The 63,253-nt window shown below is 44.5% G+C and overlaps 3 protein-coding genes and 1 pseudogene across 15 annotated transcripts; 3 read left to right on the top strand and 1 right to left on the bottom strand.

Annotated features, from left to right (window-relative positions):
• Nucleotides 1–354: 354 nt before the first annotated feature.
• LOC103749395 lies at nt 355–863 on the bottom strand (annotated as a pseudogene).
• A 5,393-nt stretch (nt 864–6,256) lies between these two features.
• Nucleotides 6,257–8,906, top strand: Prop1 (PROP paired-like homeobox 1). The gene is made up of 3 exons (XM_008852272.1): nt 6,257–6,365; nt 7,483–7,715; nt 8,568–8,906. The coding sequence occupies exons 1-3, from the start codon at nt 6,257–6,259 to the stop codon at nt 8,904–8,906; spliced, it is 681 nt and encodes a 226-aa protein (XP_008850494.1).
• Nucleotides 8,907–30,350: 21,444 nt separating this feature from the next.
• Nucleotides 30,351–38,369, top strand: LOC103749394 (zinc finger protein 354B). Of its 6 annotated transcripts, none has more exons than XM_017802959.2 (5): nt 30,351–30,950; nt 31,105–31,192; nt 32,955–33,081; nt 33,783–33,875; nt 36,460–38,369. In XM_017802959.2, coding segments are annotated over exons 1-5 (1,854 nt in total). In that variant the 5' UTR covers nt 30,351–30,948; the 3' UTR covers nt 38,004–38,369. The 6 variants fall into 6 exon arrangements, with proteins under 6 accessions (XP_017658448.1, XP_029411487.1, XP_017658449.1 ...); XM_017802960.2 differs by having other exon boundaries at nt 30,354–30,484; XM_029555627.1 differs by lacking the exon at nt 32,955–33,081.
• A 4,696-nt stretch (nt 38,370–43,065) lies between these two features.
• Nucleotides 43,066–57,634, top strand: Zfp2 (ZFP2 zinc finger protein). 8 transcript variants are annotated; one of them, XM_029555620.1, is made up of 6 exons: nt 43,066–43,154; nt 46,416–46,560; nt 47,596–47,670; nt 50,972–51,104; nt 51,369–51,464; nt 55,386–57,634. In XM_029555620.1, the coding sequence occupies exons 4-6, from the start codon at nt 51,029–51,031 to the stop codon at nt 56,846–56,848; spliced, it is 1,635 nt and encodes a 544-aa protein (XP_029411480.1). In that variant the 5' UTR covers nt 43,066–43,154; nt 46,416–46,560; nt 47,596–47,670; nt 50,972–51,028; the 3' UTR covers nt 56,849–57,634. The 8 variants fall into 8 exon arrangements, with proteins under 8 accessions (XP_029411480.1, XP_029411481.1, XP_029411482.1 ...); XM_029555621.1 differs by lacking the exon at nt 47,596–47,670 and having other exon boundaries at nt 50,978–51,104; XM_029555622.1 differs by lacking the exon at nt 47,596–47,670 and having other exon boundaries at nt 51,372–51,464.
• The last annotated feature ends 5,619 nt before the right edge of the window (nt 57,635–63,253 follow it).

Genomic DNA, 63,253 nt, shown 5'->3' with positions numbered 1-63,253 from the left:
CTCTTTGTAGACTGGACACTGGTTCAAGTCCATCACATGGGGTCTCCATGTCCTCCTTGAAGAAGAAGACAGAAGATTCACCACAGTTACAGGACATTTTGAGAAATGTTCCATAGTCCCCTGGAGCTTAGGTTGACCTTGGAGGGCAAGGAGCAAAAACTGTCCTTTAAGTCCCTCTGATCAGATTAGTATAGGCCTCAAAGTATAGCTGTTAAACATCCAAGAAGGTTAGTTCCACTGGTCTGGTTCTTTTACTTACCATGTGCTATGGAGATAAAGCTTGGGCAAAAACGAAATGTTCTCAGATAAACCTTGACTAGACACATATTTTGTTCCTTAAAATAGTTGACTAAATTATGACCTTATAATTAGTTTTCTTACAGCTTGTTTCATGTCATGATTCCTCAGGCTGTAGATGAAGGGATTGACCATGGGTGTCACCACTGTGAAGGTGACAGTGGCCACTGTGTCCTGAATTGAATAGGAGGATGAAGGGTCCATAGAAGAGGGATACCACAGTCAGGTGAGACCCACAGGTGGACAGGGCTTTCCTTATTCCCTGAATGGATGGAAACTTCAGTACATTGGAGAAGATACAGGCATATGAAACACGTGAATGGTGTAATAGATGTCAGCCCACCCACAGTGAAGGCTGTAAGGTCATTGATAAAGGTGTCAGAGCAAGAGAGCTTCAGGATAGGGTAGGGGTCACAGAAGAAGTGGTGCACAGCATTCTGGGAACAAAAGGTGAGTCAAACCATGAGGACAGTGTGCAAGAGAGCATGCAGGTTGGTAATGACCCAGGATGTGGCCACCAGAAGGACACAGAGTCTGGGCCTCATGATCATGGTGAAGAGATGAAGATGTTAGGATGTGTGTGTTGACTGAGGAAGAATGCTTGATGTAATATATACCATGGCTGAAAATGAGAGACTCTGACTAGGATGTTTTTATAAATGTTGTTGATAGAAGATCAGTTAATGCAGTGGGGGAACCCCACAGTCCAGTCATTTCATTAAACATTACCTAACTGAGAGCCCCTAGTTAGTATGCTGTATAGTACTGAATTACTCTTACTGCATTAGACATTCTGACTTTTTTTTTTTTTCGGTCTTTTTTGCAACAGGGTTTCCCTGTAGGCCCAGCTGACCTGGAACTCGCTATGTAAACCAGGCTGGCCTCGAAATCACAGAGATCTGCCTGCCTCTGTCTCCCAAGTGCTGGGATTAAAGGCATGCACCACCACACCCAGTTTACATTCTGACTTTTAAAATATTTTATTATTTTTATGTGTATGAGTATATTGCCTGTATGCATGTGAGTGCACCCTTGTCATGCAATGCCGCAGAGGTCAGAAGAGGGCTTTGGATTCCCCTGGACCCAGGAGTTAAGGACGGTTCATAGCTGCCATGTGGGTGCTAGGAATCAAACCCAGGTCCTCTGCAAGAGCAATCAGTGGCTCTTAACCTCTGAGCCATCTCTCCAGCTCCAACATTCTGACTTTTAATACTCATCTTCCCCTGCAGCTTCTTTCTAGGGGAAGAGTGCTCCAATCTCTTGGAGACAACTTTAGCTTGTATGATTTAAATATGTTGGCATCAGCTTCCATGTACTAATCTCTTCAGTCTTCCAAACATGAACTCTGTTTGGTGTACCTGCATCAGTGACAGTTAAAACTGGACGTTAAAACTAAGGCTGCTTTATCCCAGCTCAGCCATGGCCTATCTGTGGAACTCAGCATGGCATCCAAGTTGCTGCACTTGAGATATATTATCATACAGCTGTAGACTACAGTGGATAGACATGGGACATATATGCACAAGGGTGGAGATTCAGGACAGAACAGGAAAGTTTGTGTATTTGGCAGATTATCTGTCTTTGGGCGTGGAAGAAAGGGCGACTCTTGGCTCTGAGCTTCTGGCCAAGCGTTATAGGGTCCTGCACATGCTGTCTTCTTCCTTGAACCGGTCTGCAGTGAACAGTATATCTTGAAAGGGTGATTGTACATGTCATGCTAACAGACATTCCCTACCTTGAACTTCATTACATACAGAGGGATTGTGCGGCTTGTTTTTCCCCAATACTATCCCACATATGTGTGTGCATCTATCTGCGGTTAAGATGGTGGTGTTCTGCCTGCTTCTCCGGCCCCTCTTACCTATTGCTTTCTGCTGCTGTCAGGGCCTTTCACAGAATCCCCATCTCTGTCAATTCCCTGCTTGACCCTGAATGTTGGAAATTCACAGATGAGACTGAGAACTGAGAGACCGTCTCTTCAATGGGGGAGAACATTTAATAAGACACTAAAGATCTCCTGGGTCACAGTTAGATGACTAGGAGCAAATGAATAGATCCTCTATCCCTGGAGACTAAGTTCCTTGAAGTTTGGGGCAGCATGATACAAGTTGCCAAGTATGGGGGGTCTAGGACTGTCTCCCCACAACTACTCATTAGAGACACACATACTAACTGGTCGTTGTTCGTATGGTCCCTGGACACACAGATATTTCAGGAGGAGAACTTAGTTTGGTGTTCAGACTGGTTGCTTGAGCTTGGACACTCGAGTTTATTTTTCCAGGTTTGTTTCTCCATCTGAGAAATGAGATGCAGAAGGAAAGCAAAGTTCATGTTTATGATAATATAGGTTCCTCCTCCTCCTTTTCCTCCTCCCCCTCCTCCTCCCCTTCCCCCTCCTCCTCCCTTCCCCCCCCTCTTCATCCTTCTCCTCCTCCTCTTCTTCCTCTTCCTCCCTCTCCCCCTCCTCCTCCCCCTCTCTCTAGGCAGTCTCATATAGTTCAAGCCAGCCTCAAACTTGCTACATAGATGGCCCCAAACAGTCTTGAACCTCTGATTCTTCTTCCTCCATCTCCACAGTGCTGGGATTGTGAGCGTGATCACCACACATGGATTATACAGTGCTGGTTGGGGGGTCAAACCCAGGACTCCACCCACGCTAGGCAAGCACTCTACAGACTAAGCTATGTCCCAGACCTCCAGCTTTCTATTATTTCATTATTAGTCCAGGATTCCATAATATATCCAATATTTATTCATTTTTATCAAATACATGTTGACAAAACCAGTTGATTCCTACATGAATGCCTGTTTACAATTTATTCATGGGCTGAATCCCAACAAGGATGAGATCATTTAGTCTCATGGTACTATTGGCTAGCCATGAAATTAATGACAGCTTCTGAGTCAGATTAATCTTGGTTCTTCTCTGTGTTCCTGCAGGACTCAAGGGGCTCCTGGCAGCCACGGGGCTCTTGGCAAAACGTTCTTCCCAGAGGTTGTAACCGTAGGTTGGCCCCTATGGCTTTTTGCTGAAACTCAGCTCATTTATGCCTGTAGGTAAAGCCTAGGTCCTAAGAACTGCCTGTCTTGAGTTCCTCTCTGCCAGGCCTGGCTCCTCCTGCCAACTTCCCTCCATTTGAAATCAGGCTGCTTAAAAAGGAATATTAAACAAGACAAGAGGCCTGGCTTCCCTCCTATACCTTCCATGTGGCCTGCTCTGCTCAGTCTCCCAGAACGAAGCTGCCACAACAGTGCCTACATCAGCTCCTGTTCATCCTCACTTTATCTCAAGTCCATACCACACCCAGAATATACCCCGTCCCCTGACCTGTGTCCAGACTTGTTCTGAGGGAAAATTATGAGGCTAATGAAATTGAACTTCACAGTGACTTTGTTTTGTGTCATCTGCTAGTTAGTGCCTTGACTTTCTTCTGAATAACCCTTAAGCTTTCAGGATTAAGGTTCGATTTACTGATTTATACTAAAAGTAATGACTAAAACCAGAAAGCCAATTCTGTGTTTTAATCTCTGTAACAGTTACTTTACGCCTGACACAGAAAACCAGAAATTTCTCATGGAAAGTTGAATAAGATTTTTGCATTTTCTTGTGGTTCTTCCAAGGAACCATGAATGTTTGGATAAGCAATCCCTTGTAAATACTTCTTAAAAATAATAAAGCCTTTCTATAACTTGGAAATGGCATCTGATAAAAAGTCTTCCTTGGATCCTTACAGTGCTGGATTCCTTCCTAATCAGTCTTCATGAAGCCAAATCATTTTTAAAAGTAATTTAAAATGTTTTCAAACCAGTGGAAATTTAGTCTCTCTTTAAACTATTTGAAAGACAGGAAAATAAAAATAACAAAAAAGGTGAAGATTCATATTCCCCACTATGGCATAGGTGTGTTATTAAAATCCACCAGTTTCCTTCTGCTAACTGAGGCAGATGGGGAAGCCCGTAGGAGGTGAAGCAGGGAATGGGGATTGGTAGGGACTGGACATTCCTTGCTGGAGCAAAGTATGCACTCAGTTCTGTTGGGGATCTTGTTACAACACAGATAATTCGGTAGAGAGGCAGGGCCCATGATTCTGTCTTTCTAACAAGCTCCCATGTGCTGCTGCTGTTGCTGTTCTGTGGACCATATTCTGAACATCAAGATCCTGAGGACCCAGGACTGGCAAGGCGACTCAGTGGGTAAGAGTGCTTGCCGCTGAGTCTGATGGACCTGAATCCGATCCCTGTGACCCACATGGTGAAGAGAGAACCCACTGCCCATGAGTTGTCCTCTGACCTTCACTTGTGTAACACAGCATGCAAATGCACACACACACACAGACACACACACACACACACACACACACATGAACACATACACACAATAATGACAATGGTGTTGATGATGATGAGGAGGAGGAGGAAGATGTAAAATAAAAGACTCAGGATTATCCTGTATGGAGAAATTGGGATGCTTTTAAATGATGTATGTGAGGAATTACTATGACCTTGAGGATTAGATTGTCCTAGTGATAGTGTGTTGGGAGGAGGGGTGGGATTTGTGTGTCATTGGTCAGTGTGTGTCCTGAGAGGCCAGGGCTTTATCGGAAGGGGGCGAGAATCACCTAAGTAGAATGTCCTGGATATCAAAGGGTCTTCAGGTTTCAGTGTTTCTTGGAGGATCTAGAGGTCCTAGGGTGTCAGCTTGTTCTTAAAGGGTGTCCTAAGAATTTCCAGAATGGACTTCCACAGTCTAAGTCATCTCAAGAGAGAGTGCTGGGGCATCAGTTTGTCCTGAGTCCTCAAAGAGTCAAGATTTCCTTAAGAATCATAATGTCAGGGTGTTGAGGAAATCTAAATGCATTTTCCAGTGAGTATTGAGGTCTGGGTGGGTCAGGGTGCACTTGAAATCAGATGCTTTTGAGGATCACAGCTCTCTCACTGTCTGGGCACCCTGACAGGTCGATACCCCAAGGGCACTGCATGAATGAGAAGGTGAAGTTTGAGGGAGGAAATCAGAGAGTACATGAGGACTCTGTGTCCTGGTGACTCCCGCAGGAGTGAATGCACTCACTCATGGATAAGCTAATCCTGGGGGTGGGCTTGGGTTGTGGAGGGGCCGGAGACATGGGACCCAATGCCTGGGGTATTCTGAGACACATCAAGGCGTCTGAGTGGAGCAGCAGCACTTGTGATTTTTTTTTTCAACTTTTGAGCTTCCTGGAAACAGGTCTTTGAGTATCCCCTGCATGCTGGGATGCCAGACAGGCCTTGTTCCTGGCCCTCACTTGTTCCCCTCTCCCTTCTCACTCTCCACAATGGGGTTCTGAGGAGGGAGGCCTTAGTAGGAATGCCTTTTCTCCTCCTTCCCGTTTGCTCCCAGAGGGGGGATTTAACAGGACAAAAGAACCTGGTCCCCTGGGAATATGAGCTCTTGGCCCCAGCCCTGGACCCTCTGATAGAGTACCTTCCCTCATCCGGTTTGTGATCCTCCCCTGAGCAAGGGGGCTCTGGTGACCAAGTAATGATTGGATGGGCCCACAGAGGCCAGGAGGAGGTTGTATCTCCAAGACTCAGGGAGAGAGAGGGGTAGTGTGGGAAAGTAGACGGCTGAGTGAAGACAGCAGCCTCCTGGTGGAGGAAAGGAGCAGGGGGGAGAGTAGAAAGAATCAGGTGAAGTCAAGAGAGAGAAGGAGATGATACTTCGGGGAGAGGAATCGGGAATTAGATAAAAATAAGACAGAAGATAGATATCTAGCTTTACTTATACCTACAGAGAGAGAGAGAGAGAGAGAGAGAGAGAGAGAGAGAGGAGAGACCCAGAAAAAGCTCCAAGATAGAACAGGGAGGAAAGAGATCAGCAGACAAGAAGGAATCAACAGCAACAGAAGACGACCGTGGAACCAGAGGACCAGAGGCCTGGGAACGCAGGAGGCTGGCCCATCTTTGGTTTTGGTGTCTAGCCATGGAAGCTGAAAGAAGAGGCCAGCAGGGCACACAGAAGAAGGCGCACGCTTGCAGTAGTCTCTTGCCTGACAGACACCTGGCTTCTGGAACTCTGATCTCCACAGTAGGTGAGTGAATGCCCAGGATGGGCTGGGTCCCTGAGGGGCAGCAGGTGTGGGTCTTGATGTCTGATATACTGTGGGACAATGGCTTGCCACAAGGAGAGTGAAAAGAGAAACAGGAAACAGAATCCTAGGATGCTAAGACCTTGGGAGCCTTAGAGGCAGAACCCCTTCACTTTGCAGACTGGGGGAGTGAGGCCTTGCTTGAAGGAGCTGTTGGATGCCATACACCTCTCCTCTGCTGGGTCTTGGGAGCTGAAGACTGTTTCTTGGCTCCTAACTTCCAAGTTGTGGGAGGGAGCTGGAAGGAATAGGGATGTGATCCAGAGAGGGCAGTTCAATATCTGTTTGTGGACACTGAACACTGAGTGGAAGCCACACCCTTGGGTCCCCATGGGGATGGGTGTCCCTGCTCTAGACCCCTCCTTTTCTCAGCTCTTACCTTCCCAGGTGTCTCCTCTTCCCTCCCTGCTTTCTCTTCCCCAGTGGCTCTTAGACTAATTAATATGAGGGCTTAGCGAGCCTTCAGAGAGGAGAGGCAAGCCTTTCCCACGAGCTCAAGTTCCTGCAGGCCTGTGGCCGGGCCAGGGAAGAGGTAGGGAAACGTCAAGTAGTGCATCTGTGAGGAGAGTGTGTCTGAACATAAAGGCGGAAGTGGATACTTCGTCCTCCAGGGTGGGGCGAGGAAGATGAGAGCTACATAAAGATGGTGCATGTTGAATGTGAGCAAAAAGCAAATAAAATACCCCCACTGGTGTGCCCTGGAGGGTCCTATGTGTGCCGAGATGAACGCACATACCTGGAGGTGTGTGACCAGATCAGGTACACAGCGGACTATTAGAGAGGAGGAGCATGAGTGCCCGGGCTGTGCAGAGGGCCTGAAGGGTGACTATGTAAATAGTGCAACTTGCTTTAGGGACTCAGAGGTAGACCAGTGGTGTAGGCTGAGCTGTGTGCAGAGCTACGGCTTTGAAATTGGAAGAGTCCTACTAGAAACAGAGGGCCCCACAGGGGAGCAACCTCAGGGGACACTAAGCAGAACCCAGGGATCAGCAGCAGTGGTCCAGGATGGCCGAGAGGTCCCTCTAGTAAGCTGCTCTCCTCCATTTCCCTCCCTCCACAGACACGAGCCCTGAGTCATGTAGGAGACTCTCTGGTGCAGGCCTGGGGAGACACAGGCTTTGCAGGCAAGGAGGACAGAGGAGCCACCCACACTCCCGGCGCCGCCACCGCACAACCTTCAACCCAGGGCAGTTGGAACGGCTGGAGTCAGCTTTTGGGAGGAATCAGTATCCCGACATCTGGGCTCGTGAGGGTCTTGCTCAGGACACCGGCCTCAGTGAAGCCAGAATCCAGGTGATGCTGCCCCAGGATACTCCCGGAAGAAATGCACATTTCCTTGGTGCCTGGGCATAGTTGGTGCCTGGGCATAGTTGGTGTCTGGGCATAGTTGGGGTGGGGAGATTTTAACCTTAACAAATATTTTTCAGAATGTAGGCTTCATCCATTAATGAACATAACCTCTGGTGGGTGCATCTTAAATATCCCCCAGCTCTAAGTGTATCTAACTTGAATTTCAATACTTACATTCAGGACTGAGGAGGTAGGTAGCTTAGGGGTAGAGCTTTTGTCTAGCATGTACAAAGCCTTGGGTCAGATCCCCAGCACCACACAGACAAACCTAAAGAAAATCAGTAACACAGCCCCCAACATTTAATACTGACATGAACTCCAACAGACATTCAATCCTGTTGACATGTGTGCAGTCTTCTCTAACCCATAGCCTTGCAGTTCAACAAGTTTGATGTTCCCACAGTGTTGACCACAGAGTTAGTTAGCCTTAAATACAAACCCTATCTTAAATCCAACCCCATGCACAACAATTGCTTCCCCACAGCACTCACCTCTAAACCTAAACTTTAGGGTGATTTCCCACTAGCTGGGGAGAGTAACCATCATCACATTTATCTCATTCTTGTTGGAAGTTGCCATTTCTTACAAAGTTGTAGAAGTCAGTCAAATTTAGATACAGGTTGGGAGTAAGGGTAAGAATTCCAGTTTCCCAGCAGCCCTGACTCTGCTAGCCCTCTGGAAGAACTGTCATTTCTCTGGTGATGTCTGTGCCCCCTGACCTTGGAGGTATGAGACAGTGCCACCTACCTATTCAGGACAGGAGCACTGATGTGACCCTTCTCCCCTCTCCTCAAGGTCTGGTTCCAGAACCGCAGAGCTAAGCAACGGAAGCAAGAGCGGTCACTGCTCCAGCCAATGGCCCATCTGTCTCCTGCCACCTTCTCTGGCTTCTTGCCTGAGTCCTCTGCTTATCCCTACTCTTACACTACTCCACCTCCACCGGTGGCCTGCTTCCCTCACCCTTACAATCATCCCCTCCCCTCCCAGCCCTCCACAGGTGGTTCGTTTACCCTATCCCACCAGCCTGAGGACTGGTACCCCACCTTGCACCCAACCCCTGCTAGCCATCTGCCCTGTCCCCCACCCCCACCCATGCTTCCCCTCAGCCTGGAGCCACCAAAGTCCTGGAACTAAGTTTTAATAAGCTCACCCTCTACCTGTGACCCTCATGAAACATAGAGAAAATTGGCGGGGGGGGGTCCTTTCTAAGGGTGAAGTTAGACATATGCTGGGGGGTGGGGGCAGCTCAACGGTTAGAAACGAAAACTGGATATCTTGATGAATTCCCAGCAGGGCGATGAGGTGAGAGAACTTGAGGAGGTGGGAGATACAGGTTGACAGGCTCCAGCGAGGTGACAGGAAGGCTGGTAATGATGGAGACAATGGTTGCTGCTGATGACTGGAAATGATGAAAGAGAAACAGGGGCTTCGTTCACTGAGATCCCGATCCACGAATTCATCTCAACTGTTGCTGACTTCACTCAGCCTTCTGACTGACTCTCTGCCCACACATCTGTCCCTCACCATCACCCCCCACCATCCATTTGTTTTTGCTCATTCTGTTCTAGAACCTGTTCCTCTCCTTTCCACAGCTGTAGACACTACTTTTTGTGGTCCTGTCTTTTGTGACTTGTCACTCTCCCTCTTTCCCTGCCCCTTAGTCTTATCTCCAAAACACCCCTGCTAATCTGAACAGTGAGGAATGCCTTCTATAGAACACATAAGCTGCAACTACCTTGGCCTGAAGGAGTCCTCAGTGTCTTGTCTTCTACATAACTTTTGAATCAGCTGCATGTTTAAATATCTTGGCTTCTGATAGAGAAGAAGCCACTTGACTTAAGGCAGATGTGTCCAAAAGCAAACCATGCAAGGCTTTGAAGAGGTTATTTCTAGGGAAGAACTTTCTCTGACATGGCTTGGTCTCAGCTCATCCCCCAAAGAACCACAAGGTAGTCTAGTTGGTGGTACCATTTCTGATTCTTCTTCTGAGTTTTATTTATAATTCACCTATTGATAGGCCCACAGAAGAATCTTTAGTAAACAGGCCTCTACTGCTGGATGTTCATGTTGCTTATATACTTTTCATATATCAGGAAAGTCTGCAGTCAAAATTCCTGTATTGTACATTTATTGTACATTGGCATAATTCTCTCACTGGCCAGACTACCTTCCAGAAAGATCATGCAGTCTGATCCCATATGAACAAGCGTTGTGGGTTCAAATCCAACCAACCGTGAACCAAAGAGATTCTAAGCCAGATGTGGAGGCTCATGCCCAAAAGCCCAGCACTTGGCGGGGGGTTGGGGGGTCTTGAGTTTAAGACCTGTCTAAGGAACATAGTGAGTCCCAGGATACACAGTGAGGTCCTGCCTCAAAAACAAAGCCAAAAGCTTCCAAAAACAGCTATCTATGCTGAACATGTTCGGACGCTTTTCTTTGTCATTATTTCTTAAGTAATACAGTTTACCAAATATTTGCATAGTACTACATCGTATTATGCTTTAAATGTAACGTAGAGATGACACAGAGGTGTGCATCCTTCTGATGTTGCTGGCACGGCCTTGTTCCCACAAATGTGCTAGGTAGCATTCCTAAGCATCCTGAGACTCTGGAGGTCTTGGGCTGCAGGTTGGACATGCCAGAGAAGTATTCTAGAGGACATGCCTAGATTATGCAAATATGTCATTTTGTGGGGGACACTTGCATGTTCCTGTATCTGGGTATCTGAAGTAGGGCCTCAAACCAGTCCCCGACAGATGCCGAGGGACAAATCTACTCCACTCCACCGAAAGTACCTGGGTGTTAGTTTCACCACATCTTTGGTGGGTTTTTTTGTTTGTTTTGCTTTGATTTTTCGTTTTTACCATTTTTGACAATTGAAAATTATGTCATTTTTGCTTAGTTTCAATTATTTGTTACTAGTTAGGGATAAAAGTTTGGTGCCTATTGAAATTGGCATCTTTTTCTTCTTTCTATTGCCTCTCAGTTATTTTATATTGACATAGCCATCTTTTATTAGTGCTTGAGAGCTTTGTGGGTTAGGAAATGAATGCCTGTTTGTCCATTTTGCAACTGGTTTTTTGTTGTTGTTGGTTATTATTTGTTTTTAGCCTTTTTCAACAAGGGTTTCCTGAGAAATTTAAACCCTAATTATCCTACAGCCTATTGTATGAAATTAATTAACTTCTGTTTAAAATATCTAGAATAGTACCAGTTTTGTGGAACTGTTAGAATTTAGAAATCAGTTATTTGGGTCATTTTCTGTCTTCTTTGGTTCAGAAGAAGCGCTCAGATGAGATACTGCTTTTACTGGATTCTCTGCTATTTTCTTCATTAGTTAGATGAAAATGTTATGCTTTAAACAATCTGAAGTTTCTTTTACTATGTGCAGTAAATAGTCATATATATGATTTTCCCTCTGTGCTGGATAGCTTTAGTGTCAACTTGACACACCTGGGTTGAGGGGGCCTCAATTGGGGAATTGCCTCTATTGGACTGGCCTGTGGCCACGTCTGTGGGGCATCTTCTTGATTGTTGAGTGATGTGGGAGGGTCCAGCTCACTGTGGGTGGTGCCACCCCTGGGCAGGCGGGCCTGTGTTGTATGAGAAACCAGGCTGAGCGGGGGCCGGGGGAGCAAGCCAGTAAGCAGTGTTCCACCACGGCCTGTGCTCCAGCTCCTGGAGGTTCCTGCCCTAAGTTCCTACCTTGGGCTCCCTGATGAACTGTGACCCTGGAGATGTAAGATAAAATAAACCGTTTCCTCCCCAAGTTGGTCAGAGTGTTTTATCACAGCAATGGAGAAACAAACTAGGACAGAAATCATTATTCCCTGATGAACTGTGACCTGGGAGATGTAAGCTGAATAAACCCTTTCCTTCCCAAGTTGGTATTGGTCAGAGTATTTTGTCACAGCAATGAAGAAACAATCCAGAACACCCTCAGTCAGGTAGCGAGTTACTCTAGCATCATTTATTTGATGGTCTAACTTTCCCTATTGATTTGTAAGAGCATATATTTTTACATCCTAGGTTCTCATATGTACAGGGACACTTGTAGGACCCTGAGTCTTTTCTATCAATTAGTTCCTCTGTTCCAGTACCAGAACCACAGTGGTCAATGACTGAAAATTGAGAATCCTTGATGATATTAGTTTCATTTTCTTACCTAAATACAAGGTCTGGCATGTCATTTCTGCTAGACTTCTGCGTCTCAGCAAAGTTTTTGCTATTGCTGTTTTATTTTGTTTGTTTTTGCTTGTATGAGACAGAGTCTCATTGTGTATCATAGGATGGCCTTGAACTTGCTCTGCAGCCCAGACAGGCCTTGAATCTTAATCCTCCTGTTTTGGCTTCCTGAATCCTAGGATTAAAGCAGCACTATACCTGGTTAGAAAGACCCATCTTAATGGGCATTTAAAATTATATGTTCCTTGTAACTCAAAAGCAGGCTTTATATATATGCATTACATATATTGATGTGTATCTGAATTCATCACAAAGGCCTCATATTGAGAAGGGTTTAAAAAATCTTCAATATGTTTTTATCTTTTATAATTGTTTTGAAAATAAGCAAAAATTATTTTCAAATTAAAAAATGATTATATCATCAAATGTTACAATACATACATGTAAAGTAAAATCTTGAGACCACACACGAGAATGGCAAACCACAGCATCTGGAAGGAGAAAGCACAGTGTGGCCCAGGATATGTCCGCAGAGGTACTGCGTTCCAGTGGGGGTGCATCTGTGTTTGTTGTACTAGTTAACCCTTAGATGTTTTCAATATCTGAAATAATTTATAATAATTTCCTAAGCTGATGATATTTTCCAGTAACAAGTCTCACCATCCTAAGTAACTGCATATGTCTACAATTTACATGTGCTCACCCCAGAATATAACTATGCACACAATTTAGGCTTTTTTGTTCCTCTAAAAATAAAGATAAGGCAATATATATATTAACTCCTTGCTCTCTTGTTGCTGTTTGGTTGGGGTTTTTTGTTTATTTGTTTGTTTTGTTTTGTTTGTTTGTTTTTTGAGACCAGGTCTCCTTGTAGCCCCAGCTGGCCTGGAACTCACCTCGATCTTAAAGAGATCTGCCTGCCTCTGCCTCCCCAGTGCTTAGATTAAAGGTATGAGCCACCATGCCCAGTTTAAAGGATGATTCTTACTAGGAAGTATAAGCATGACTCTCAGAGATACAAAATAAACATCAGACACTTTATTGAACTCATTACTGAAGCACCATTGAAACCAATTCAGAACCAGCCCAAAGAAGGAGACATTCATAGACTAGAAAGAGTGAAATGGTCATGTGAATTGAGGCAAGTTTGGCCTTTTCAAGTCAAGGAGGGAAGTCCATTGAAGTCCCAGGGAGCATTATTCACATGTGGGTGTGAGTTGTTTCTACATTAATAACAGTTGTCTATATTTATGGAGTGGTGAAGTAGACCAGGAAGGCTTCAGAGGCACCATGGAGTCAAAACCATATAACTCAGAAAGGTTTCCCTTACAGGTCTCTCTTCTATACAGGTTTTTGTGTCTGTGGGATGGCTGTTCCACAGCAGGACTGCTGCACAGAGGGCTATGCACACTTAAAATCATAAGGCATATTACCTGATTCCTTTAACAAAAGCTCATGGTACCATCCAATTTAAAAATAGCATTAGAAAAAATCTGGAACCAATTTTTGTCTATGCTCAGAACCAAGGCCGGGGATTCCCCTATATACATCCTCAAACATACCAGCACTAGTCACTAAACTACCTCTCTCACATTAAACAAAAAAATTCTTACTTTCACCATATTGCACAAAGGTTTTAAATTCTGGGTTTTTTTTTTTTGCTTGGTGGCAGTAAGGGGTTCCCCACCAGCTTTTCACGTTCACACGGGTAATGGGACAGATTAGGAGTTACCAGCTTTTCACATTCACGCAGGTAATAGCGCAGACTAGGGTTTACTGTAGCTCTCCCCACACCATCCTAAACTGGGCTGAGAGGAGCTGAAGGTGGAAATTAGTTCCCTGGGCCCTTATTGCCCAAATTCCCTAGTCATTGTCCAAAACCCTATTCCTTACATACTCCCATTCCCCCAAATTTCCATCTCAACCCCACAACCCACTGTAGAGGAAGGGGAGAGGGCTAGGGAAGGCATGGGTCTTCCGTGCTGTGGGACACACTGGGTGGGAACTTGGGGGCTTAGACACCAGTGCTGCATCCTAGCAAGTGGTCTCAGAATCTTTAAGAGAGAGCAAGGTAAACCTCAATGCATACCTTCTTGGGAAACAAGACATTCTTAGGGCGTAAAACTAGCAGAGCAGGAGTGGGAGAGATGGCTCAGCAGGTATTGCTCTTGCAGAGGATGGAGCTGGGCCCCCAGCATCCATCACAAATGGCCCAGAACCCCCTGTAATTTTAGCTCCAGGGGATCTGACACCTTTTTCTGGCATCCACCCGCACCTGCACTTATGTGCACATACCCACATACAGAAGCACACATATGCATAATTTTAAAATAAAAATAAAATCTTTAAAAATAAACTAGCAGTGTTGAAGTCTTTGTCTCATTTGGGGTTCAAATCAATAAATCAATAAACCAGTTATCTTTCAAGCAGCAGCATGAACCTCCCTCTATCCCATTCCTCCCCATCAAAAGGGGAAAATGCAGCTGGGTTGAAGGGCAAGAAGTCAAGAATTTGTTTTTGCACTGGGTAACTGGAAATGCTGGTCTTTCAAGAAGGTTCCCTCTTGGCAGGGTCTAAATCTTAAGTTCTGGAAACCAAATGTTCTGGAATCCAGAATCAGGAGGCCGGGAGGTCCCAGTACCTACTTGGGTCAAGTGGTCCCAGGGCCTGAGCCTCTGCCAACTCCTTGGGATCTCCAGCTTCCTTTACTTCAGGCTTAGGACACTCTTCCCCAGTCTCTTCAAAGAGATGGAGCAACACTGGTTTCCTCATGTCCACACCAGGTAAGGCTGCTCCTAGGGAGTGTGTGTTCCTCAGACCCCAGGTGACAGAAGCAGGGGTTTCTAGTCTGAGGAGGCCCATCCTGCTTGGGTGCCAGCCTGCAACTCTTCTTTATCAATCTGGTCACCACGTCTAAAGCCTCATGCCCGTAGGACAGAGCCACTGAGCAGGGAAAGCGGCAAACTCAACTCCAAATTGTAGTGTGATGGGTCGCCTGACCAACTCTGATGAGATTCTGTGATTAGATAGTGGGAAAGCTTCATGGAGCTGTACAGGTAAAGTTCTAGGTGCTCACCCATGTTGTCCAATGCTGCTCTTCACTGGCCACTACAGGACGCAGCTTCATCCGAATGTGAACTGTTCCTAATTGGTTCTGTCTTTCCACGTGTCTGACTGGTTCTTTCCAAGGTTCTGTTTTTGCTTGTTTTTTTTTGTTTGTTTGTTTGTTTTTTGTTTGTTTGTTTGTTTTAAACATATATGGCCACTACTAATCTTTCCTTTTCTTCATCATAACAAGCCTTTGTGAACAGTCATGTCTCCAGAAAAAGTGAATTTAGTCTTCAGTGAAAGGAAGTGGGTGGAAGGTTTATTCCCCTAAAGTTTGTAGTTTCGGATTCCCAAAGGCCTTCCACATTTGGACACTCTTTTTCCACACCCTTTAAAAAAAACTATTTATTTTATGAGTGTTTTGCCTGCATGTATGTGAGTGTACCCATATTGTGCAATGCCCATGGAGGCCAGAAGAGGACATCAGATCCCTTGGAAATGGAGTTATGAATGGTTGTTAGCTGCCATGTGGGTACTGGGCATCGAATCCAGGTCCTCTATAAGAGCATCCAGTGTTCTTACCTGCTGAGCCGTCTCTTCAGCCCCTCTTTTCCACACTCTCCATACAATTGTATGTGTGGTGGGGGTGGAGTTATATGTCTGGGGACTGGGACTGCTGGCCACTGTTCCATGGAGACATCTCATTTCTGCTTTCTCTCTTTCTAAAGAAAGATTAAGAGTTAGAGTCCTTGTGAGTGCTCAACCGTAAAGGGGACACTGATATCAACCCCCCCTCACCACCACCCAGGGTTCATGGAACATCAAGGAAGAGGGGCTGGAAAGAATGTAAGAGCCAGAGGTTGAGGAGGAGTGCTGTGAAATGCTGCTTTTCTGACATGACAGGGCTGTTACACACATGAACTCACAGCAGCGGGGCTTACCTGAACAAGACCAAGCCAGTCAGGGTTCCACACGGATGGGGTACGGTTCACCAAGGTCCTATAGGTAAGGACAGTTGCTGGCTGCTGGGGGAAGAAGAGGCAGTTTTCTCTGGATGTGTGCCCCCTCCTAGGTTGCCCTGCCCCAGTGGATGGCCCCACACCCATGCACTAATCGGACTCAGTGATTATTAACAATAAAGGGGAGGATATGAATTTGGGAGGGAGATGTGTTGGGAGGGGATGTGGAGGAAGTTGGAGGAGGGGGAGGGTAGATATAATTAAGATACATTGTACACATATATAAATTTTTCAAGGAATAAATGTTTTGGAGACTTTGAAAAGGGAGTGAATGGCAAACACATTATAGGAACATTGACAAATTTCACATTATTGTTGAGGCTTGGTAGTACTGTTCTGCCGGTAAACAAATTCAAAGATTATAGTAGACATAGAATTTTTAATTTATATTCTCAGAGATAATTATGCATTTTTTGGTTTGAAAATTATATAGCTTAAATTTTACAGTATTTTCTTTTTTTAACTTCCCAGACTGTGATTTTTAAAATATTATTTTTAGGGGCTGGAAAGATGGCTCAGTGGTTAAGAACACTGGTTGTTCTTGAAGAGGACCCAGGTTCAATTGCCAGTACCCACAAGTAACAACTATCTGTGATTCCAGTTCCAGGGGATCTGACACCCTCTTCTGGCCTCTGTGGGCATTGTACCACATGGATGTACTTACATATGAGGCAATAAACTCATACACATAAAAATAATAAAATATTTTTTAAAAAGAAAATCTACAACATATAAAAATTGGGAGATGCAATTAAAACAGTATTTAGGGAAAATTTTATAGCACTGAAATGTTTTTCCTTTAAAATTTTTAACTGCGTTTCTGTAATTTCATACAACAGTCAGACCCCCCTCCCCCATTCACACCTCCCCATCCTCCAACCAGACTTCATGTATTCTGCCATACATGTTAAGTCCAATCCAGTCAAGCATTTGTACCCAGGTGTCCTTCAGTGTAATGTGTCCACTGGAGTGTAGTCAGCCCACCTGGAGATGATATATGTAAGGCATACTGTCCCTCACCCAGCAGCCATCAGTCTTTAATTGTTCTCAGTCTAGGGCTGGCCGCTACATATTTCTCTCCTCCTCTCTGGGCCCTTGTTTATTTGAGTTGGCATGGGTCCTGTGTTTATATTAAGGGAAAAGAGACTTTGGTGTGGAAGATAGTGGGCTCACCATGGGTGAGCTGGAATTTATACCCAAAGAGCAGGAAGGTCAGTGGATGGAAATCAACTAAGGGAGACAGGAGGATTCTGGTTAAAGGGGTCAACAGGGCTCTTGCCAAGGGGATCGGGTATTATCACCTGGGGAAGGGCCAAGGATGAGGAGCCTAATTGGATATTGAGAATGATCAAACATGAAGGATGGGGCTCCTGGCTAAACCAACTTACTAGGATTCTTGTCAAACTGGACAGTGCAGGTATCTTTAATATCCGTGTGGGATGACACCAACCTCTGATTCACCTCAAGTCCCCACCGTTTACATGTGGAAGCCTTTTCATGGTTAGTTTAGCATATGCAGAGAAATCCTCCAATCTCCTTTCTCCTGTGCCGCTCTGTTCTAGGGATGCCCTGGCTTTCCACATGCCAGGCAAGCACTCTACAGCTACGCTCTCAGCAAATCCTCTTTTCTTATCTAAGAATGGAGACTTGTTGGGACCGAGGATGAACATGGGCCTGCTGATGCTAGACTCCAGCCTAACGGAGCAGGAAAACAAGCAGAGGTCTGCAGCTCTTTCCAGGGCTTCAGAGGGGTCAGGTAAAAGCTCCCTGTGGGCAGTGCGCCCTGAAGGCACCCTGGGGGCAAATGCCACAGGGGCCTTTCCAGTGGCACTGTTTCTGGCAGCACGGCCATGACATTTTCATTGAGGGTCGGAGGAGAGGGTGTGGTCAGAGTCTTCGCGCATGCGCGCACGGAAACTTCCACTATGGCTCTTCTTCAACGGATCTAACGTCACATCAGACCTGTGTAACCTTCACTTGCCTGGAATATCTCAAGTTCCTGAAGGTTTCTGTGTGCAACTTTTTAAAAAAGGAATAGTTAATCTTGCAAATCATAACTAAACAGGCAGCAACTGTCCCAGACTAGGTAATGCAAGGTGACTTCGCTTGCTCTCTGAATGCAAAAGGACTCGGGAGGTATAGGACTTATGACTCTTGAGTCTCCTGAACAGACAGTTTTTTTTATAGTCTTGATTCATTCTTTCAACTTTTCCTGAGGACTGCAGGTGCCATAAGGTTAATTTCCAGAAAAAAAAAAAAAAAATCAGAGTTCTCCACCATCCAGTGGTACAGAGCCCTAAGGGATGTCTGTGTATGGACTCTGGTGAAGAGCACGCTGTTGATGGTGAAGGCGACCACGGCATCTCTGGCGCTAGAAGCTTAAGGGTCTGGACAGTATTAACCAAACCAGCACTGAGGGTCCTAACGGTGAAAAGATCCCTTTGTAACCCTAACCCGTGTGTGTGCCTACCACTCCACTTTATCCTGTGGTGCTTCCTGGGCATTCGCTGATGCTCCAAGAATAACCCAATCTTATATAAACACAGAGATCATGTACGAAAGCCTAGTTCTGAAAGGGAGACTACAAGGCTGTTTTATTTTCTATCAGGAGGAATGTTCGGCTTTCTGAACTGGGGAGGAGGAAGCTGTGTCCCCATGTAATGGGGTGAGGACCACAGGCTGGAAGTGCGCATTCTCTTTCCCTCAGGCTCCCAGGCAGGTCTAAACCTGGTTGCTCTTGAGGCCCTCTTCACAGGCTTTCACCTGGAGTGTTTCACCTGCAGAATTTCTTTACTCTTTAGGCTGTCACAGAGACCTAGAGGAAGGTCAGCAGAGAGTGGGTTACCCACCCACAGGATGTTTGGCAGTGATCTCAGACTGACTGCTCCTCTGTCGCACCCCACCCCTTCACCTAGGACTAAACAGAAGAGAGACATGAAGGTACTGCCGTGAATCCCAAAGGACCAGAGGAAGAATATCTTCTTCTCCTGCATCCATGGACACACATAGTAAGACCTTTGTCTCTAAGGTCACGTTAATGCTGGTGAGAGACTTGTGTCCCAACCAGGTCAATACCCAGGCACAACCCCAAACTTCATGGGCACAATTCCCAGGGAACTGCTACCAACCATAACCAAAGGTATAGAGGCTTGGCAGTGGCAGAAGCAGGAAAGAGCAGGTGGTCTTCAAATAAGAGATGAAGCACACTCAAACCTCCAGATGCAGCACCTCACACAGTTATGCCAGCAAGACAGGGACCTGCACATGTGTTTCCTTTTCTCTCTGATTCCTCCTCCCCTTCCTCAGGCTCCCAGACAGATATAACCTGACTGCTCTTCAGACCCACTGGCTTTTACCTGGAACACAGCTTCCCACCTACAGAATCTTCTTCCTCACTTTTCATGCTTCTTCCAGTTATCTGGAGGAAAGTCAGTAGAGAGCAGCTCCTCCAGCCCTGCTTCACCAGGCGAGGTCACCCAGCTAAACTTGTCCTTCTTGACAGCTTCCACAATTAAGTTCTATACCTGCAAACTCATTTTCTTTCATTGAACTCCCCTCAACCTTCTCAGCAGGAACTAGAATCAGAGCTCTCCAAAGCCAGTGAGACATTTTCTCAAGTGAGTGATTTCTGAATGTGTGCCACTCCCGCATGTGGTAGAGGAGGCCTGCAGTTAGGGGGAACGCTATGAGATTGGACCACATTGTTCATTTTGCACAGGTCTGGATTTCTCCTGGCGACTTAGAAAACTAGACAGGGAATGGTATTTCAATCAATTGTCATATATCTATTAAGAGGACACTAGGCAAGAACGTTTTAGACTGTCAAATACTTGGTCCTTAATTCAAGGCAAGACTTCTTTATCATACAACTTACTTTAACTGGCTTTTTTATTTTTTATTTTTTTGAGCCACGGTCTCCCTGTAGCCCCAGCTGGCCTGTAACATGCAATGTAAATCAGGCTGGTCTCAAGATCATAGAGATCCTCTTATCTGTGTCTCCTGTGTTCTGGAATTAAAGGTGTGCACCACTGCACCCAGTGAAACTTTGTGTGTGTGTGTGTGTGTGTGTGTGTGTGTCTATGTGAGTTTATGTGCACATGTGTATGCAGGCTCACATGACTGTGTGTGGGTGTGGAAGCCAGAAGAAGGCATTGGGTGACCTATGCTGGTTAATTTTTTTTTGGTCTTTTTGAGACAGGGTCTCCCTGTAGCCCCAGCTGTCCTGGAACTCACTATGTAGACCAGGCTGGCCTTGAACTCCCAAGTGCTGGGATTAAAGGCATTCGCCACCACGCCTGGCATATACTGGTTAATTTTTATTGTCAAAACAAACCTGGGAAGTCAGAACCTCAAATCTCCATCAGATTGTTCTGTGACATGTCTGTGGGGCATTTTTAAAAAATTTCCAATTGATGTAGGCAGACCTAGCCCAGTGTGGGCAGTGTCACCACTCAGCAAGTGGTCTTGGGTTGTATAACCTCTGTGTGAGCCAGAAAGAGCAAGCCAGTAGGCAGCATTCCTCCGTGGTTTCTGTTTCAAGTTCCTGCCCTGACTTCCCTCAGTGATGGAATGTAACCTGTAAGATAAAATGAGACTTCCCCCTCATGTTGCCATTGGTCATGGTGTTTATCACAGTAACAGAGAGCATACTACACCTCCCCTGTCACCCTCCACCTATTCCTTTGAGGCAGGATCTCTCAAGCAAACCCCAGTGATCCTCCTGTTTCTGTCACCCTTGAAGCTGTGGTTACAGACATGTGAAAAGTCCCCAGCTTATTATGGGGTGCTGAACTCTGGTCCTTGTGATTGTGCAGCAAGTGCTCTTAACCACACTTGGTGCCATCTCCCCAAATCCTATTTTTGAAAACAGGATTTCACATAGAACAGTCTAGCTTTAAACTTTCTATGTGACTGAGGGTGACTCCTGATTGTCCTGCCTCTTTTTCCCAAGTGCTGGAGTTACAGGCTTGTGCCATCATACCCAGTTTATGCAGTGTAGGGGAATCAAACCCAGGACCTGTGCATGCCACTAACATACAGTCTGCTTACTGGATTTACATAAACAGCCTCACCTCATGAATCCTCCATTTTCCTTACTAATAATCTAATAATATGGCATTGACTTCTGTGTTAGTTACTTTTCTGTTGCTGTGATAAAACACCCTGACCAAGGGAACTTAGAAGAAGAGTTTATTTGAGCTTATGGTTCCAGGTTCCAGAGGGATTAGAGTCTGTTAGGGCAGGGAGGCATGGTGAGATGGTGAGGTGGCCGGAGCAGGAGCAGAAAGCTAAGTGCTCATATCTTCAAGCAAGCACAGGAAGCAGAGAACAACTGGAGATCCCACAAGGCTTAAGAATTCTCTAAGCCAGTGACCGCTTCCTCCAGCATGGCCACACCTTCTAAGACCTCCCAAAACAGTGCCACCAGCTGGGGACAAAATGTCCAAATATTTGGAGCCTATGGGGAACATTCTCATAAACCAACATAGCCTCCAAAGAAGGGTGAGGAGTAAATAAGACATTCTGTTGATGGGGGGCACTCATGTGAGGTGGCCTGAGGAACAGAAACCTCACCGTGACAGAATGTGGAGGGAACAGTCCCAAGTCAAATGTAAGCTAATGCAGGAGTACCTGAGGAGGGAGGAGCAGTTTCCTAACCTGTCAAGCTAGGTGCCTGAGCAAATCCTCAGAGCTCCCCTTTCCCTTACTCAGATCCTGGGCTGTCTCCTACTGAAGGAGTAGGGCAGCACTGCCCTCTCATGGACATAGTGCAGAATGGCATCAGGTCACACTAAAGCGCCTCACTTCCTTAGACGTGTTGAAAGTCTACCAGGAGTCAGGCACTAGGCCAAGCACAGAACATGCATGCATAGGTTTAAAAAATTCTACATTCAACTAGTGATCAACACATTAAAAATCATGACAAAATGATCATTTCTATGAAGGAACCAATCACACTGCAGAAGGAACAGCTCAGGAATTCACTGTGGGCTGAGAGATCAGGGGAAGTGACAAGAGAAAGATGATGGCTGCAGTCAGACTCAAGCCTTTGGGACAGACAACATGTACAAAGACCCTGGAGAGAAGGGTCAGATAGACCTGGCCTATTTAACAGACCAAATTCTCAGCCCTGGGAACCTACAGTCACAACCAAAGTGGTGGTGATGGTGGGGGACCAGTGACTTTAATGATAGGTCCACAGGTGCTGAATATTTGGTAGTGACCACACCCACGATGCTCCCCAGTTTGGCTTTAAACCATGCACCCATCATAGTGGACCTAAGACCAAGGGTCACTCTGGTCAGACAGTCCATAATACCCCATTCCTGGGGAGGCTTATCTGGGAACCCTGGACCATATCCAAAATCTGCATGATGCCAGACTCCTGGTTGAGTGCCAGTCCCCATGAAACATTCCACTGCTACTGGTAAAGAAGTCCAGCCGAAATGACAACTGGCCTGACCAGAACCTCCACACGATCAACAATGCAGTAAGCATCATTCACCCAGCAGTCTCAGACCCCTCCACCCTCCTGTCTCCTGCCTGCACAGGCAGAGTGGTTCACCTGCCTCCACCTGAAGGATTCTTCTGTCTCGGACTGTAACCCGTGAGTCAGCCTTTGTTTGCCTTCGAATGGGAAAGCCCACATACTGGGGGAATGATGTGGCTAACATGGGCTAGACTGCCACAAGGTTTCAAACACTCATCTACCTTGTTTGGAGAGGCACTGGTCTCTGGTCTTGCTGCCTTTCACAGAGACCATGAACTGTACCCTACTTCAGTATTTGGATGACTTTCTGGCTAGCCTCTCCCAGGACTGCTGGTCCTGCTTTCTGCCACAGAGCATAGGATGTCACAGGAAAATACCCAAATCTGCAGATAAGAGGTGAAATGCCTTGGATTCATCATTTCCAAGGACATCGGACTCTTAGGCATGAACGAAAGCAGGCCATCTCTTAATACCTCAGCCAAAGAGCAGGAAAGAAATCCCAGAGTTCCTCAGGGCAGCCAGGCTTTTCCAAATATGGATACCAGGTTACTCAAAAATTGTCAAGCTACTATAGAAAGTCACAGCTAACACCAGTAAAGACCCCTTATGTTGGGTTCCTGAACAGGAGGTGGCCTTTAAGGAAGTAAACTAGCATCCCAGCGCTAGGCCTGCTAGGCCTGCCAGATGTGACCTAGGACATTAGCCTCTTTATGTGAAAAGTCACATGACACTGGGAGTCCTCATTCAGACAGTTGGACCCTGGCAACATCCAATCACATTTCTATCCAAGTGGCTGGACCCAGTGGCTACAGAGGGGCCACTCTGACTCCTGGCTCTGGCTGCCACCTGTGGTCCTAATCGGAGAGGCTGATAAACACACTTTGGGGAAAGTCCTAAATGTAAAAGTTCCCCACACTGTCAGATTCCTAGTGAGCGATCAAGGACACGAATGGCTGACCAACGCCAGGAAGACTCACCATCAAGGACTACTTTTGAAAGTGCATGGATCTGACACGAAGCCATAAGAGCACACAGCCCAGCCACTCTCTTGCAACGGAGACAGGGCCCCAGATCACGACTACAAAGTAGTAGATGAAGCCTGCTCAAGCAGGTCAGACTTGTCTAAGGTCCTCCTTCAGAACCCAGGGCTGGAGCTGTTCACCGACAGGGACAGCTGCATCTGTGAGGGGTAACCCAAAATAAGGTCAGCACTAACCATCACAGAAAAGTCGTCGATGCCGAAGCCCTACCACAAGGATGGTCAGCACAGAGGACAGAGTTATGGGCACTCATCCAGGCACTGCAATGGGCTGAAGGTAAGTGAGTTAACATCTATACCTGTTCAAGGTATGCCCTCACTACCCTACATGTTCATGGGGCCATCTGTAAAGAAAAGGGACTCTTAATGGCAAGAGGAAAATACATCAAAAATAAGGAAGAGATCCTTCAATTATTAGAATCAGTTTGGAAGCCTTCTCAAGTGGCAGGGATTCACTGCAAAGTACATCAAAAATGACCCCATCAGTAGAGGAAACCGATTAGTCCACCAGGCAGCAAAGGAGGCTGCCAGTAGACCAAGTGCAACAGCTGGCCCTGAGCCAGTTTCAAAAAGCCTCTTGGTCCCAGAATTGCTGTCATTTCCAGAATGACCGAAGAGGAGCAGTGGGCTGAAAATGGAGAAGGAACTGAAAGACAAGGACACTGATGGGAACCCCCAGACCAGGGACTCCGTTCCTGCTGGAATAGTGGCCCCATTGGACAGGCACTATCACGAACTGACTCACCTAGGGGAAATGACTGGAAAATCTGCCAAGCTGTTACTGCCTCATACCCAAACTCACCACCTTGTGTGCCCAGACCAGCACAAGATGCGTAATGTGCACATGAAAGGCCAAACCCCAACCCAGGAGTGCTGACTACTGGAATGATGCCTTTTGTCTTTTTTTTTTTTTTTTTCGGAGCTGAGGACCAAACCCAGGGTCTTGCGCTTGCTAGGCAAGCGCTCTACCACTGAGCTAAATCCCCAACCCCGGAATGATGCCTTTTGAAGATCTGGGGTTAGACTTTGCAGATGTCAAGCCTTGCTCCAGGTATTGCTATCTGTTAATGTTAGTTTGTACGTATTCGGGATGGACTGAGGCCTTTCCAACTTGCAGAGAACAGACACAAGAAACAATGAAGGCCTTGTTGGGGGAAATCATTTCAGGAAAATGAACTGCCTCTCTCAATAGGATTGATTAATGGGCCTGCATTTGTGTCTGAAATAGTCCAAACATTGTCTAAAAACTCTGATAATTAAATGAAAACTTCATACAGCTTACAGGCTTCAAAGCTCAGGGAAAGTTAAATGCATGAGCTAGACCCTTGAGACTTCTTTAGCTAAATTTTGCCAAGAAACAGGTGTTCTAGATGGATTTGATGCCCTTGACCTTACTTCAAATAAGAGTCCCCCCCCCAAGACTTACTGGCTACTTCTCTTTTGAGATCTTTTACGGGAGACCATGCCCAGTAATAGGAAAACTGAAAGGGATCCCCCCCCAACAAGTAGGAGGATTAGAAATACCCAGACATCTCCTGGCCTTGGCAAAGAGCTTAAATCATATTTGCTGAGAAGCAGTAGAAATGGCCCCCATTCCCTTGGAAAAGTGGTACATCCTTACCAGCCAGGAGATAAAATATGGGTAAGAGACTAGAAAAAGGAGCCACTCCAACCAGTCTACACCAGCCCCCAGACTGTTATACTGGCAACCCTCACTGTTGTTAAAGTTACAGGTGTCGCCCCTTGGATCCCTCACACCTGAGTGAGGGGGTCCCATCACCAAGACGGTACCAGCGAACTGGAAGACAAAGTTACATCCTGACTAACCACTGTGAGTCTCGCTGTGGAGACAAGACCACCAGATGACTCTGGCTCTGTTCTGACCACCCCTGGAAGCTGGTTTCTACAGCCCTACTCCAGTCACAAACCTGGAAGCCAACTGGTCAACACACAGCAAAAGCCTGAAGAATAACGGGGGACACTTGGGAAACATGGTCAAAATGCCATCTTGAAAAGACTTTTGACATTTGTCATCGAAATTAAGATTAAACCTTTTAATAAAAATATAATGGAAGAATTCTACCAAAAGAAAGAAAACTAATTTTCCTTCTAAAGATACCATAAATAAAAGACAAACAAAGAAATTTGATAATTGACAAGGAGTATGTTTTTAAGAATGTTTTATGTGAATGTGTGTGTGTGAGAGAGTATGCATGTACACCGTGTGCATGCAGGTGCACTTCCATAACTGAAGTTACCGGCAGTTGTGAGCTGCCTGATGAGGGTACTGGAAACTGAATTCCATTCCTTTGCAAGAGCAGCAAATGCTCTTAACCACAAAACCATCTCTCCAGCCCCAGGAATGGATACCCTAATACATAAACATATGTTTAAATCTATAAAGACACCTGTTTCTTAATTGATAAGTGAATAGGAGCTAGTAAGGGTGGTCCCAAAGGAGCCAGTAAACAAGAAAAAATAAACAACTCTAAACTCCACAGTCATGAAAGAAGCCCAAATTAAAACAAATTTTACAAACAAAACTGGCAAGTAATTTTAACAATGCTAACATACATGCCTCCAGCCAAGATCCCCAGAATTCATGCATCATGATGGTACAACTATCAATCAACACTGTGTTTGAGGAAAGCAATTGGGCCACATTTACCCAAACTCTTCAAATCTTTTATTCACTTTGACACATGAATTTTGCTTTTAAACATGTATTCACCAACAAAAATGGATAGCAGCATGAGACACATATGTAATGAATATACGGTATATTTATTATGTGTGAAATGCAATAGTAAAAGAGAGAGGAAGAATGTGCCCTCACTCCCAAGGCTTCTATGGTAACTTGGAATTATTAGTCTATTCTTGTCAACCAAATAAAAAAAGAGGATTATAATGTGTACATAACTTGCAGGAAGAAAATCAATTTTTCAGAAAGGAACTTTACCTAAAACAAAGCTGTCAGCAATTGAGGAGGCGCGATTTCCCATTACTGCTACAATGCCTGAATAATTACAGCCTGACACTTGGTATCCATTTTAACCAAGAATGAGGCCCAAACTGCTCTGAGAACATGTTCCTTCATATCTTTTCTGGAACTGTGTTCTGGAACAAAGGTCTTCCTCTTTATTGAAAAAGTATGCCTAGCATGAAATGATAAAATCAAAGCAGACCATTTTCAGAAGGATTTTGCCCTTTCTGGCTCCTACTGACCTAGAACAGCACACACAAGCTCAAACAAATGTTATCAACCTCATCCGACCTGTTGTTTGCAACCCTAATGGGATAATCTTGTTACTTCCAATGACTGTCCCTGTTTGCAGCACTTGTTTGATATGCACCACACACACACACACACACACACACACACACACACACAATTTATTCTGGATCAAGGCCAAGGAAGGGTCATGGGGAACTGAAACTATATATTTAGGTTACAGGAGGAGCTCAAGGCCCAGCAAGCTTGTTTTACAACATAAGCAAGCTGAGATAGTGTTAAATTATCTCAAAATAACTTTTGGCTGCAAGGTTTGGTAAAAGTCATTAGCCCAGAAGTCATTCATCCCCACAGTTCCCCTTCTTTGTTTTATAACAGAAGAGCATGTCCATATTGTAAAGTCATTCCCACAGTGATGTCTATAAGAGACCCTGGGAGAGATTTTAGTCCCTAAGCTCAAATAATTTATAGCAAAATTGATCCTCAAATTTCTAAAGATAAATCCAGAAATGAGGATTATGGGAGGATGTGAGGTCACATTGCACAAAAATACAGAACTTCATAGTAACTTACTGTAATATATGAACAAATTTCAAAATGCAGTCACCAGTATATAGATAGCACGTCCCTTAAATAATCTTGATTAAAGATTCTGTTCTCTTGCTTAGCCTTTGAAAGGCATGAAATAATGGATAATACAAAGTGATTCTCCAACTAGAATCTAAATTTATTATGAGTTTCTGTGACTGATTAACAGCGAATTCATAAATATTATGCATTGTATTATGCAGAGTTTTCTAGAGGAGCAGAACCAATGGAATACATATGGAGTCTAGACCTGATGCACACCTGCAATCCTAGCATCTGGGAGATGGAGTCAAGAGGATCAGGAGTTCAAGGCCAGACTTGATACACAGGAGTTTGAGGCCAGCCTGGGCAACATGAGACCTTGTCTCACAAAAGGGAGGGGGCTAGCTAACTACAATGGCTTACATTGTGGGATCTGAGTAGTCCAACAATGGCTGTCTGCGGACTGGAGAGGCTGAGAACCCAGTAGCTGCTCAGTCCAAAGGCTGGATGCCTCAGGAGTCCTGATCTGGTACTGGAGGCCTGGAAGATTCCTGGAAAGTTGCTAGTCTTCAGTCCAAGTTGGAAGGCTGAAGAAACTGGAGTCTGATGTCAGTGGAGGACCATGACAGCAGCAGTGCCAGCTGCAGCAATAGACACACCAGCAAGAGATGAAGGCAGGCCAGCAACAGTGTGTTTTCTGCAGACCTCTGCATCTAGGCCACCCAATGGAATGGTCTTGAGAGTCTTTGAGAGAGAGTCTCCTCCCCTCAGTTCTGGAAGAGCTCTGACATATCTCTTAGTTGAGTCCAGATTCCATCCCGGTGACCACCAAGATTAACAATCACATACATCAAGCAAACTGATGGCAAGACCCATAATCCTTTTAGGCAAGTTGAAAACCATTTCTCCAAACTCATTCTTCTGCGGGAAAGTGGGCAAATGAACTTTCAAGAAATATCTTGGCCTATTCAATCTGAGGCTGAGATCCCTGAAGAAATTTATAAATCTAAAGATTTATGCCAGCTGTCTTCCTGCCTGAGGGGGCATCGTAGCCATAAGCTTGGCTGGAAAATTTTCAGAGTAGGTCTCAGCATTTTTGACATTCAGCCATAGAAAATTCTAGTAACGGCCCTGTGGAATATTTGATTCTAAACAGCTTCATTTCCAGATATGTCTGCCTGAGTGAATTACCTGAGAAAGGAAGGCCAGTCACCTGCAATACGTAAGCTGCTGAATCAGTTATTTAAATCCTGGTGAAGGGGGCGGTTGACACTTGTGGCAGTATTAGAAAGGAACAGTTTCTTACAAAGACCCTTTGCCAAGTATACTCTTAAAGCCATGTCACAGGATCTAGAAACATGTGCAGTTTGCATTAGTAAAAGAGCTTGCATTCAAGCCATTAAAGGTAGTCTTCATTAAAGAATCGTAAGTTAAGCATAAGCATAAGTTGGACTTAGGTTACCAGAACTCAAAAGAAAATTTGGGAGATACTGGGGAATAGATGGCAAATTAACAAATGAGGTAGAGGTAAGAGAGGTGGAAAGAATTCAGACTTTAGTGACAGGAAGAGGGAACCTAGGACTTAGCTTTGAGGAACTCTGACATTTCATGACCAGGGAAAGGAAAATGGACACACCAGAAAAACAGATTTAGCTGCAGTACAGGAGAAGTAGGAAACTCTGTCCTTGTACATAAGGGTTATATGAGGACGTCAGAAAGATGCAGAGTAGGAGATAAGCATCTTCACTCCTGCTGGGTTGTGTGCATGCGGTTTTGTATGCAAATGCATACACATGCATGCATTGCATTAGTCTGTTTTCTGTTGCTGTATATGAGGGTAGTCTCACAAAATTATAATGGAGCTGAAATTTTTCCACAACCTAGTAATGTGGTTTTCCAAAAAATTCTAGCATGATAGTCATGTATTTGTGGAGATTCGGGTGTAAACAAAACCTCCATACTTCTAGTCAACAAATGTACCTCATGTGCAATTAGAGTGTATTCTATGCTTGAAAATAAGGACATTTATTAGCAACACATTTCTTAGATGGTATACCTGCCACTAAGCAAAGCATGACAGCATTTGGTCTTTGACCTTGTCCTGAGTGCACTGTGTCAGAAACTTAGGTGAGCATGATTGTGTCAGAATTTACAAGGGACAACAGTCTCATTGATAGCAGTTTGCCAAGTATCTTGATTTCCTTAATAGCCAGGTGAGGCAAACACAAGTTCTTTTATTCCAATGTGTGTGTGTGTGTGTAGTGTATGCACTTTATACACCTGTGCTTGCCAACAGGTGTATATGTACCGACCAGGGGTCAACTTCTGGTGTCTACCTTTGACACTCCCCACTACTGATTGACTGATTATTGATTGATGGAGATGAAGTCTCTTCTCTAAACCTAGAAATTCGGGATTCAGCTAGACAAACTGGTCAACAAGACTCTGGAATCAGCCCCCTTTGTTGAAACATTCTGTAGCTTTCGGAAAGGAATTCCGCTGGTCACATACCACTGTGTTGAATATTTTTGCGTCTGCGGAGGCGATACTGGCCTGTTCTTTTATCTTCAGAAACTAAAGCGATCCATAATTATGTTCATAGCTTACTATCTACTCCCTACCCCACTGAAATAATACAGTAGACCAATGATAATCTTCTGTTCTCTAATATATTTCAAATGGCTGACGACTTCATGTACTTTTGATGAATGACTGCAGGAGAAATGGTCCCGTTCTTGGCCACTGCCGGCTAGCCTCACATCATTCACACAGATACAAGACACTGCGCTCTACAAACTTCCCCATCCAGGACTCCACAGAGGCTGGGAACCCAGGGCCCTTCCATGGCATCGGGGCCCCAGAGGGGCTGAGCCCACTTCCCACCCGAGGCAAATTCGAGGAACTTCAAATCCCAGAATCCCTGGGTCCCATAGTGGACTACATCTCCCAGCGGCCTCAGCGCCAACGCTCCCGGCTGAGCCCCGCCCCTCCCGTACCTCCCGGGCCGCGGGGCGTTTGTGGCGGCGTATGCAGCTTCGGGCCGAGTGTCGGCGGATTCCCACGGGCGCTGCGGGCGGCGCTCAGGCCCTCAGGGCCTCGGGAGGACGTGCGGCCGAAGCCGGGCGGGAGGTGAGCGGCCAGGGCTGGAGCGCGGGACTGAGGCGGCCCGGGCCTGATGCGACGCTGGGGCGGGCGGCTCCGCTCGGCCTCCCAGGGCGTCGGCTGAGCGTTCCCGGCCCGGAGGCCTCTGCCCTGGGCGTCGACTGACCCGACGGACGCGGCCGGGTACCGGGCTGCAGTTCGCGCCGCCGCCCGCCCCGCGGAGCCGCCAGGTCGGTCGCGGAGCTTTTCTCCGGGAATCTGGACCTCGCTGCTGACAGCAGCAGAGAAACGGGGCGGGCAGAGCTCGAGGTGGAGAATCGTTCCAGGTCGGGAGACAGCGGGCGCCGGGATGCGAGGGAACCCGGGCGTCTCCTCCTCGCCGGTGCCCTCGGGCCGTGGCCCCATTCCAGCTTCAGTTTCCCGATCTGCAAAATGGGCTGCAGCGGTGCCACCTGGAGCCGTGGGCTGCCGTGTAGGGCGAAGCCTGGCCCATGTGAGTCCCCACCCTGGTGGAGCCCATGGTCGCCTCCCTGGCTGCCTGGAAAGTCTCGGATCCCGAGTGGGGGTCCCGGCCTTCTGTCCCTGACAGGAGGTGGAAGGCTTTCAGGGCTGCTGCCTCTGAGCGCTACCCGGTCCTCTTCCCTCAGGTCCGCCGTCTGTCTTGGAGCCGCACCCATCCTTTTGGAAGAACCCAGAAAGAACATGGCTCCTGAGCAGAGGCAAGCGAGGCCCCAGGTGAGCTAGCCCGGCTCAGGTCTTAGTGGAGTTTGGTTTGATTTTCCTGCTGACTCAAGTTCTCTGCCTGGTTCAGCCTTCCCTGGGGTTTGGAGCGCATAGCTCTACCCTGGAGGAGCTGGTCCCCCTTCGTGGGCGGTGGAGTCCTGGGGAGCCCCAGGCCCAGTCTCCAGTGATAGACACTGTTCTCCGACGCAATCTGCTGTGTGCATCCTAACGACAGGTGACTTCCTGTTCATCTGGGACAGACCGGGCATCACACCTGGGAACACTTCTGGCCCCGCCTCCTTCACGAGGCTGCATTTTTTTTCTCTGCCCTATTTTTCTTCGTCCGTGAGAATCTTTAGGATTTTCCATAGGCTTCTCCAGCCCAGTTATTTCATTTTCTTCTCACTTCACTGTATGGATCGTATGTTTTGGTTATATTTCACTTTTGTGAAACTAATATTGACTTGCCATTTTTACCTTCATGATGGAGCTCTAGGGGGACTGTCCCATCCAGGTGAGATGCTGTGTAGACAAAGGAAAGCCATGCAGAAGTCTGACTCTGAGAACAGGGAGCAGACACTATCTTCCTTTTAGGGTAGGTGAGAGGATGATGTGGTTAGTTCATGAAAAGTGTTTAGATAGGGCAGGGCACCCCATAATGGCCCGTGGTACTGAATGGCACTATATTACTATTGGTAGAATTGTTGCATCTTGTTTCTAGGACCCGAGAACAGTTGCTCTTTTCTGTCCTCGTCTTCGTCTCACAGTAAGACCTGGTGTGTTTTGAGTGTGCTGCCACTCTGCATGTTTTTTCTTGTTCTCACACCAACACAGCAGCAGCACTTTACACAGAAATGAGGAAAGTGAGGCTCAAAGAAATGAAGTAACCCACATTCATTCCCAGGTACATTTGGCCCTCAGTCTATGCTTGGACCATTCAGTTGCTCCATCTGATACAAGAACACACAGACCCAGGCTCATTTTACAAGACTCTTGAGCAGTCTGGCATTATCTTTGGATCTGAAAGTGGGTGTGTTTGATGCTTTGTTCTATGGCCAGGACCTGCTATGCATTTTTGGGCTCCTCCATTTCTTTTAAGGCTTTCACATTTGATTCCAACAGAGTCAAGTTGTGTTCCTACGCTGAACCTTCATCCCTATGTGTGACTGAACCTCCCTTCTGCTCCTCATGTGTAACTACCATGGTCTGGTGTGCAAAACTCAGTACCCAGAAGTTTAAAACCAAAGAAAGAAGAGGGAAGGGTCCATGTTCATGCTAGAAAGCTTCAGTGGTGCTGCCACCTGTGAGGCTTGTGACATCAGCTTTTGGCCACCCTGGACCTCCCTTTCCTGTCCCTGAAGCCAGGACTGAAGTAGGAGTGTGATCCTCCCAGTCCAGACACATAGCTTCTTTGCTTTGTTCAAGTTATTTCACACCTGTTCCTTGTATGCGGATTGTATTATAAGTTCTTAGAGAGCAAGGGTCACTTTTTGTATTCCATATTAAATTGCTTTTCATATGTATTGATGCTTATGGTGAAAATCATAAGAATCTCCATCGGAGGATGTTCTAATTTACATGTGCACTAATGGCCCAAATCCCCGTACACAGTCCAGGTTGTATCACCAAATCACCATTAAATGGATGACCTGGACCCTTCAGAACCTTGAATGGCACCAGCAGCATCTTACTGTGGCCCGTCCACTTCTCCCATGTCGTGTCCCTCACACTGTGGGATGCTGATCCTGTGAGCTGCAATGGCTTTTCCTCACAGGTGTCAGTGACGTTTGAGGATGTGGCCGTGCTCTTTACTCGGGATGAGTGGAAGAAGCTGGATCCCTCTCAGAGAAGCCTGTACCGAGAGGTGATGCTGGAAAACTACAGTAACCTGGCCTCACTGGGTGAGGAGTCCCCTGTAGACACAGAATTTGGAAGTGGAGAGATTTCAGCACCTCCTTCCCTGAATAGAAGCTGTGGATCATCAAATAACCTTAGCGTTATATAAATCAGATCTCCATAAATATTGAAATTGTCTTTCCCTTACTGGGATGGAGTTGCCGCATACATGGGAATGAGGGGTTTGATGTTGCTAATTAATCCCGTCTGTAGTTTGGCATTAGAAATTCCTTTTGAAACACTGTGTTCTCATTGTGGTTACTCTGTAGTTTGTTCACCACACACAAAGGGTTCCCTCAGTCTTCATCTCCTGCCTATCACTTGCCTTTCCCACATTTCTTTAGCCAAATAAATGTTGTTATACTCCATCATTGAAAAGGAATCAAATAGTGTTTTCTTACTTTAAACAGGCTGCTTGTTACCAAATCTTTTCCACAGATACCTGGTTATAAGTTTCAGGTCAGTCCATATATCCAGCATTCTTTCTATAGAAAGCCTAGGCTCTGTTTATCATAGTTCAGTAACATGTAGTTTTACCAGTCATGTCCTGTGACTCTCTTGCCTTCTGCTTAACACATCCCTTCACATGATGGGGAACATCTTAAATGCTCTGCAGAAGTTTCCTGTACTAGCCTTGAGTTTCCTACACAAACCTATAATGTTTTTTTTTGTTAAAGCCTAATCTTTTATTCTTGTTTGTGACCAGGATTTCCATTTACCAAACCAAAGATGATCTCTGTGTTGCAGCAAGGAGAAGAACCCTGGAAAGTAGAGAAAGAAAGTCGAGTCTCTTCTCTTGGTGAGTGGGTGGGCCTGAGTCACCCTGGAATCTCTACAAATAGTGGCTAGTAAGAATAGGGTACAGCCTGCAATGATTGGAGACTTCTTCAGGTTTTTTCAGGTTCAAGAAGTGATGGGAAAGGAAGTCCAGGCTCCTAGACCCCAGTGTCTGCTTCCCACATAGCATCTCAGGAGCTTTTCTGTTTCTGAGGAGGCCTCCATTTTGTGTGTGTTGGAGAAATTGGTATATGTAAGGGGTTGCAGGTAATTCATTCTGGTTGATGTTCAGTGTGTGTGGAGAAAAATGAGACAAAGGAAGCGGGGCTGGAAGGCCTCATTCTAAGTACTTTGTTCTAAGAGAGCTGGACTGTCCTGTAGAAAACTAGAAATTTTTAGAAGTGTGAACAGAATTTTGTGAAAACTGATAGTTTAGAAAAACTGGTCTGGTGCAGAAACAACTCTCCCTGAGTACAGCAATGACGAAAGAAGCTCTGGTATGTCCTCCCTCTGGAATGCATCACCTTACTAAGATGAAAGAACACACGTGTGGATGGTGTGCCAAGGCATGCTAAGGAGTAAACAAGTTACAGAGCTTTATGAAAATGTGTGTCTGTCTGGTACCCCTGTACACACAGAGATGAGAAAGACCCGACACCTGGTGACAGTTACATTTGAAATGAGTTTGGTGAAAGGGGACTTTATTATATGTAGTTTTAATTTTCACAGGTTATATTTGTGAAGTCCTTATGTGATTTGAATTTAGTAAGACTGGCTCTTTGGGAAGCATTAGTAGGACAGATTTAAAGTGTGGCAAAGCTAGAGGTAGGAAGCCTCAGAGTTATTTCAGGAAACTGGTATGGTCCAGATGGAGAACCCTACAGTAAGGACCATCAGGATTAAGGAGATGATTGCTTGGTAAGGGGTTTTCATCTGAGATGTGAGTGAAGTGCGCAGATAGTCGTTTCATCTGTAGGTAGTTGAATAAAGACAGATGGAGTTGGGACTCACAGAAGAGGTTAGACACCTCAGGAGGAACTTAACAGTGTTATGTGTATTTTTAATTTTGTAGTCTAGAGTGAACTACAGAGGGCAGAATCCCATGAAACCTATTTCACAATGTTTAAGAAAAAGAGTCTGAGACAGAGTCTGAGATGATGTGACTAGAGGAGAGCAGTAGAAGTGGTAGGTTCTTTGGTGGCTGAGAGCTGAGTGCAGTTGATGGGGGAGGCTCCTTCACTTGAGAACTGGGACTCCCTCCCTGGCCCAGCATTTGGCCATATCTTTGTGACCACTAAACAAACTCTGTGCTGGATACAGTGAGGTGGCACCAGGTAAGATGAGTCCCAGTCCTGCTCTTGGGGAGCTTGCAGTCCGGGAGACAATGACTGTGAAGGCAGCACACACACACAGGGCGCAGAATGGTCGTCTAGTGAGGACTAGGAGAAAAGGCCATACAGTGCTGTGAGGCACAGGCCAGGAATCACTGCAGCGAGGCCTCTCCTGAAGAGGGCAGGATCCCAGCATATAGAGATTAAGTCTAGCCTAGAAAGTGATGGTCAGGAGAAGTGAAGCCAGTGCTGACCGAGGAGAAAGGTAGAATTGACCAGAAGATAGTGGCAGGACCAGATCCCACCAAGGCCCATCACAAAGGTTGGTCAGGATTTGAGAATCCACACAGGGCTGAGGAGTCATGAAGAGCCTGGAGCTGGACCCAGGTTCCCCTACCTCCAACACACCACAGAGAGAGAGAGAGAGAGAGAGAGAGAGAGAGAGAGAGAGAGAGCGCGAGTGCAGCCTATACCCAACTAGGGAGCTTGAGGATCTGAAGAGGCGGGCAGGTGTGAAGCAGGGTCACGGTAGACAGTAAGGAGTAGGAAAGAACAGAAAAACAGGCCATGCCCCCATGTAAGAGCTCGTAGTCTAAAATGATAGTTCCTGACATAAAAACCACAGTTACTTATCTTTGAAACTCTTGTTTGGAAGAAATAGCAGTAGTTGTGTGGAAACTGCCAGGGGCTACACCCCAAAGTAGGTGGCATAGGTGACAGGGAAGCTATTGAGAATTAGGAAGGACGTTAATTCTAGCAGGTAGAGCCAGGTGTGCCACTAAATACCCTGTGCTGTGCAGGAAGCCCCACACAATAAAGAATTATCCAGCTCTGAATATCAGCTAAAAGTGTGAAATTCTGATCTACATTCTGCCTGTATTTACTGGCATTTGTACTGCAATGTGTTGTACCCAAGAGCAACAGAGGTCATTCTGTTCCATCTGGTATACTTCAGTGCCATTCAAGATGATCACAAATTTTTTCCTATATAGGTTTTCATATTTCTTATATTTCTCTTACTCTTTGTAAGTATAAATGATGGTTATTGACTTCAGTATGTCAATTCCATATAGTGCTGCTTTGTTAATGTGTTTACAGATATGTTACACCATTAGCCAATAGAGGCAGCTTTACTTTTTCCTTGCTCATCTTTATGTCTATTTTGTCTGATTGAAGTAGTTAATACTTCCTGAATGGTAAATAAGTTTGGGAAAATTTCATCTGAGCTAATCACATCAATCATTGACAATCTGTTTTTCATTTTCATTCTTCCAGGATGTAAGAGCAGTCTCCAAACCACAAAATCAACCCAAACTAAAGATGCATCATTTCAGGAACTAATGAAAAGACTCAAAAGGGATGATCCCTGGGACTTCACATCAGAAGAACTCTACAGATCTGATAACAGTTTTAAAAAACAGGAGAAAAATGAAACTTTACAAATAATTTCAATCACCCATATGAAAATCATTAGTATAGATAAAAGCCATAAGAATTTTGAATTTAGTTCAGACTTCAGCCTGAAATCAGTGGTTAAGAAGCAAAAGATTGCTAGAGAAAAAACACAAAGAAATAGTTTCAAGGAGAATTCAAATTCACTGAACCAACCAAAAATCAAGACTGCAGAGAAACGCTATAAATGTAATACTTGTGAAAAAGCTTTCATTCACAATTCATCCCTTCGTAAACATCTGAAAAATCATACTGGAGAGAAATTATTTCAATGTAAAGAATGTTTGAAAGCTTTCAGCCAAAGTTCTGCTCTTATTCAGCATCAAAGAACTCATACTGGAGAGAAGCCCTACATATGTAAAGAATGTGGGAAAGCCTTCAGCCATAGTGCATCCCTCTGTAAGCATCTAAGAACTCACACTTTGGAGAAATCCTATACATGTAAAGAATGTGGAAAATCCTTTAGCAGAAGGTCTGGCCTGTTTTTGCATCAAAAAATCCATGCCCGAGAAAATCCTCATAAATACAATCCAGGCAGGAAGGCATCCCTTTCAGGGTGTCAAAGAATTCATTCAAGAAAAAAGACCTATTTGTGTAATGAATGTGGCAACACCTTTAAGTCTAGCTCATCTCTTCGTTATCATCAAAGAATCCACACTGGAGAGAAACCTTTCAAATGCAGTGAATGTGGCAGAGCCTTCAGTCAGAGTGCATCACTTATTCAACATGAAAGAATTCACACTGGAGAAAAGCCCTACAGGTGTAATCAGTGTGGGAAAGGTTTCACTTCTATTTCAAGACTCAACAGACACCGAATAATTCATACTGGAGAGAAGTTTTATAACTGTAATGAGTGTGGTAAAGCCTTAAGTTCCCATTCAACCCTTATTATTCATGAGAGAATTCACACTGGTGAGAAACCATGTAAATGTAAAGTGTGTGGGAAAGCCTTCAGACAAAGTTCAGCTCTGATCCAACATCAGAGAATGCATACTGGAGAAAGACCCTATAAATGTAATGAGTGTGGGAAAACATTTAGGTGTAACTCATCCCTAAGTAATCATCAGAGAATTCATACTGGAGAGAAACCTTATCGATGTCAGGAATGTGGGATGTCATTTGGCCAAAGTGCAGCTCTTATTCAACATCAAAGGATTCATACAGGAGAAAAACCCTTTAAATGTAACACATGTGGGAAAAGTTTTAGACAGAGCTCCTCACTTATTGCACATCAGCGAATTCATACTGGAGAGAAACCCTATGAATGTACTTCATGCGGGAAGCTCTTCAGCCAGAGATCTTCCCTTACCAATCATTATAAAATTCATATTGAAGAGGACTCCTTGAACACAGATTTGCATGAGTAAAAGCCTTTCACCAAAGCTATCATAGGATATATATTTCATATTGACTTAATAAATAAAATGAATTTGAGGAAATTTTAATTTAGTCCTCTTCAGATATTAAAATTGTAAGAATAAACCTTGGATATGTAATAATTATAGAGAAAATTTTCGTACTTGTCAGTTGCAGACATTGACAGGACACCTTGTAAAAGAGACTTTTTTCATTCTCTTTGTCAGCATTATATAATATATGCAATATGCAGACATTAAAAAAATCTGAGTTCAGGAGTTCTGGGTTTCTCAGAAAAAATATCAGCTCACATATTTACTACAGCAAGTATTTTAATAGCAAATAAAATTAAATACATGACTTTCTAAAGCAAGGAACCAAATTTTTAAAAAACCAAAACTTTAAACTACCTCTTAGTGTATGAAATGTACCTTTCCTAAGCTACTGTCAAACTGCATGGTTTTTATTAAAAAAGAACTGATCTCTTAAATTTTTGTTCTAACTACATTTTAAAACTTCCCACATTTAATATACAAGTTCTAATTTTGTGCTGAGAGTTATTTTCCTCCACTGCCTTGAAGTCATTATTATGAAGCCACACTTGCCATGTTCTGAAAAGAGAGTTCATGAAGAGCTTATTCACCTACTTGGGTCTTTCTAGTTTACAAGTTTTCAGAATGCAGAGAGCAATAATAATTGTTAACTTTGGAACTGGTTTACACAAATACTTAGGCCTAAACTTGGGGACCTGGTTCAATCCTGAGCACTTGTACCGCAGTGAGTGGTAAAAGAAATAGCAAATGAGTAAACAAATTATAATATGTTAAGGTGGTTTTCAGAGAACAGACAAGTGACTGTTAGCATTACGCAGCTGTGAGAGAGTACCTGAGATCCATGTACTCTCATGGTTTCAGACATTTTCACTCTTGGTTTGCTGTTTGATGGCCTGTGGCAGAGTGCAGTGTTTATTATTACAGCAGCATCATAATCACACGAACAAAGAGTGGACCCAAACTTAAGAGAACACTAGTTTCCCTAGTTATTAGAACTGTCTCCTAGAACTCCCTCTTGGCTTTTGTCACCTCAACCTGTGCAGATGGAATTGTGTTTTCACCCTGTGCTGATAGAACTCCCACTGTCCCCCCCAGTCAGGCCACATCCTTAATTTATTCAAAATGGTTTCTCCAGCTTCACTGGGAAATACAAGTTCAAGTTCAGCTCCACCCAATCTTCACAGACCATCCGGGCTTTTCATCCCTAGTTCACACTGATCCAGGGTCACTTGCTCTTCCCGACCTCCACTGTGTTCATAGAGATGGGGTGCCACCTTTAGGTACTTTGATATAGTCTCAAGCACATCCATACTCATTTTCTTTTTGGGTAGAGTACCAAATTGATGTTGCCACAGAAACACCCCAGTCATCAGACCCAAGAGTGTATGGTTTGGGTGGGGCTAATTAACAGTCATTCTCACAGCAAGACAGAGCATCACAGCAGGGAGCATGGGGTGAAGAACATGGTAAAGCAAAGCTGCCCACCTCATGACAGCCAGCAAGCAATGAGGGAGAAGCAGGGTCCCAATATCTCTTCAAAGTCACTCCCCCACTGACCTAACTTCCTGCTAGGCCTCAGTTATGTTGGAGAGCAAACTGATTTGTGCAGGATGTAGACAAGAGAAAGTCCTGGAGAGACCAGAGATGGTTATGTGTCCCAGGAACAATGACTGGCCTGGTTTGGGAGGAATAACTAGAATTCTTCAGAAAGCGAGACAAATACCATAAATAGGAGAAATCATGTATGGAAAGGTACAGGTGAGTGCCAGCATAGTACACCTGTAGAAATTCTGTAAGAAACAGTGAAGCAGTGTATGATGGCTCAGGCAGGAGGATCTCAAGTTTAAGGTCAATCTGGGCTACATAGTGAGTCCAGACCACTCTGGGCTACAGAATGAGACTATTTCAAGAAACACTACTGTGTCTAATAGTAATGAGAAAGATACGTGAAGCTTGAGAGGAAGGCAGAGGCTAGGTAACAAAAGGTTATTTGCCATACTAAAGAGTTTGGATTTTGTTCTGAAACTTAAGGCACTAATTTTAGTAAGGGAAACTATTCTAGCAGCAAGACAGGTGAATTCAGGATGCTGAATAGAGCTGAACCAACAAGTTTAGAAGTATAGGCTGTGAAAATGAGCAAAAATAGGGACAGTGGTCTAAATATGTGACTATTAATGAAGAATAGAATAATTTTTTAATATTTTTATGTGTATGAGTGTACTGCCTGAATGTATGTGAGTGCACCTGTGTCACACAATGCCACGGAGGTCAGAAGAGGGCTTCGGATTCCCCTAGAACTGGAGTTAAGGACGGTTCGTAGCCACCATGTGGATCCTGGGATCGAACCTGGGTCCTCTGTAAGAAAAGTCAGTGCTCTTAACCGCTGAGCCATCTCTCCAGCCTCTAAATAGAATAATTTTTACAGTCAGTCATTAGAAGCATATGTGAACTCCCAGGTAGTTACCTGGATGATGCTGTGATGCAGCACAACAGACAATATAGAAGTGAACAAGTCTGATTTTATTATGTATGTTAAATTGGTAGCACACACCTTAAAAAGAAATGTGAACTGGAAAACTAGACTTACAAATAATTAAGATATACTTGGTGATGAAAATCATGATACAGGAAATTGTCAGGCAGATGTACAGGTTAGAATAATAAAACGGGGGGATCCTAGATAAAATGTAGGGCAACAAATAAAAGATGTTGATGGGGGAGGGGAGGAATTTAAGATAGGAATAGCCCTATGCTGGAAATGCTAAAAGAATGACACCACTTAGCCCCAAAGAGAAAATCTCAGGTGATCACTAATGTCAAGGGCCGAAAGCAATTAGGGAAGAAAAGACGATCACTATGCGACAGCTCACTGGAGAACTTGGCAAGAGCAATTAGTGAGGTAGAACGAACAGAAGCCAGAATATTTTAGCTAATTATAAGCAGAACGAGTAGGCTAGGTTTTAAATGGGGGAAAGGTTATGGACTGGCAGGAAGGCATGAGAAATGTGCTCACTACACTATGGTAAACAGTATTTTAAAACTATTTGCAAGGGATAGGAAGATGGTGAAGCATTTGCCACACAGGCATAAAGACGAGAGTTCAGATCCGAAATATACATAACCACCTGTAATCCCAGTGCTCAGGAAGGGAAGACAGGATCCCTGGAGCAAGCCAGCTAGCTAAACTAGTCAAACTAGCTGTGAGAGACCCCCACCTTAATAGAGAAGATGGAGAGTGATTAAGGAAGGCACCCAACATCAACTTCAGGCCCACACAGGCACATTCATACACGAGCTCTCAAACATGCATATCACACTTGGACACACAAGAAAACTTCATTTTCCATTACTAGTAAATAGAAATATAATTGAGTTTTATATTTGCATTGTATATGTAACCTGGCCAATTTACTTATTTACTTTGTGTGTGCACACAAATTTATTTCTAATAGCCTATCTGTAGATTCTTCTGCATACACAACCATGTAACCTATGTCTTTTTTCCCCCTTACATCATAGCTCTATATAACATGGTCCAGTATAATGAATAGAAATTGTATTTTTCCATTTAACTTATTAGCTGTAGTTTGTGGATGCCTGTTTTGAAACTGAACAGCTCTTGTGCTACAAGATTTTTTTTTAATCATGAAAGTAGTTGTTTGTTCATCCATTTTCTGCATTGACTAAAATGAGTTTTTCTCTTCATTGTTTTGAGAATTACACTGTTCTAACACACACCCCAGGGGGTCTTGTTATATAGCCCAGGCTGCCTGAACACCTATGTAACTATCCTGCTTCAGCCTCCCAAGTGCTGGGATCACAGGCATGTACCACCACATCCAGCAATTGTTCTAAATTTAATGGTGCATCAATGAAATAAATTCTTACTGGCCAGGCTGTATCATAATGTGTTTGCATATATAAGTCAGGCCTCTTCTTCAGTAAGTAGAAACCTGACTGAAGTGACCAGGATTATCTTCTAAGAACTTAGAAGAGAGAAATGTTCCTTATCTTAATCTGTACAATGGATGGAATGGTAACACCTGGACTGGAAGAGGAGGGCAAAGTCAAGAGTACTGCCAGAGCAAGGGCCCAGAGGAAGAGTCTAGCATCTGCAGAACAGGAGGGAGACTGTCTTACTATTATAGTGGGCTCCTGATAAAAGGAAATTAATACTTCACATAAAGGCTGAAGTTAGGCCTTCAAAAAACTCGAATGTTCTCTGTAGTCTAAGATATTGGAATTTGATCATGTATCAGGCTTGGGAGACTTAGCTGGATTCTGAGTGGTCAAAAAGAGGACTGTAGGAACCCGTCCAACATTTGGTTCAGGTCAGTCTGTCACAGCAGAAAGACATGAATTCGGAAAAAAAAAAAAGGGGGGGGGGACAGGATAGAAGAATTCCTTGGGAAGAAAGGGGTCAACGAGAGGAGGGGGATGAGGGAGGGCAGTTGGGGGTGAATGTCACCACAGTGCATTGTATACAAGAATGATACTATCCAAAAGACAATGGGAAGCTTATCAATTTTTGGTTTTTGATTTTTTTCTCAGAAAAGAAATACTACAACCTTTAAGGTTTTACATTTTTCTATTTTAAGTTGCCATATGCTTTCCCAAGTTCCAAAGTGGCAGATACAGCCAAAATGACCTAAACACAGGACACGTGTTTCACCGACAGGAATTCTACACAGTGACCATTTTGAGGTACCTGGAACAGTGTCTGACACTACCCTAGAGCCTGGGGTTCACTAGCTCTGGCTCCTGGAGTACCATGAAGTTTCCGGTACATTACTGCCATAGAGTGGCGTTTGGGCTGGCCTTACTTCAGAGAAGGAAAAGGCTGCCCGACTTGTATCGGTGAAAGGTTCTAAAAGGGTTATATTTTTAAGGGCAGCAGGTTTAAGGTGGTCGCGCAAGTCACCTTCTGGCTCAGCTACCCCACTCACCGCAGGTGCACCATGGGAGCCGCCAGTAGCCAGCCACACTCCAGCCGCGCCTGCGCAATGGAGGCCACGCGGGGGGGGGCGTGGCCTTGTGGGAAATGTAGTCCAACGCGCGGAGCGCGGCGGCGTCCGCCAGTGGGCTGTTCAGACTCCTTTGGCTACCAGGGTGAGTGGAGTGCTCCGTGCAGATTGTCGGTCCGCGGGTGTCGGAGGCTTTCAGAGGGGAGTCCGGTGCTGCTGCGCGGCCTCTGCGGCCCAAGGGCGGAGCCGGCCCGAAGGTTCGGAGCGTCCTGTGGCGCGGAGCCGCAGGTGCGCCCCTCACGCCCGGATCAGGCCGCGGGCTACACCCTGACCCACTCTGGCTCGCTTGGTATCCGGGTCCCAGGGAGCGCCCGGCTGGTTGCCTTCCGGGAGCGGCGGGCGTGAGGGCTCGCGCGGCGGCCCCGGCTCGGGGACCGAAGGCCGAAAGCTCAGCAACCCCTCTGCCCGAACCCCGCATCCTTGTCTCGGCCCCTGCCAGGGACCCGCCCCCTGGGAGGACGCTGGACCACCGCCCCGCGCGGCCTTCTGTGTGGTCCGCCTCTCGGGACCCGCCCTCTGTGGATCCCAGGGATGGAGGGATGCTGGCTTGGGTCCTGGCTTCAAGGGCCTTTCCCATCCGGATTTCTAAAGTAAAGGAAAATTTTCCTCAGTCATTTCTTTTTCTCCAGAGTTCACTGTTGGTCAACTGAAAAATACGAGCAGAATCATTTGAAATCTGTCAAAACTGGCATGTTGTTTTTGTATGTGTAAATACGAAGGTTTTTATTTTGTGTATTTATTTTGAGACAGGCAGGGTCTCATGTAGACAAGACTGACCTCGAACTCACAGAGATCCACCTGCTTCTGTCTCCTGAGTGCTGGGATTAAAGGTGTGTTATACCAAGAAATTTTGATTTTTAAAATTGGAATACAAGTATCTTTTCTCCACTTTTAAAACTGAGTCATGAGATGGACCTTGTAAGATGTTTAAAGTGTGTGACTATAAGGCTCATTTTTCTTAAAACCATATTACCACCACCCAGTGAAGATGGGGAATGAAATTTAAATTTCTACTTAAAGGTAGTTGACATCATCATTTTAATGAATGTAAGGGAAAGTCTAACTGTGATCTATCTGATTCTCTCTCTGGGCCTTTGGTTGTTTTTTTTTCTGTTACTATACCTGACATAAGTCATATGTGTATGACATTCTTTGTATTGTCTCATTTTACAAATCTTGAAGTGAAATTTCTAGATCAAGAGTACATACAGGAAGGCTTTTGATACCTTCCATAATTGTGCTGTCTCGAAGAAAGTAGCAGTTTATACAACCAGTTTCAGAGTGAGAGTGATTGATGGACCCACACCAATTTGTAATGTTGTCTCTTTAACCTCAAAGAGGTACAAAGATAGGGTTGTTTTCACTGCATTATGAACAGTCAGGACTATTTTATGCAGTTTGAATATACAGAAAAGCTACATAGTCATATGGTCACAAATAAACCTTCCCTCTGCTTCTTTTTCCATTTTCATGTGTGTGGTGAATGTGTGTGTGTGTGTGTGTGTGTGCGCGCGCGCACGTGTGTCCCCATGCTTGTGGAGGCCTGAGGTTGCTGTCAGGAATCATTCTCCATTGCTCTTCCACCAAACCCACCAAACTCATGACTTCAGGGCTCATGCTTGTGCAGCAAGTACTTTAACCACTGAACCATCTTCCCAGCACCACCCCCACTGTGTTTATCCTAATTAAGATGGCCTTCTGTGACATCACAGAAGTGTTCACCTATAGTTTCTTAAAGCTCTTCCCACATGTACATTTTTATTCTTTTCCAAATGGCAAGCCCTTTTTATAAGTTACTGAATAATCCTTTATTAATGAGATGCCAATTTTTGCAAATCCTGAAATGCTTTTATCTTCCTTTTTCGCTGTGAAAGGGATCAAACCTAGGGTTTCACACATGCTAGGCAAACACTCCTGGCCTGTAATAACTCAGCCCCTAAATTCCTATATATGCATTTTTCTGAGTTATTTATACTGGTAGGATTTTACTTTGTTCCATTGGCCCTTTTCCCCGTTGGCCTGTAACATCCACAAGGGCAGTGAGTTTGTCTGTAACCACCATTGGAATGATTATAGTAGGTGTTGACAGGATTGTTGATAAACAAGTGGTTCTTCTTGTTTTGGTAATACTGTGTTCTGGTTGTTGCTTTAAAAACTTCTTGTGGGCAAGCTCTCTTTTGTGACTTCTTATGTGGCTTGCAGTGTGATAGTTTGATAATGTACACAGTGTATAATGATCAAATTAAGCTAATTAGTATAAACCATAACCTCACATTTGTCCTTTCTTATATTGGAAACCGTTAAGGTCCTTTCTTGAGCTGAGTGCTGATACACACCTGTAATCCCAGAATGTAGAGGAAAGGTAGGAGGATCAGGAGTTCAAGGTCATCTTCCAATACACTGCAAATTTGAGGCCAGCTTGGGCTATGTGATATCTGTCCCCCAAAATGAAAAAGCTGGAAAAATGGTCTAGTAGGTAAGAATGTTTGCTGTGCAAGCATGAGGACCACTTGGATCCCAGCACCATTTAACACCCTGGGTGCGGGGTGCACTGCCTGCACATGCACCTATAACCCCAGGGCTATGGGGAGTGGAAACAGGAGAATCACCAGGGTACCAGCCACCAAGCTCACTGCAGGTTCAGAGACCCTGTCTTGAAGGAATAAAGAAAGTGTGATAGAGAAGGACCCCTGATGTCTTTCTCTGACATTTTACACATACGTCCACATGAATGCTCATATACCACACACGGTACATACACACACACACACACACACACACACACACACACACACACACAAGTGATAAAATTGAAGCTATTTTGAAGTATGCAGTATCATAAGTTGATGCTAGTTAGCCTTCTGTGCTGTAGAATATTAAAGCATATTCCTGTTGCATAACTTTATTTTTCCCCTGAAAATGAGCCTCTCTGTTCCTGACTCCCTCCACAGTGCCTGGCAGCCACTGCAGTTTTCTCTACTCATACTAGATAAACTAGCATAGTGTCCACATATGAACGGGGGCACGTTCTGTTTGTCTTCTCTGGTGTTCTCCAGAAAATTCCCAGATATTATACAGCACAGTTAACTTTGATAATCTTTCCATAATTAATGTTAAAATATTGTTATTGAGGGATGTGACCTGATTAGGAGTGTGTTAAGTTTATACATTTATTTCACAGAAGTAACAGCTTAGAACACTGAGCCATCCTGTCTAGGTTTGCAATGTGTCCTGTGTTCATCTTTGCTTCTGCGTCTAAATCAGCTGAAATAAAACAAATTTAGAAATAAAATGTATAGTTGTGTTTATGTAGACGCCTCACAATCCTCATTTCATTTATTTGTAGGTATTTTGGTTTTGTTGCGGCAGGAGTCTCTCATGGCTCCCTTTCCTTCCCTCAGCTCCACCTCTAGAGTCTGCACATTCTCTAGGAAGGACCCACAGGAGGAAAGAAGGCGGTGGCAGCTGGGCCTCTGCCCCTGGGAGCTCAAGTGAGTGTGTCTTTCTCTGTCAGACCTCTCTTCTCCTTCCATACGGTGTGTGGAGCTCCCTGCAGAGGACAGGGCATTGAATGGCAGGGTGTTGTCCTCTCAATGACCCTCACCTGATCACAGTGATGCTCAGCTGCCAGTTGACATCCTGTCTGCTGAGTTCTTGATGGTACTCAAAGGACAGAAAAGGAACACAAATCATAGGAGAGATGTATCAGGGCTGATGGGGCTTGTGGATGATGGGAACCCTAGGACTGTACAGGCCTCAGTTGCAGTGGCTGCACGTGGACTTGGTTCCCACACCATCATTTTTGTAGGACCTAGAAGAGAAGATGGAGTTGGGGAGGGATAACTGGAGAGGATTTGCTGTGATGGAGTTCCAAGTTTAATTTTGTTTTGTATTTTGAGATAGTGTCTCATTGTGGGGCCCTGGCTGGCCTGGAACTCGCTATGTAGACCAGGCTGCCCTCAAACTCACAGAGATCCACCTGCCTCTGCCTCCCGAGTGCTAGGATTAAAGACATGCCACCACGCTGCCTCCAAGTTGAAATTCTGTGCCTTGCCATTTATTAACTGCATTGTCTTAGGCAAATGATTTGACTGAAGCGTCACCGAGGCATCACTCTCCAGGATGGTGATGGAAATCACAGCATTAATTTGAAGCGTCATACACTTGGCATGGTTGAGTTGCATGGCTCCTCGAGTTTAACATTACCTGCTTCAAAGGTTTTGAAAGTTCAGATAGAGGTATATGAAAAGTACCTAGTCCTGTTCCTGGAGTGCTGAAAGTATTATGTAAGTGGTAGTCACCCTTGGCATTGTTCCCGCCAAGAGCTTGGTGGTTTAGAGTGTTGGCAGAGTGAACACAGCAGTGACGGAAAGTGCCGTGCTGGCTGGAGTAGAGAGCCTCTGCCCCCCAGGCTGGTGTTGCAGGTGTGCCCCTCCCCCCGCTCGGCCTGTCCTTAACTTCTTTTTGTTTAGGTCTGTGTATACTAGGTGACATATAGCTGGATTTTATTTTATTTTTTGCAACAGGGTCTCCTTATGCAGTCCAGCCTGCTCTGAACTCATGATCCTCCCGCCTCAGTCTTCTGAGTGCTGGGATTTCAGGTATGTTCCATCATGCCAAGCTAAGTGCTTGATTGTAAATCAGTTTTAGAGTTTTTCTTTTTAATAGAGGCCATCATTTATGCTTGTAACAGCGTTGTCATTTTCTGGTGACTTAGTCATTGTCGTATTTTGCTGTTCACTCTCATCTCCTTTACACTTGCATTGTCATTTTCCTTTATTCCTTCTTTCATCTGGTAAACATCATGCCATATATTTATTTCCCACTAGTGACCGCCTTCATTCCTCTGCAAATGTTTGTCAATGATTTGTAACATGTTACTGGCACTTAGCTATATTGATTAAACAAGAGCTAGGAGAAAATAATGAGGCAGAAAGAAAGATAATGTCCTCCAAGTGGGGACGTTTTCCCCAGAATTCCTCATCTTGGATATAAAATCTGCAGATCTCTTGGGACCTGGTTTCTGCTGTCTCCATCCAGGCGTCTCTTCCCTGCTTTGCCCCCTTGGCCTGTTTGCGTGTTGGAGAGCTCCCTTCCCCTGAAGGGTGAAAACCTTTCTTGCTTTGTTTTCATTGGTTATTCTTCCTTTTCCATATACTTACCTCTCCTCTTCTTTCACACACACACAAATTAAGTAACTGATTCTGTTTAGTATTCTCCCATTCGCTATCAATTCACTCTGCTTCCACAAGTTGCTGAAATTAGCAAATTATTATTTAATTTTTTATGGCACTGGGGGTTGAACTGAGGCTGTGTGCGTGCTGCCAGATTGCACCACCACCAAGCCACATCCCCGCACAGACTGTAGTAACTCCAGTCATCAGCTGTTTGCCATGCTCTGCTTCTGACCCTGCTGACCGCAGCCTCCTTCTGGAACCCTCCTTTCCTGTGCTCAGTTGGGCATCTCTCCCTCCTTCCCTGACTCTTCCTGCCAGCCACTGCTGGGCTCGTTCTTGGCTACCTTCTCTTTCCACAGCACAGGGAGTTGGAGACCCAGCTGTATGGTTGCGGTTCATTTAACCTTTGATCTTAGGATTCCTCATCCACAGAACGACACTGCTGCTGTAAGCCTCACAGGTTGATCGATGGAGTATGTATGGTGAGGCGTGTGAATCTCCTGTTAATGGAAAATTCTGCACAACTGTGAATTTTTTGTAATAAGCACCCATTTGCTTGTGACTTCCCTCATTAGATGGACACTTTTGTTTTAGTTCATATTCAATGGGCTAGACACAGACTACTTTGGATTTATAAATTTGAAATGCTGAGTTTGTTTATTGGTCACAAACTAATCACTATATTTATCCTATTTATACTCATTTTCCTTAATTTGTATGTAAGGTCTTACACTTCCTTGACATGTTTGAGCTTCACCAGTCAGTGCACTAGATGTTGAGACCCAGCTTTGGGTCCCCCTTTCTCATCATTTATGCCCCTATCCAGCAGGAAAGGTGCTCTACCCAGATAGCTTGCTGTCAGCTGGACCAGACACACTCTTCCCAGGCTGTTCTGAAGTCTCTCTTGTTACGAGCTTGTGGAGGCAGCCACAGTGTCCACTTACATTTTTACATGGAAACCAAGGACCTCCTGTCTCTACAGTGCCTGCCTCTCACAGCCCCTGCTGGTTCACTGTGTTCCAGAGTGCCCCTTCGTGTGACCCTACATGCCCCACCATATCCTCCTCCCTGGGCTGTGACTGTATGCAATTTATAAATTGCTATCCAGCGCAGGTGTCCAGGGTCAGGTGTCAGCTATTCAGTCATCTTTACTATTTAAGGCAGAGAATCCCTCCTTCACCTTGAGGATGAGGAGGAGATGAACAGAACGGTGGGGATTGAGAGCAGAGATTGGTACCTTTCTCTTATTTTCCTGTATTTGTCAGTTGTCTGTTAGAGTAAAAACAAACACCCCAGAGGATGGGAACTTTATAAAGAAAAGAGTTTGTTTAGCTCATGGTTCTGGAGGTTGTGGGGCATGGCACTGGCTTCTGCTTGGCTCTGGTGAAGACTGTGTGGCAGATGATGCCTCAGAGTCTGGAGGGCTGCGAGAGGGAAAGAAAAGAGGGGAAGGGCCAGTGACAACCTCCCACTAGGCCGCGGTCCTAACAAGTCCCAGGATGGGAACTTTATAAAGAAAAGAGTTTGTTTAGCTCATGGTTCTGGAGGTTGTGGGGCATGGCACTGGCTTCTGCTTGGCTCTGGTGAAGACTGTGTGGCAGATGATGCCTCAGAGTCTGGAGGGCTGCGAGAGGGAAAGAAAAGAGGGGAAGGGCCAGTGACAACCTCCCACTAGGCCGCGGTCCTAACAAGTCCCATCACCTCTGTGTGTGTGTGTGTGTGTGTGTGTGTGTGTGTGTGTATGTGTGTTTGTGGTGTGTATGTGTGGTATGCAGGTATGCACACACATTCCTGCACTTGCTCAGATCAGAGGAGGACATCTTACATCTTCCTCTGTTGCTCTTAGCCTCATTTCTTTTAGACAAGGTTTCTCACTGAACCTGAAGCTTGTCATTTAAGCTAGGTTGGCCAGCCAGTGAACTCCCAGGATCTCCCTGTCTCTACCCCTCGTGCTGGGATTGTAGGCATGCACTGGCTTTTACATGAGCACTGGAGATATGCACTCAGGTCCTCTTGCTTGCATTGAAAACACTCTAACCCACTGAGCCATCTCCCCAGCCCTTCCCACATCCTTATAAACCTTGCCACTGTAGGGACCCAGCTTCTAACATGTGAGCTTCTGAGGCCAAACCAACTCCAGAGCCAAACCATAGCCCTCCTGGAGAACCTCCTTTTCCTGTCCTTGATTCCTGTGACAGTTAGTGTTAACTGTCAGCTTGACAGAATCTGGAATCAGCTGGGAGACAGACCTCTGGGCATGCCCAGGGTGGACATCATCAGGGTGCAGTGAGAAGCCCCTCCACAGTGGTGGCAGCATTCCCTGAGTGGGACCCTGTGCTGTGCAAGTAGAGGAAGCAGTTGAGCAGCAGCAGCACTCAGCCCCCTCTGCTTCCTGATGCACATGTGATGTGGAGCTTCAAGCTCCTGCTGCCTTGACTTCCCCTCCATGATGGACAGCACCTTGAACTCTGAGCCAGAAAACACGTTTCCCTTAAGTTGCTCTTGTCAGAGGATCTTACCACAGCAACAGGAAAAGAAGCTGGCAATTCCCAAACAATTTCTGTCTTACTGTTTTCTGTCTTGGAATGTCTGGTGCTCTGCCAGTGTCAGCATGGCACACAGCCTCATGCCAACCCGGGGTCACGCCCCTTTTCCTAGTGCTGTTTGTTGTTTATTTTTCAGAAGGTTTTATTGGCATCATCCCTTGTTAAGGAGGAATTTGTAGTTTCAGGAGTCAGTGACGTTCAAGGACGTGCCTGTGGACTTCACTTGGGAGGAGTGGATGCAGCTAGATTCTGCTCAGAAGCCCCTGTATGAGAAGGTGATACTGGAGGACTACAGGAACCTGGTCTCCCTGGGTGAGGACTGCCCCTTGGAACTCAAGACTCGCCTCTTGCCACCTTTCTCCTTCAGTCCTGGGCTACCTGAAATTCATGGATTCGACTTGAAACCCCAGCTCTCAGGGGGCGTTATTTCAGGATGTTTGCCTGGTGTCCTCTCTCTCAAGGTGAAAGGCTTTTTCTGTAGTGAATGGAAAAAATGGAAAGGGAAGAGATCAGAACTGTCTTGGGATTGAGTTTAGCCTCAGTTCAGAACCTACACTCAGTTTCTTTCCTCCCAAGCAGGGCATCAGCTTTCCAAACCAAATGTGATATCTCAGCTGGAAGAAGACGAACTGAGCCTCAGGAAAAAAGAGCTCCCAGGGTGCATCTCTCTGGGTAAGTGTCAGGATACAAAGATTTGTAATGTGGGTATCTTGCTGGGGAGCAGGTGTTAAAGGGACCATAGCATCATGGAGAGACCAGCTCCAGTTGGTGTACATTCTTTGAACGCAGTGCTGATGGGGCTTATTCTCTCTCTGGCATCTGACTTCATCTTAGAGGAGGTGGTAGATCATGAGGGTTGAGTGACCTGCTGCCCTTGAAGCGTTTGCATGCTGCCTAGAACCTACTGAGTAAGCGATCACTGCTTCTTCTGTCTTTGTCTCTGTGGATATTTCTTCCTACTTGTAACCTGCATGCCTCCTTTCTCTTGTTTATTTAAACATTTGGAAGCTTTCTTAAAGGTAACTTAACATTTCTCCACTTCCCACTGGTATTTTATATAGTCCGTCTGCATATTTTAAATGTTTTTATTTCTAGCAACCTTGTATTTTAGGTATTTCATTTATCATTCCAAAATTTCCCCTCTGTCTACTTCCTGTTTCCTCCCATGCAGCTCTGAATGTTCAGTGCTCTGAGTCCTGGTTCAGTGTTCTGAATCTTAGTTGCCTTGGTTAATCCTGTCATAACTGAAAGGTCACTATGAGATGTTAATGCTGACTTTTCTCTGCAAAAAGTGCATTTTACACCTTGACTTTTCTGTACTCCCAGCCCCATCACCTTTTAAAATATACACTTTTCTAAGCTAAAGAGCTAGCAAGGGTTTGGAGAGATGAGTCAGTTGGTAAATTGCTTGTTGCACAAGCATGAGGATCTTAGTTCAATCTCCAGAACCCACAAAAAAGCCAGGCATGGCAACACATGCCTACAGCCCTAGTACTGCAAAGTCAGAGACAGGAGGAGCATTGGCATAGCTGATCTACCAGTTTACTTGAATCGGTGAGCTCCAGGTTCAGTGTGGGACCTTGTCTCAAAAAATAACATGGAGAGTGATAGAGGAAGGCGTCTGACATCAACTTTTGCCCTCTATATGCACATAAGTGTACACATGAACACATACACACACAGAGCTAGCAAATATTTGTTTGGCCTCTGGATGGTATAGGGCCACATATAAAACAAAGTCATTGAAAGAACATACTAAAAGTGTCAATGCAGTTTGACCCAGCTTTGAAGAAGATAAGAAAACTGTTTATTCTGAGTCGGATATGAGTGACCTGAGGTCTGAGTTCTGAACAAAAAGGAGCTATTACAACTTTTATTGACATAGAAAAATGGCAGTAATAAGCAAACACATTCAGTGAATACCTTAGTGGGAGCCATAGATAAGCGAGTTAAGGCAAAGCAGGGAAATCTGACTCCAGGGCTCAGTTGGTCTCTTAGTGTTCCTGGTGAGACGGTTGATCAAGTTCAGTCATTTCTCATATACATTTCAGGTTTATAATAGTGAGAATGTGAGGTCAGATAGAAAAGTCAGTACTAGTAATTTGCCGTCTAAAGGCTAAAGACTTAGGTTTCAGGCTTCCAGCGAGGCTGCCCGTTTTAGGTTGAGTTTTGACATTTTGTTAAACAGATGGGTGTGTCCATAGGCTCTCATTGCAATTCTGGCCAACCTTCTGTTGTTATTATTAAGATTGGGCATCTCTGCTTATGTTCATGAACCATTCATGTTTCCTTTTCTGAAAGACTTATTCAAGTGTCTGCCTGTTTTCTAGTGGTCTTTGTTTGTCATAGACATTATCTTTACCAGTCTCAGTTCTAGTCCTTTGTGGACCATGTGCATCAGATATATTCTTCCAGTGGTGTGTGTGTGTGTGTGTGTGTGTGTGTGTGTGAGAGAGAGAGAGAGAGAGAGAGAGAGAGAGAGAGAGAGAGAGAGATTTATAATGTCCTTGGTGACTAGAACATTTTATTTGCTCTCCTTTTCTATTTTCATTCTTTTTTCTTAAATGTGTATCTATTTGTTATATTTGTGTGAGACTGCAGGGCCATGATTATGATGATGTTTATGTAGAGGTCAGAGGACAACTTTTGGGAGACAGTGCTCTCATTCTGCCTTGGGTTTCAGGGATCAAACTTGGACCATTAGGCTTACAGCCCCAAACATTTTTACCTGCCAAGACATCGTGCTAGTCTCCACTCTTACTGTTTTAAAATTTTATTTCCTCAACCTGTGCCTAGTTTCCAAACTTACTATTTTTTTGTCTATCCCTTGTATCTTTCAATGGATGCTGTTCTTTCTGGACTTTGTCACTGTCTATCTGTGCTAATGGATTTTCCTTTGCACTTCATGTTGGGTTCTGGGTAGCAATTTGAATATTCCCAAAGAACTTGAATTGCATAATTGGATGTGGCCGTAGTGATCTGTGGCTAGAGACATTCCCCAGCTTCTGTGTTGCTCACTGGTAGTTTCATATCCCACTACATAGACTTTCTTTCCAGGGTTACTTGGTGTGTGGGTTTGGGGAGGTAGTTCCTGCTAGACTTCCCCATTTTTCTTTCTTTTTCTGGAAGTAGGTCAGATTGGAAGGAGGAAGTCCTGTTAATGTATACTTCTTGCTTCAAAGTCTTTGGTTTATTGTTTTCAGGGTTGATCTCTTGATTTGTTGACTTTGATCAGCAGTCTGAAAGCTGATTCTCACATTGCTGTTTCTGTCCTGTCCTCACTGCCTCAGGTCATCTTGTCTGGGGTAAGAATGGGATTTTATGAACTCTGAGTGGCTCTGAGGTCTTTTCTTCTGTTCATTTACCTCTAGCAGTAGCAGATTCTGTCTCACCTTATTCTGCCCACCACTAGTTCTCAACTTCACAGGAAGAAAATTTAGGAAAGGGTTGGGCTGTTTAGGCCTCTTACATTTGTGAGGAGAACACTATTGCTTAAAGGTAAAGGAGAAAAGCCTTTATGGTGGTGCATCATCCTCCCTTAAGAGTTGTAAACTTCAAGTGCATTTTGTGCTTTGTGTTGTAGATGAGTATGTTTCCCAAGGGTAATTTACATACATTATCTTATTCCTTATCAGATTATTTTGCCTTGTATATATCTATGGAAGCTCAGACTGGAAAAGACAAGTAAATAAATAAAATGGTGTTCAAATCCACAGGCTGACTCATTTGTATGACATCACACTGTGATGCTTCATGAAGATTTGGTGCAGAGTTCTAAGCAGCCTGATCAGAGGAAAGGAACTGCTGGTAGGACTACCCAATCAGTACAGGCTTTCTGGGTGCTGCAATAAAATACTCCAACAAAAGCAACTTATGGAAGAAAGAGTTTATTTTAGCTACAGTTCCTGGGTACAGCCCTTCATGCCAGAGCAGCCACAGTGGCTGGAGCTTGAGACAGGTGGTCATATTGCATCCATAGTCAAGAAGGAGAGAGTAATGAATGTACACATGCCTGCGCTCAGCTTGCTTTCTCCAGCTCATACAAGATCCCCTGCCAGGCGAATGGCCCCACCTACAATTAAGATGAGTCTTCTCGCATCAAGTAATGTAATCAAGATACTCTCCCAACAGGCATGCTCACAGACCAACCAATGTAGATAATCCTTCTTTGAGATTCCCTTCCAGATGACAATAAAGTCTGTCAAGTTGATAATTAACTGTAGCCATCATGATATGACATGCCATTCTCGCCCACTTTTCCCTATTCTGTGCCTTCTGTATACTTTCCTTAGTTCCATGTTCATTATCTGCCCATCCTCCTGGATGAGCTGACCCCTCTCTTTGCTCCAGTGGATTTGCCATCCTATTTCCAATTCTCCCATTTTGTATGGACTGGTGCTGTTCTTTCTCCTCTAATTTCTCATAATAATAATAATAATAATAATAACAATAATAATAATAATACAGTGATATCTTTTAAATCTCTTAAATGCATCTAGCAGTATTTAGCTTCATTTTCATATTCTCCTTTATGTAGTTTCTTGTCACCTGACATAGAAACCAGCATACATTTGAACTTTTTGCTTTTTGCAGGCTGGAAGACAAGACTTGAAACCAAAGAGTCAACTCCAAAGCCCAACATTACTGAAGATTTGCCCAATGGGATCATAATGGAAAGGGAAGATTTGTGGCATTCAACTTTAGAGGATGCCTGGAAACCTGCTTGTTGGTTAGAGGGCCAGCAGAGAAGACATCTAGGCCAAGTGGTAGTTGCCCGAAAAGAATCACTCAATGATGAGAGAGTATGTGGAGGTAATAAAGCTGAAAAATGTTCCATTGAAAGTTCCATGCTTGATACACTACAAAACATTTCTATGGCAAAAAGGCACCATAATTGGAACTCACATGGAAAAGATTCCAAACAAAATTCTGAGTTAATGAAAACTCAAAGAATGTTTGTAGGAAAGAAAATCTATGCATGTGATGAGTGTGGGAAAACCTTCAGTCAGAGTTCATCCCTTCTTAAGCACCAGAGGATTCATACTGGGGAGAAACCCTATAAATGCAGTGTATGTGGCAAGCACTTTATTGAGCGCTCCTCCCTCACTGTTCATCAAAGAATTCACACTGGAGAAAAACCCTACAAATGTAATGAGTGTGGAAAAGCCTTCAGTCAGAGTATGAACCTTACTGTTCATCAAAGAACTCATACTGGAGAGAAACCTTATCAGTGCAGAGAGTGTGGAAAAGCTTTCCGTAAGAATTCATCTCTTATTCAACATGAAAGGATTCATACTGGGGAGAAGCCCTACAAATGTGATGAATGTGGGAAAGCTTTTACACAAAGCATGAATCTTACAGTGCATCAGAGAACTCATACAGGAGAAAAACCCTATGAATGTAATGAGTGTGGAAAGGCATTTAGTCAAAGCATGCATCTTATTGTTCATCAGAGAAGTCATACTGGAGAAAAACCCTATGAGTGCAGTGAATGTGGAAAAGCCTTCAGTAAGAGCTCAACTCTTACCCTACATCAGCGAAATCACACTGGCGAAAAACCCTACAAATGTAACAAATGTGGCAAATCCTTTAGTCAAAGCACATACCTTATAGAACATCAGAGACTTCACTCTGGAGTGAAACCTTTTGAATGTAACCAGTGTGGAAAAGCTTTTAGTAAGAATTCTTCTCTTACTCAGCATCGGAGAATTCACACTGGAGAGAAACCTTATGAGTGTATGGTATGTGGAAAGCATTTCACTGGACGATCATCCCTTACTGTACATCAGGTTATTCACACTGGAGAGAAACCTTATGAATGCAATGAATGTGGGAAGGCCTTTAGCCAGAGTGCCTACCTTATTGAACATCAAAGAATTCATACTGGTGAAAAGCCCTATGAATGTGATCAGTGTGGAAAAGCTTTCATTAAGAATTCGTCCCTTATAGTGCATCAGAGAACACATACAGGAGAGAAACCCTATCAGTGTAATGAATGTGGAAAAGCTTTCAGTCGTAGTACAAACCTTACAAGACATCAGAGGACTCACACCTGAGAAGTTTTTATTGGTCCCATCATCTTAGTTAATTCTTTGATAATCAGATAAGTTATATTAATTTGATACTTAACAAGTATAATATGGGAAGCCTTTAGTTGAAGTGCAATATAACATCAAATAACAAAACCATAGCAGAGAGACCACTGAAAGTGGAGAATGCTTGACTCTGAAGTTAAAACTTTGTATCAGGCTTCAGAAGCTCATATATACATGATGAAGATTTATTCTGAAAAATCCTATTGATTCATACTGGAGTTTCTGATTTGGGATTCACAGACTTCACACTGGAGGGAGAATGACAGTGTTTAACTGGATAGCCCAAAAATCTGGAATGTAGTTCCGACCTCCCACAGACTTGATCAAGTCACAGTGCCCTTATCTAATAAGTGAGCGATTTCGGATTTGGAAGGCCACTAGAATCCCTATGAACTAGAATGCCTAAAAACATGATGCAAGGAAGTTTTGGTCTTTTCTCTGTTACAAATACTGCCTAGGTGCTTCTGTTACGCATCTGGTTTTCTTGGATGTTTTGAGTCAAAATTCTCTACCTCTACTAATTCCTATTATCCTGCAAGTCCTCCCATTCCCTGAATTACTTTCTCTCCTAATATATAGGCTGGTTGCTATCAGGCATCAGATGAATTGCACAGACTTTAATGCTACAGCATGCTGTTTTGGATTCTCAGTTCATAGTCATTAAACTGTTGTTAAATAAACTATTTATATTTAGATGACAATGTAACTTAAATGTAATCTTTAAGTACTTAATAAATACATATCTTTGTGTCTTATTTCACTTTCATTATGGAGATTTAAAAAGAGCAGTATTGAACACTATTAGACATGGATATTTGGCCTATTAATAAAACCTTTGCAACTCAAAATATATTCAGGACAAACACAGGAATAGTTTATAGATTGTAATTGTAGAATTTGGTTTATCAAACATATATCAACTGAGTGCTAAATATGAGCTAGATATGATTAGAAAACCAAAATCATTATGTTACCTTTTTTTCTTCAAAGATTAAGAAAGTGGCAGTGTGATGAGAGAAGAAAGGAAAATCAAAACTGCAATGAGGCATAATCCACAAAAATTGGTAACTAGTTAAATACTGATATTGGAACAAGAAGGGGTGTAGAGTGATTTGAATTCCTTATTTGGGTGGATTGGATGCTATAATTAAAAATACATGTAGCCTAGCATGGTGGTATACCTCCTTAATCCTAGTACTCAGAGGCAGGTGGATCTTTGAGTCCCAGGACAGCCAAGACTACATAGTGAGACCATGTCTCACAAACATAAAACAAAAAACATGGTCAGTTTTGTGAGGCATTGACGTGCTCAGACTGAGAGCATTTTTATAAGTTTATAGAATTAAGAGTCTGGGTAGGCTGTAGAATAAATAGCAGAACTGGAAGTTCTGTCATTGAAGGGTAAGTGGAGCCAACACAAGGCAGAAGCTGAGAGGTACAAATTGCCAAATGGAAAAACAGCGAATTCAGGAAGTTGTGTTGCCACAGAAGTAAAAGGAGACATTTAATGGTGGAAGAGGAACAGTCACACCAAACGCCATAGGTGGCAAATTGAGGGAAAAAAAAATGTCCTTTGCTTTGGCGACAAATTTATAACATAAATTCAGGTTGATGAGTAAGATAAAGGAGAGAGCTGGAAAGATAATCAACCAGAGGGAGCTTTGGTAGCAGGTAATTAAAAGCCCACTTAACAAAGCCTTGGGCAAGTGGGGATTTAACAAATCTGCAAGTTCACATTTGATTCCGGAACAAGAATGGCAGTGGGCAGAGCTTCAGGTAGAACGTCTGCATTCAGAGTGGGAAGAAGGAAGTGTGTAGCCCCAGCAGTGTCTGTGCCGTGTGTGAAAGGTGCTCCCAGAAGGCCCCAGCACAATCCTGTGTTCATCTAATTACAAGTGTTACTTGGCCACCTCCGGTGGCAAGGATGTCTGAGAAAAGAATCATCTAATCCCCCAAAAGGCTTTGTAAAGGCTGTTGATTCAGCTAACCAACAATCTGCCAAGAAGTTTTATGATGTCAGGTAGGGGTAACAGTGTAACTGGAAAGAAGAGGCGTGGGAGAGTGGGGACACAGGCAGAAGTGGGTGCACATCTCAAAGTGGGAAAATCAGGTTTGGGGGACAGGCAGAGGATGCAGAAATCCATTAACAGGAGGAAAGAAACTTCCCAGTGGGAAAAAATAATGGGTCCAGAAGATGCTTGTGGGACACAGTAGAGGATGTGTCTGTAAGAGGCATTTAGTCTTAGTTCAGTCTCTGGGCTTTGTGACTCCTCAGAATTCTATTTTGAGTGATTGCACCCACCCTAGGCTTCTGTACCCTTCATCCTCCCTCCCCCCCATTTGTCCTGTGCCTTCCTTTTGAGCCTTTTTCTGCTGTCTTTATCATTTTCATGCATTTTTCTAGCCATCTCTTTTAGCCTCTTCCCCATTTCTCTCTCTCTTGAGATCAGGAAGAACATTCATCAGGAAGAAAGGAAAGGAGAGCTAACTAAGAATCTGAGTTAGTTCAGTACTTCATTCCACCTTTACCTACTCTAAACTCCACCGGGGTAAACTGAAGTACATTTAGGGAGTCCCAGGAACTGCGTTCTAGATCAAGGAGTTGGGAGCAGAAGAGTAGAAAAACTCAGTGTCTGGGATTACTTTTTCTCTCCAAGCCTTAAACTTGGAATGAGGGGAAGGTGCTGTTTCTTCAGGGAAGACTTAATATTTGGAACACAAAGGCCTGAAAGCTAAGATCTTGGCTGTAGAATCCTCTCCTGACACCCAAATAAACCCCTTTGGTGTTCATTCTCACGTTGAACTCTGGCTTCTGTAGAGCCAGACTTCCTGGTGGATGGGAGCTATCAGCAGCCAGGGATGTCTGTGTCCTTTCTTCCTCTTCCCCATCCCCATTCCCTACCCCTTGCTGCAACTTCCACTACTGCCGGTGCCAGCTGGCCAAGACGGACAGTACCTGAAAGGGGGAGTGAGGATTGAAAGAAAAAACAAGAGACAGAAAAGATGCTTGGGAGGACTGACAGTAGTGACTGCAGCCCCGGTTTATGTCAGCTCCTCCTTTTTATACAGAAGAACTCAATTAGTTTCAACAGCTGTTTTCCCCACCTGTACCTGAGGGTCAAGGAGTGGTCAGATACTTCAAAGGCTTCTTTGATCTTTTTGTTTACCACTATTGCCTCCAGGTCAGGTATTGTGAGGCTCTCCATATAAACACATTCCTCCTGAATAGGCAGATTAGGTACTGGTATGCATAACACAAACTCAGTAAACAAGGCTGCCACCGCTCAATGTACATAATAGACTAGCAGCTCCCAACACACTACCACATGGACTGCTTGTGGTTTTGTAGTTTGTTTATTTGTTTGTTTTTGAGATAGGGTCTCCCTGATATAGCCCCAGCTGTCCTGGAACACACTATGTAGACTAGGCTGGCCTTGAACTCAGAGAGATCCACCTGCCTCTGCCTCCCAAGTGCTAGGACTAAAGGCATGTGCCACCACTCCTGGCCATGCTGTGGTTTTTCACACATACATATTGATGGTTGTTTTCCCTTGCTTACAAATAAATTTGCACAAAAATACCATCTCTCCTATCTAGAGATCTTTCTACCTTCTGATCCACGTGCCTCTCTGTCCTAATTCTAAAAGTACATGAGAGAAACTCAATTGGTCCAGATGAGTTTTTTAAATGGTTTAGGGGTGTGTGTGTAGGTGCCTGTAGAGCCAGAAGGGGACATAGGATCCCTTCAAGCTGGAGTTACAGGCGTTCATGAACCAACCCAATGTGGGTGATAGGATCCAAACTCCAGTCCTCTGATAGAGCAGTAAACATTCTTAACCCATGAATAATCTCTCCAACCCCCCAAGACCATATTTTAAAAACAGGCTTCCCAAGTCATTTTCTGGCCAAAGGCCTGGTATTTTCAGCCCAGCTGTTGGGACAAGGCTACTACTGTATTATTAGTGTCCAAATAGTGGGGCCTGTGGGCAGTAGACAGTCTTGACCAGTATGCTGGTAGATCTTTGCTGAGCATCTCAGTGGTTGCTGGGGTTCAAGAGCTCTACAGGAGCTCAGAGTAGGGGAGTGAAAAGTAAATTAGGACTAAGATGACCTCAAAGCTAGCAAGAAATACAAGCCCCCTAGAATGACGAATGGGGCAGTTGGGCATATTTCTCTTAGCTGGGCCATCAAGACTCACATGGGTGCATTTCCTCCACTGGAGCTCTGTGAAATGGGCACGTTGAAGAGGTTACCAATCAAGGTTCCTTGACTGACTGAGGCAGAAGCTAACTAGATTATGCACAGCCCACAACATTTGGGTGTTAATGGGGACTACATCTGGCTCCTGGGAAAAAAAGATACAGAAAGGAAGGGACCCTGACAACTGACAGATGCTTAGGATGTAATTGAGGTAGCTTACTTCCTTGCATTTACACGCATTGGCGTGGTTCAGGCCCTGCCCACAATCTACAGACTTGCGGTTTTCATCTCGGCTACGTGCTGGTGCAATGACAAGGAATTGGCACTTCCTCCTGACAGTGCATAGGTCAGCTTACAGGAGTTCCAGGATGAAGAACCAGTCTCTGCTGCCAGGTAGGTCCTGATTCAGAGCGCCATGGTAGTGCACTGGTGGGGTGCAAAGTGGACAGGAAACAGGAAAGTGAGAAGAGCAGCAAAAAACAGCAAGACTGACTAAAAGACCAGTGCATTTTGGAGAACCTAAGGAGCGGTTTGAGTGTGTGGTAGCCTAGTGCCAGGAAATGAAGCTGAAGGATCTTACTGTATCCTGCAAGGGTCTTGTTAAGAGACTGAGCAAACACTAGGGACTAGGAGGAAGTAGACACTTTCCTGAGGAAGAGTAATCAGACTGGCCCAATGTAAGGTTAATCTTCATATCCATAATGAACCTAATGGAAGTCCTTGAGAGAAGTGGGGGTTTCCCAGGTGAATCCTGGGAGCAGTAAGTAGAGCTGGTAAGAGTCCTAGTTAGGAGTTAGGGGGTATAGAGGTGTCACTGTTTCAGCTTGTTTTAATGAGACAGGGTCTTGTATAGCCCAGACTGGCCTTAAATTAGAATAGCCAATGGTAACGTTGAACTGCTGATCCTCCTGCCTCTACCTCTTGAATGCTGGCATCGCAAGTGTGTGCCACCACACCAGTTTAGGTAGCGCTGGGATGGAACCCAGGACTTCATGCATGCTGGGCAAGCACTCTACCAACTGACCTACATCACAGCCCTGTTGTTTTCTTGTGTGTGTGTGTGGGGGGGTGCACACTTTCACAGAAGGCTTCCCATAAGGTATTCCCTAACAGACTTCACCAGCTCAAGGAGAAAGATGACAGGTAAATGGATGTTTCATTTTATTCCATTTTGGAAGATGGGCCTTGTATATCTCCTTCAACTAGCCTAGGCAGTAAGTAGTGAGCATGCATGGCATCTTTCTTCTGCCAGCTAAAGTGGAATTCTTGGTTCCAGTTACTACTGGTCATGGGTGGAATCTTCCTTAATTTAATGTATCAGTGCTTTAGTTTCCTCATTAGTTAATATGCAAACCTAAGTGCTTTGGGTTGTGTTAGATAATACAGTACTTATGAAAGTTCTCAACTTAGCAACCTAAGTGCCCCTCAGCTGACGAGGGGTTACCAAAAATGTGGTATATTTACACAATGGAGTTCTACTCAGCAGTAAAGAAAAATGTAATAATGAAATTTGCAGGTAAATGGATGGATCTAGAAACTGTTATACTAAGTGAAGTAACACAGACTCAGAAAAATAAAAGACATGTGTTCTCATTTGTGGATCCTAGCACCAAATCCTTTTAAATTCCATGTCCTTTTAATAAGATGATGCTGTACAGCAGTCTCTTCTGCATGAAATAACTACCATCATCACGATTTCAGCTGTGCCTGATTGTTAAACATTGTCACAATTGGGCTTGTCAGTTGTGCTCCTTCATTAAAGGAGGGGCAAGCAGGGTCATTGGACCCTCACTGGAGTATATAGCCACTCTCCCCAGCCAACTGTATGTAATTTGGCCCTAATCACACATGGTCTCCTGGATTTGGGGAGGGCTAATTAAACAATCTGGAGAAGGATAGGAAGAGAAGGCTTGACCCATAATGGGTAAAGCCTTTCCAGTGTGCATATGCTCAAGTCATTCATATACCTCAGCAACCCCTCAGACATCTCAGTAAGTAAGCTCAGTAAATTCATTGGTTCCCCAGTAAAACTTTAATCAAACATTGCTTTGAAACTAGAACCTTAAAAGGGAATATGCATTACTTAGTATCCCCAGGAAAAGAATTCTCACAACAGATGGAAAATATATTTGTTAATGTTATTATGTCTCTTATTAAAAAAAGAAA

Source organism: Nannospalax galili, unplaced genomic scaffold (genome assembly GCF_000622305.1).
Source record: "Nannospalax galili isolate Female #2095 unplaced genomic scaffold, S.galili_v1.0 scaffold1206, whole genome shotgun sequence".
In the NCBI taxonomy this organism is placed as follows: Eukaryota; Metazoa; Chordata; class Mammalia; order Rodentia; family Spalacidae; genus Nannospalax; species Nannospalax galili.
This window is presented reverse-complemented; position numbering and strand designations above follow the sequence as displayed.

What these genes read in the sequence shown, in the direction of transcription:
- LOC103749394 (XM_017802959.2), top strand. An exon ending in CAGTAACCTGGCCTCACTGG is followed by an intron (nt 33,082 to 33,782) that starts GTGAGGAGTCCC and finishes GTTTGTGACCAG; the next exon opens with GATTTCCATTTACCAAACCA. An exon ending in AAGTCGAGTCTCTTCTCTTG is followed by an intron (nt 33,876 to 36,459) that starts GTGAGTGGGTGG and finishes TCATTCTTCCAG; the next exon opens with GATGTAAGAGCAGTCTCCAA.
- Zfp2 (XM_029555621.1), top strand. Translation starts at nt 51,029, where the DNA reads ATGCAGCTAGATTCTGCTCAGAAGCCCCTGTATGAGAAGGTGATACTG. An exon ending in CAGGAACCTGGTCTCCCTGG is followed by an intron (nt 51,105 to 51,368) that starts GTGAGGACTGCC and finishes TTTCCTCCCAAG; the next exon opens with CAGGGCATCAGCTTTCCAAA. An exon ending in CCCAGGGTGCATCTCTCTGG is followed by an intron (nt 51,465 to 55,385) that starts GTAAGTGTCAGG and finishes TGCTTTTTGCAG; the next exon opens with GCTGGAAGACAAGACTTGAA.
- Prop1 (XM_008852272.1), top strand. Translation starts at nt 6,257, where the DNA reads ATGGAAGCTGAAAGAAGAGGCCAGCAGGGCACACAGAAGAAGGCGCAC. An exon ending in AACTCTGATCTCCACAGTAG is followed by an intron (nt 6,366 to 7,482) that starts GTGAGTGAATGC and finishes CTCCCTCCACAG; the next exon opens with ACACGAGCCCTGAGTCATGT. An exon ending in TCAGTGAAGCCAGAATCCAG is followed by an intron (nt 7,716 to 8,567) that starts GTGATGCTGCCC and finishes CCTCTCCTCAAG; the next exon opens with GTCTGGTTCCAGAACCGCAG.